General features: G+C 35.3%; 4 protein-coding genes across 4 annotated transcripts; 2 read left to right on the forward strand and 2 right to left on the reverse strand.

The window, feature by feature from the left end:
* Positions 1-8580: 8580 nt before the first annotated feature.
* On the reverse strand, positions 8581-15865 carry LOC109806456 (autophagy-related protein 11). The gene is made up of 5 exons (XM_020368872.3): positions 14449-15865; positions 11865-13539; positions 10537-10757; positions 9527-9740; positions 8581-9216 (listed from the first exon to the last, which is right to left on the reverse strand). The coding sequence occupies exons 1-5, from the start codon at positions 15366-15368 to the stop codon at positions 8812-8814; spliced, it is 3435 nt and encodes a 1144-aa protein (XP_020224461.2). The 5' UTR covers positions 15369-15865; the 3' UTR covers positions 8581-8811.
* A 10050-nt stretch (positions 15866-25915) lies between these two features.
* On the forward strand, positions 25916-28308 carry LOC145954824 (uncharacterized). The gene is made up of 5 exons (XM_083069509.1): positions 25916-26386; positions 26591-27318; positions 27402-27589; positions 27686-28072; positions 28205-28308. Exons 1-5 carry the CDS (start codon positions 25916-25918, stop codon positions 28306-28308), a joined length of 1878 nt encoding a protein of 625 aa, XP_082925635.1.
* Positions 28309-36245: 7937 nt separating this feature from the next.
* Positions 36246-38813, forward strand: LOC109813028 (protein FAR1-RELATED SEQUENCE 5). The gene is made up of 4 exons (XM_083069510.1): positions 36246-36511; positions 36613-38338; positions 38606-38662; positions 38772-38813. Exons 1-4 carry the CDS (start codon positions 36246-36248, stop codon positions 38811-38813), a joined length of 2091 nt encoding a protein of 696 aa, XP_082925636.1.
* A 2877-nt stretch (positions 38814-41690) lies between these two features.
* Positions 41691-44884, reverse strand: LOC109806251 (uncharacterized). Its single transcript, XM_020368624.3, has 2 exons — positions 44246-44884; positions 41691-43759 (listed from the first exon to the last, which is right to left on the reverse strand). Exon 2 carries the CDS (start codon positions 43719-43721, stop codon positions 41826-41828), a length of 1896 nt encoding a protein of 631 aa, XP_020224213.1. The 5' UTR covers positions 43722-43759; positions 44246-44884; the 3' UTR covers positions 41691-41825.
* Positions 44885-72089: the final 27205 nt, after the last annotated feature.

The following is a 72089-nucleotide window of genomic DNA, read 5'->3' on the forward strand; positions in this document are numbered from 1 at the left end:
ATATCCCTCAAGCAATTCACCATGAATCCACATCTAGATCATCAATTGTTATCATATAATATAACAATAACATTTATAAATTAATATAAAACCCAATTGATTCACCAATTTAATAGAATATTAAATCAAATAGTAAAACCCCAAATTTTCCCCAAAACCTACTCACAGACACTTTTCTACAATTTCGTTCTCTCTCCCAGATCATCATTTTTACAAATTAATTATATATTCATAATCCTAAACACATACAGAAACTCATAATACCAATAATTCTCCAAACAGAAATAATTATAAAATTATTAAAAACTCTACAGGAACTCTTCTCTACCCATTCCCTTATGTGAGTCAACATATAAATCTCCCATTTTCCCCCGTACCTCGATAAGTAGTAGCTAAAACTAGAGAAGTATTTGGTTGGTCTCCTCCTCTGGGTTCCCCTCGGTCTTTAGAGAATGTAGAAGGAAAAGAAGTCAGAACTGAAAGGTGTGCTTTTTGGGAATGCCAGAAAGCTTTATTTATAGGCATCAAGAGTGGCCGGAATGTCCCGTTTCAAATCCGGAATGGCCCGTTCTGGACTCTTCGTCATGTGTAAAATTTCACATCCAGAACAGCCCGTTCTGGGGTTACATTTTAACCCATAATGGCCATGTTTGGAACGACCCGTTCTTAAACCAAAATGGCCCGTTCCCAACTAAGGTTACAAGCCTTTTTACTAATTTGGAATGCCCCGTTCCAGTTAGGAATGCCCCGTTCTCCACTAAGATTTGTAGGCAATTTTAGTAGTTTGGAACGGCCCGTTCCAGTTTGGAAACGGCCCGTTCTGGGCTACTAAATCACCCTTATTGGGCTTTGGGCCTTCATACAATTTGTTAAAATCGGGTTGTTACAATTCTCCCATCCTTTTAGAAATTTCGTCCCCGAAATTCACCTAAAAACAGAAATAGGTAGGCTCCTCGCATCTTGCTTGCTAATTCATAAGTCATAGTCTCTTGAGTCCCCTTTTGAAAACTCTACTAGTAAGAAATTCATATAACCTCACTACCTCACTGATGTACAACTCTAAAAATCTCACCAAGGAATGTCTATTATCAACGAGGGTAAGATAAGTAAACTTGGTGAGTCTATCCACTATAACCCAAAAAGAATCAAATTTCGTAATCATCTTAGGCAAGCCTACAACCAAGGTTTATCTATGCACCATCTCACTTACAAAATGGAACGTCTAAAGGCTGCAAAAGTCCTAAAGACTTCTAGCATACTAAACACGAGTATACAAATTCCTCTACTCCTCTCTTCACCTTAGGCCACCATGCTTTCGCTATGCCACTCTGATACATCTTAGTAGCTCCTAAATGAATGTTAAGAGTACTCCTATATCCTTCTTCTAAGATCATCTTCCTTAATTCGAGATTACTAGGCACCCAAATTTTGTTCTTGCACCTCAAAACAACGTCAATTCCTACTTAGAAAAAGTTATCTATACCCCTACCAATCTTATCCATTTGGTTCACTAAGAAAGGATCTAACTCTTGGCTTCTCTAATCTCATCCATTAACTCACTAGTCACTTTCAATATACCCAATTCCATGCTCCTAAGGTTAAGCTCACTCACCAAGCTTAAGTCTCTAAATTCTTCAATCAAATCCAACCCTTAAATCATCAAAAATGATAGATCAATGATCATCATAATCAAGGCATCTGCCACAATATTAGTTTTACTTCTATGATCCTCTCCAGATTAAGCACCTAAGCGTAAGTTCACTAGGTATATATACCAGATCTCTAATTTCACCACTCCATCTACACCCAAGTTAAATTCTTATCCATCACCTTATCCTATAGCCTCATATCTTGTCACCAAAATGAATCAACTAATTATGTTTCTCCAATTTCTTTCACGATCCACTTGTTACTCGAGTCATACCTAGTTTTACACTACTAGGAGTAATCTCACAAGTCAAACTTAAATCCTTAATTTGAACCCAAAGATCTATCTCTCTAATCATAAGGGAAGATAAATATAAAGGTTTCCTACTCAAAACATCGGTCACCACAATGGCTTTGGCCAAATAACAAATAAGATCAAAATCTTATTCCTTAAGAAATTCCAACTATCTCTTTTGTCTCATATTCAACTCCTTTGGTCAAAAGATATTTAAGGCTTTTATGATCACTAAATACCTCCAGCTTAGAATCATATAGGTAGTGTCTCCAAATCTTAGTGTAAATATTACAACCGCTAACTTAAGGTCATGGGTAAGGTAATTCCTTTCATGGATTTTCAATTGCCTAGAAACATAAGCTACTACCTTTGCTTCTTGCATCAACAATCCACCCAAACCCATCTTAGAACCACAACTATATACCAGAAAAGACTTACTAAAATCTAGTAGTATTAACACTAGTCAATCTTTCGTTAAGAGTTTGGAAACTACTCTCGTACTTGCTATCCCACACAAAGACAACACTCTTCCTAGTCAATCTAGTCAAAGGTAATGCTATCTTAGAAATTTCCTCAATAACCTCCCATAATAATAAGCTAATCTAAGAAAACTCTTAACCTCACTAATTGACTTAAGTATCTCCCACTTAAGCACAACTTCTACCATAGATAGATCTACATTATACCTCCGCTAGAATTTACAGGGCCTAGAAAAGTCACTTCATATAACCAAAAATCATACTTAGATAACTACATAAAACTGTCTTGGATACATCTTCATCCTCATCTCCAATATGAAGATATCACACCCTAAGGTCAATCTTACTAAACACATAAACACGCGCTAATTGATCCATAAGGTCATTTATCCTCGTATCAACATACATGCATATCAAATCATATTAGAATACCTACTTTGAACCTTCGTATCTACCATCCCTAAGCATGTACGAATCAATCACCATTTACACCATATAGGATGTACATGACCAACCTTACCACATAGCATCATACCATATTAAACAACCTCTCAATAACAACACCTTAGAACATCATATCCAAATCATTTTTTATCATTTCTATGCCTAACAACTCAAAAACATCATGACAACATACACCTCCTTCAACAACTGTCAAAGCAAATGACACATAGAGAGTTATACTCATCCAAATGATCTCAAACCTATCTCAAAAGAAAGCTAAGAGAATAAGCTATAACTATTATGAAGACATAAGATTCTAAAAAGATCATCTTCTTAGCTAAAAATTCAAAAAATACAACAAATATATTCAGCGCTTACAACTAGACTTCTGATCACCAAAGCAGCTATAACTGGAGTTCTAGACCTCCGTTTTACCTTATTCCAGTTTCATTAGAAAGATAAAGTCCAAGGCTACAACTTTTAGGTAGACCACAAAATCTAATTCTGTCAATATAACACTTGTACTGGCACAATAGAACTGCAGTGCAAACATCCTTACACCAGACAGCAATAGTGTATCAACACCTTAGCCCACGAAAATATCTCAATCCTTCCAAACCCACTCCTTTCCACCTCAAACTCATATCCAAGCTTCCCACTACAATCCAAAACCAAAACAATTCACATATTCATCACAAAATACTTAGAAAATAAAACTCACATGCTACCTAAACCATAAAAGGTTAACATGCAAACACCAACACTCAAGGAAATTACCAACGTTCCAATCTCTCATCAAGAATACCAAAACTACAATTCTCAACATACAACCTCCTTGGATTCAATCGCTACAACTATATAGATTGCAGAAACTCCACCAATCGTAAACTCTTAATACACTCGAAAAATCAATGTCTCACCCACATCCAAGGTTCTAATAGTTCTAGTTCGTTAGCACAAGGCTTCGTCTACTACTACTGGCACATATGTTTGCAATACAAGCAATACCACTCAACCACTACTTCTTACGTAATAAAGAAGTATCAAAACAAATAAGCAATACCACTCAACCACTACTTCTTGTCCAAGGTCGTGCTCACCCCTAACATGTTATTCAAGGTCACGTCACCCATGTAGCATTTCTTGCCCAAGGTCGTGTCACCCCTGACATAAGTGATACGTATTAATTGCCTCACACATCCCGCACTATGCCAAGGTCACGCCACCCCTGTAGCATCACTTACCCAAGGTCGTGCCACCCTTGGTCATAAGTGTGAGGAACCACAATCATATTCACATTCACATTCACATTCACACAACACATACACTAAATCCACACAAAACAAGGGTTCACATATCCCTCAAGCAACTCACCATGAATCCACATTTAGATCATCAATTGTTATCATATAATATAACAATAACATTTATAAATTAATATAAAACCCAATTGATTCACCAATTTAATAGAATATTAAATCAAATAGTAAAACCCGAAATTTTCTCCAAAACCTAACTCACAAGCACTTTTCTACAATTTCGTTCTCTCTCCCAGATCATCATTTTTACAAATTAATTATATATTCATAATCCTAAACACATACAAAATCTCATAATACCAATAATTCTATAAAAAAAAACAATTATAAAATTATTAAAAACTCTACAAGAACTCTTCTCCACTTATCCCCTTATGTGACTCAACATATAAATCTGCCCTTTTCCCCCGTACCTCGATAAGTAATAGCTGAAACTAGAGTAAGATCTGGTTGGTCTCCTCCTCTGGGTTCCCCTCGGTCTTTAGAGAATGTAGAAGGAAAAGAAGTCAAAACTGAAAGAAGTTAGAACTGAAAGGTGTACTTTTTGGGAATGCCAGAAAGCTCTATTTATAGGCATTAGGAGTGGCTGGAACGACCCGTTTCAAATCCGGAATGGCCCATTCTAGACTCTTCGTCATGTGTAAAATTTCACAGCCAGAACAACACATTCTAATACCAGAACAGCCCGTTCTGGGGTTACATTTTAACCCATAATGACCATGTTTGGAACGACCCGTTCTTAAACCAGAATGGCCCGTTCCCAATTAGGGTTACAAGCTTTTTTGCTAATTTGGAACGTCCCGTTCTCCACTAAGATTTGTAGGAAATTTTAGTAGTTTGGAACGGCCCATTCTGGGCTACTAAATCACCCTTATTGGGCTTTGGGCCTTTGTACAATCTGTTAAAATCGGGCTGTTACAAATATGCTAACCTAAGAAATGCATGATATTTATTTTTTCCTAAACCTTATCATTTTTTTACTAAGGGTTATGATGCATGACCTTTTTTTGCTATTTTTTTAAATAAACTATCCTATATGATGCTTTTAGGGTTAGGGTATAGAGAAGGCTATTAGTTTTTTTTTATTATTATCTTTTTGCTTGCCTATAATTCTTATCTATTTGAAATGAGCCGAAAAGAACATAACAGATGCAACACACATATGCTCAAATAAATGTACACCTGCGAATAGTTACGTCCAAATCCTTGGTCTGTGGTCTCTGTCAAGAAAAGTACGTGGTATATGACGGTTCTAATCTCACTGATCTTTAAGGCTCCCAAGGTACCCCCATTATAGGGACTCAATACCTCTATCACTGTCACCTGGAAAATTCTAAGGTTTTTCACAATATTTCAGGCTAAAGTTACTGGTTATCATGTCGAGTGTGATTTCTGATAAGGCTTGTAGGCTCTAAGGCCATACTTGGGCCGGTCGTACATCAACCACTCCCTATGTTTACGCGCTCATGCCCTTGGGTATAGAGGGAACTGTTGTGTGCTATGGTTTGTGTACAATTGTTATTTCAAACAGAAGCAAAATTTAAGTAAAAAAACAGGTATCAAAGCCAAACAAGTAAAACAAACAAAGTAAATAGGAAAAGATATTTAAACTATTATTCTTATTTTGCTAACTTCATCCTTTATTTGAGTCTGATCCTCTTTAAACATCCTAGTGGAGTCGCCATTTGTCGTAACCCAAAAAATTCCAATATTACGACCAATGATTTTGACTACCATTTTTTAAACATCTCATTAATTAAGGAATGCCCGGATTTCAGACTAATCCTCAAGTAATGATTTTGAAAATAGGTTCATCGAGTCGCCACCAATGTTTTACTCAAAACATTGGAAAAAGAAAAGATTTTTTAAAATCCAATGATAGCCTTAATAATCAAAATTGGGTTTGGGAGTCAGTTACATGTAGGGAAGGTATTAAGCACCCCTACAATGCCCTAAATCGGTACCTTATGATGAAGATAGCATGATAAGAATTAATAGTTTAAATATTTAGTCCCCTTTATGAATAGTTATTCACATACTTAAATTTAAATTACTCGATTGACCCTAAGATGTCTACATGGTTGCTTTTATTATAACAATATTTAAAATAAAAGAAGTTGAAGATGGAGAAAGAAATTGATAAATAATACCTCATAGCAAGCTTTATTAATGTTCTTCCAATATGGGAGACTTGAGGCGCTTTTTGGCTGCCTTACACACTACACAAATACCTCACAAATCTCAAGAAATATAATAGGAGAGAGAGAAAGAGAAATTTTAAGCTATATCAGACTTCCTAGACAAATTTTTTTGGCCCCTGGTTTTGTGCTTGAGTCTATTATTTATAGATGTCAGAACTGACCAGAACAACTTGTTCCAGTTTCAGAATGGCTCGTTTTGGATTAGTTTGTTATGAGTTAAATTTGAATTTAGCATGGCCCATTCCGGTATCAGAACGACCCATGCCAGATTTAAACATGACTCATAACAACCTTTATTGGAATGGCCTGTTCTGGCCCGTTCTCAACTAGGGTTTCAAGGCCTTTTTAGTAGTTTAAAACGGCCCGTTCCAGATTAGGAACAGCCCGTTCCAGTTTGGAACAGGTCATTCCAGCTTGGGAACAACTCGTTCTGGGCTACTAAATCAATCCTTATCGGGCTTTAGGTCTTCTGATGTCATATCTTGTCATTTCCATGCTTCAGGAGCTCCTTTTCTTCATAAATAGAAGTTCATTTCTTTGTTTGTAGGTTCGGACAAAATTAGGTGTCTACAATAGTCAAAGTCGGGTTCAGGAGTCGGTTACGTGCGGGAAAGGTGTTAGGCATCCCACAATGCCCAAATTCGATATCCTATGACAAATTAGCATAATAATTGTGTAATTAAATTCTACCCCTTTTACTTATTAAGCATAAAATGATTTAATTGTCTACATTATTCCCAATTTACAACATACATTCTACTTTATTATCTACATGATGCCTATTCTATTGCATATAAGAAGAATGATAAATAAAACAATAAATAAGAGAGAAGAATTTGGGAACCTTCAAAGCAAACTTTTATAACCCTTCTTGTAAATCAACAAAGGGTTCTTTTTGGTAGCTTCTTCACTCTACAAGAACCTCACTATCACTCAGAATTCTCAAGGAGGGGGAAGGAATCTAGTGTGTGGAAGAATGAGCCTTTGACACACTTTTATAGGCGTCCAGGGAAGGGGAACAATCGTTCCAATGTTGGGAACGGCTGCTTCGCACCTCAGAATTACAGTAAATTAGGTTAAGTGGAACGATCATTTTACGGTTGCAAACTACACTAGAAATGCTATTGGGAACAACCGTTCCAATGGTGGGAATGTCGTTCCGAGCCTAATTTAGGGTTTTGACCCTTTTTCATGCAAAAACTCCTCTCGAACTTCTCATGCTCCGTCTTAGCTCATTTTCGTACCTTTCTTGGCCCTCAAGGGTTGCTCTTCTTGTTTCAGAGGTCTCCTGACCCTTGTAGGAAAAGCCCGGATAAAACATGGTGTCTATAAGACTCATCAAATTGAGTAGTAAGAGCAGTTTGAATCACAAGATCATGAGATAACAAGAATATGCAATTACTAATGATTATTAAATGATAAAATTTGAGAGTATCATGGGAGGAAAAAGCCTGGAATTCAAAAGCGAAAGATAAGGGATTTTGATCATGGGACACACTTAATATATAGGAGAACATTCCCAAGTTTAGGGCGAGGTTACACTCATTTGAATATTTTAGGTTAGAATAGTCTTTGAATTTTCTTGGTGATCATTTTACTGAGATTCTTCGAAATAGACCCTTTTACCAAAACTGATACAATGATATTTTTTATAACCTAACATTTTACTAAATGCTTACAAACTAACCAATCCCAATACATTTGTTAACTAAAAGTTAGAATAGTATGAATATGAAAATTAATAAATAAATAAAAAAACGTAAATACTTAAAAAACAAATCGTATCTAAACAATGGGTTGTCTATTACTCTAAAGTCGTATCTAAACACTCGTTGGTCTATTACCCTGGATTCGTATTTAAACATTCATTAGCATCCCCCGTTGTAAAGCCTATTTTGGATTCTTAATTCACTTTGAGTCTTTTAATACCACGTAAGATTTTAAATTTTTTTTTTTTTTTGCTCCAATGGATTAAGGACCCAAAATTGGAAGCGCATAACGAAGCGATGAGACAATGCAGATTATGCTGTAAGAATAATGGTTGTAAGAATAATGGCACTTTCCGTTTGACGACATTTAGTGGGGGGAACCCTGTTGCCTCAAAACTCAAAAGACAGATCATCTGGCTTTGTGGGTGCAACTAATACGACAAAGGTGAACCATGAGATTTGCAAAATATTGTTTACCAAACAAAATGCGAGAAATTATACTCAAAATGGCCAACTAATGCACTAAGTGCTTGATAATATTCACAACCCAACCTATACATGTCAAAGGTATAAAAATATGTACAGGGGGTAATCTAACGAAATTGAATCGTCGGCTGTACAAATGGTTAACTAGTTCAACTCCCATAAAGAGCATTTAGAGGTTTATGTACAAATTGAATTCTTCCGTCACGTCTTATCTGCCAGTATGATGTAGGATCAGGAAGATGGTGAATGAATTGTGGTATCAGGCAACATTGCTACTGTCACTACAAAATATTCACAATCAAGAGGTAGACCATATGGGTTTGAAGTTGAGCTTGAATTCAAAGTCAACCGGTTGGCCCCTATGTCAGAGGTTAGTTGATTTTCTCTACTATGCTCGAGCTGAGTTGAAGTTGGAGGCAGTGCCTTCACAATTTGGTGTTCAATATGCACAATTTGTCCAATAATGTAGTTAGGTCTGCTTGGAAGATGGTCCACAAACAGGGCCACAGATTCAGTAGATAAGTAGTAGTTAGAGGAGTTCCTAGTAATCCCCTCATAATGCCCGGCTGAATTGAGCACAAAGGCAGCAATCTCGTGAACTTCAAGTCGACCAAAGGAAATCTTCTCCCTATTAGCCTGTAACAAAATCACAACCAAAGAACTTTCCTTTAGCTGATTTCTCAGCTACAATAACATGCTCAGTTCAGAATTTGTAGTGTTCAATAAGCCAGAGGAGTTTAGTCTAACACCACAGATGAAAGTTAAATCTATATGCAGTCACAGCAAAAACCATTCGTGCTATTTTGTAGCCATCAGGCAATTTCTTGCTGGCTTTAAAGAAAGTAGCAATAGTTAAAATAAAAAGCAGTCCATCTCAAATTAAAATAGTCACATATCGTAAAAATAAAACATGCATAGAATCCATAAACATAAGGACACAAGTTACCTGCTTCTCGAGTTGATGCTTATTGTAATAAGTTTTGAACTTATCAGTTTTCTCCTCTAATTCCTTCCGCAGCTGTATGTTAGAAGCTTCAACTCTAGGGTATTTTTCAAGCAGCTCTTCACGATGCCTTGATAAGAAACTAACTTTATCAGCTAATACACGAACACATTTACGGAACTCAGCAATATCATCTTGATCTTTGTCATTAGTAGAACTGAGGAAAAGTGAGAAGAAAGTTGTCATTCTTCTAGTCAACATTCACAAATAAACAAAATATAAAAGCAAAGCTCATCAGAAGATGGCAGGAGAGAGTATCAATCTTTTTTCCCTTCATTTTCTCTATTTTTCTCCTGCTTTATTAAATTTCATGGTTTTCATCACCTTTTAAAGTTTTTTTACAAATTAATTAATCCTAGTATAAAATAAGAGAATTTGGATGCTCTAAAATAAAGATTTCACTTTAGATGGAAAAGTGACAAATTATAGCAGTTGATGAGAAAATCAGAGGAGCAGATTCATACAACTTTGTAATTATACATGTGCAAATTTATTTCTATCACAATCTCAACTACTTATTTTTCAAATCAATGGTTATAACACAATGTTTTTCCTCTAAAATGAACCCATTACTTTAGAGGGGTCAAATTTATCATAATCTAAATAGTTGAGGAAGCAAATTTATTAGTTTCATTACTACAGGTCTACCACCATATAGCATTGTTTTTCCTTCTAAGAGTAAATTGGGTGCTACATTGAGGGGGAGGGTCTAGTTCTCACACTGAGACCATCATGATGCAAGTAATTAATGCAAAATGAACTACTTTGCTAAAAATAAGCGCTAGTTGTCACTCAGTTGACAAACTAGGCTTACGTGAAAGGGGACTTTGCCCAATAGAAGCACCGTGTAGCAATGGCCAACACAATGCCTGTGTAGGAGAAGTAGTCCCACCCAAAGGGCCATCTTTTGGTCTTCCCCAAAAAATTAATAAATAACTAAATAAATATATTACTTGGCTAAAGATTGTGCTAAAGCACGCAGAGAATCTGCAAAACCAGCCACACCAGTCGTAGAATAAGCACAAGTCTTGAGTCTTTCAAAAAGGCTGTGCATCCTAATAACAGATGCACGTAGTAAACCATACTCCAAGGCCCTCCTTTCAGCTGAACTCTTTTGTGTTTGAGCTTCCTCTCTTGCCTCATGCAAACAATTCTCTAGGTGAGCACAATTCATCTGTAGTGAGAGGGGGAGAAGACATTAGAATATTAAAATGCACTTTTTGTTGGACCATGGACCCCTGTTTGATGAATCAACAAGATTATATTTATAAATAATACAACCAATTAATGCCACAACAATAATTATGAAAACTAATGAGCCAGTGTCCTTAAGGTTAAATTCAAGTATGTGTGCCCACAAAATTATAGCTTAATAGGCAACAATTCAGGTCTTTAAGACTAAAGTGTAATTATGATATCCCATGTTCAGTCCCTCATTAAGTGTTTGCACCTTTCACGCAACATCATCATCATAATAATAATAATGCTACTCTTTAGATACTATAAGAAATCAAAAGTAGAAAGCACTTATATTGAAAACAAAGAAACTACTTAATAATAGTCTTTTAAGTAATTGGAAGTATATATAATGGTATATATCATATATTAAACGTTCCTTATTTGTTAGCCAGAGACAATGGACAATGACAATGTATAGTCCACATTAATTCACTTTATGTCATGAAAATTTAGAAATAAAAATCAATTTCTATGAATTAGAATCAAAATTTTATTATGCTTAACTATTTTCTAACTAAATTAAGAATAATATTACCAAGATTTCCTATCCAACCAAATAGGTTTTCAACATGTAGTCAACGGAATCAACACTCTATACCCTTATGAACTTGACTAAGCTACCAGTACGATTGACACAAGTTGACAAAACCTCTGCTTGGCATGATTTAATTGAGCAACAGTATCCAAATACAGATACTTGGGGAAAATTGTTATTAATAATACATGTAATATCATTTATGGGATCTGCAGAAGCTAAATACAACAAAAATAAAACATGGGTGCTAATAGTGGAGGCTAGGCAAAGGGTAAGTGTAAGAAGGAAAATGTATGTGTAAGAGAAGAGAACACAAGAACAGAGATTGACAGATGAAGCTTTTTTCTTGAATAAAAATTTGCAATGAGGTTTTTCTCTTGGATAAAAATTGGAAAATGAGATTAAATTAGTAATCCATGGAAATACATAACAACCTATATAAAACATGCAACCACTTTTCAGGAAATTCACTTGCAACTTAATCTGCATTTTATTCACAATTGTCACCTGAGATTCATCAAGTAGTTTTAGACTTGCATCCAACTCCCGTCTGAGCACAGAAACCTCCTCCAGAACAGCTTCAAGTTTGGCCTCAGTTTCATTCAATTGATTTGATTTGTCTTCAAGTGTACTATGAAGTTCCAACAACTTATTGTTTGCTTTGGATTCCATGTCTGGATGAACTGCTGAGTCACAAGGTACTAGATCATTCAGAGGCATGCTATCAGCAGTGGAACTGTTTGTTAGCAACATGCCCAGTTGTCTGACTATCTTGTCTTTTCTGAATTTATCACCACTTTGCATTTCTTCGCGATGAGGCTCCACCTTGGATGAATCCATCTGTGGGTTTTGTATTCCTGAGGAATCCAACATGTTCTCATCCACCCCATCCAAAGCTTTACCTAAATGTTTAATGAATAGACCAGGTTTTCCATCCAAGGAACTTGAGATGCATGAAACTTCACCCATGGGCTCAGTAGTAGATACAGAAGGCATGTCATCGCTCACAAATTCTTGCTTGTAATTATCTGTCTTCCCAGACAGAAAGGGGAAGTCAGCTGTATCACTTACACTGGATATCTTCTGTCCCTGCACATACAGATTAGATAACTTCTGCTCCAATTCTTGAATACGTTTCTCATACGAGATAGACTCCAGCTGCTTCATCTTAAGCACTGATTGAAAATGTTTGATATATTCATCTTTCAAATGCAAAGCTTCAACTGTCTTCTCTGTGGCATTCTTCAGTATACTATGGATCCTTTCATCATTCAGGGACTCGTACTCAACCACAGGGCATAGAGAACAAATCAAGGCTATTTTAGCAGCAAGCTCTGCTTTTAGTTTTGTATTTTCAACTTCAATTTTGCTAGTTCCAGCAATTTCAAACAACTCACTTCCATCAAGGTGCTCCTCAAAGTCATATCTCTCAATTGAGTCAGTACTAGTATCTACATCCTCAGCTGAGAGACAGCTGTCACTACACACAGCAGATGAACCTTTAAAGCTCCCATGCTTTTCTAGTTTGGACTTTACCCCTGCTAGATACTCTGGAGCATAACGATCCACATCTGATATGTCAATATTAATCAAACCAACATCAAATGGAGCTATATTGACATCACATTGGTTAGGAGAGTCAAACAAGCCCATAGAAGCTAATAATTCTTTAGGTATAAAAGGACTATGAGCTTTTAGAAAATCCTCCCGTCTCCTGATCTCAGCCTCACACTTTGTAGCGAGTCTTTCAGCCAGTTGCCCAGCCACACCCATGTACAGCTTCATGTACGCCTTTCGTCTCACTACTTCCGCAAGGCAAGCTCTGTATGCAGGGCCAACACTGCGGAACAACTTTAAATCTACAAATAAGTCATCCTGGCGAGCCATTGCCTCTTTAAAGACGGGAAATTGTAGCTTCTGATCTTTGATAAGATAAGTAACATAAGTTACGTTCTGCATGTAATTATGGACATATATGTTCATTTCATTCTTTTTTTCCATGGAATAGTCAAGTAGCTTAGAAATAGATCGGTCACAGGCCTGCATCTTAGGCAAGTGATTTTTATCATGAACATCATACATAGGGCCCAAGGCTGAAACTGCATCATGAGGACGAAGTGAAGAGGACAATTGACAAGAGAGACAATCATCCACAAGTTTCTTCACAGTGTTAACATCTTTGCTGCAGAAAACCCCATTAAATTTAACTTATAAGCTATGCCAACAACATTTAGTATAGTTTTAACTTTTAAGTGTCTCATAAGATGAAAGGAACAACATCTAGTATAGTTTTAACTTATAAGTATCTCATATGATGAAAGAATAATGAAGAATATATATTGAATTGCAGCAATCAAAATAAGCAAAACAAGTGATATCTGAAACCAAGCAATATTCCATTTCCATATTCCCTCACTGCTGGTGAACTATCATATTACAAAAGCAACATGCCACTGCACAGTCAGGATACCTCAACCTTTGATGCTTCCACTGAAAAACAAATTATAGCCCAAGAAGTTTTTCAGTAGTTTCTGGGGAGAGTTTGCTCTTGACATTCATTATCAAAGCAGTTTCATACTCTCATTAGGCATATTTGGAAGCTATTCGTATATGAACAGGTTTCTGTGCACAACTACACAAGACAGATATTTTGGCATATAAAGTCTGAACAACCTCTTCCTCATAATCTTATTCAAATTTCCTCTACTATGTCCTAATCAAGGACCTCAGTCATTACTTTTCCACCCTCTAACTAATCTGCGTATTTCCCCTCCCTTAAAATATCCTACTCTGTATTTAGCATCAGTTCCATTTAAGTTTTACTGATCAACAAAACAAATAATAAAAAGAAGAAGAAAAAAATTCATGGTGCTTGAGAAAAAGTAACAAGTCTATGCACATATATGAAAAGAATTTAGGCAATGGAAAATTGATCCTGAATTGTGTTCAGAGTAGCAACCTAAGCTTAAATAGAAAGATTAAACCTTCCAGAAGAAACAGCATAAAAGCATGCAATTCTGTTACTCTCCTGAATGAAAAGTTAACACAAAAAAAGGGGGGAAATAACTTGATAAAATAAACCAGTTCTAACCTCAAAGATTGCATTATAGTCTTCTGTTCAGTTATATATCTCTGATGCTCTCTAATTGTTCTCTCTAAATTCTTCACGGGCAAGAAAGGCCCACTCGACAACAAGTCCTCTACCCTATGCTTAACTTCACCGAAACTCTGCTTAAAATGTGAAACTTTATTCTCAAACTGCTTGTGGGAGCTAATGCAGTTCTCCACCAACTTCCTCACGTTTTCTTCTTTCAGAAGATCGAGCAAGCACTTCCGCTTGACGGTTTGTAAAGCAGGATGAATTTTGATGGACCTCAACTTCTCGACATCCCTCCCAAAATTGGCCACAAGATCCGAATGCACCCGGTGTTGCTGCACATAGCGTTTCATGAATTCCACATAGTTTTGGCTAATCAATCGATAGTACTGATCCAAATTCCCCCTGGCAACCTCCAGCGCCCTCTCCTGAACCATCATCTCTCTCAAAACCCTCTCACACTGCTCATACTTGGCCACGGTACAACCATAAACCGCATTCCCACGATGGTAATGGAACCGGAATTGGCGGTCGTACGAAGGCAAAGCCTTCAAGGCAGGGTCCAATGCATGATCAAGAGGGTGAGGCTCGTGGTGTGAGAATGGTGATGGAGGCTCCAAATTAGTATGAAGTTCAACTCTCTCACGCTGTGGGGGCGCCGAATTGCTCTGAAGCCGCGCTTTGTTGAACACAAACACATCCCGGCCACTGGAGGGAAGCTTGTAAGCCGACAGTAGCTGCTGCGGCTCCAGCTTTATACCCAAACAGAGAACAACCTGATCGCTGAAACCAATCCCAGTTTCGGATTCAATGATCCGCATAACCGCCTCAACAACCGTGCTCTCCTCACACACCAACTCATACGAATGTCCATTCTCAGCAATGTGAACCAAAAGCCTTTGCGCGCAACTCATCGTAACAAATCCCAAACCGATATTCAACTCAACATCAACATCAACATCAAAACCCTAAGAATATGACAATGCAACCTGCTTCGGAAGGTGAGTCGCCACAAGAGAATCAGAATGTCCAAACCAAAGCGTGGAAGCAACGAAACGTGAATCGGTCAAGCCGCGATACGTTTCGCGCATGAATCTGGAATTCAGCGGCACCAGGAATGTGACCAAACCCTTGCAACGAAGACTTCTGATAATCAACGAAACGACTCCGCCGTGATATATTATATTTTTATTTTTTTTATTTACTTTTCAATCTATTGAGTTTTGTTTGCAGTGTATTGTATTGTATTTGGCATCTCCACGAGAGACCCTTCTGCAGGAGGGTATCCTCTGAAAGCAGAAGAGTTCTCTATCTATCTGTCTGTTTCCTGGCTACCAGGGTAGAACAGAATCCGATGAACTCAAAACAGAAAGCGCCCTATCAATTCGTTCTGGCAGTCAATTAACATTAGTTTGCCTTTCAAGATTACTCTTTTAGTTTTAGCATAGTTTAATATTTATCTTTTAGAGTTTAGGGTTAGTTAAATATTTATTATATATAAATAAAATTTATAATAAATTATATATAAATATATAAACATATATAAATATTATATTTGAATATATAAATTTTATTTAAAATTTAAATAAATAAATATTTTTAACATATAGTTATATTTTATAATTATTATAAATAATTTATATTATAATATAATATTTTATTTATTGATAATTTATTTTAAATTATTAAATTTTAATTTATAAATAATTATATTAAATAAAAAAATATTAATTTTTAAGAAAATATATTTTCATTCAAGATGAAAATTCATGATTTAATATATAGGAATCAAATTTTGTATTACTTTAATATAGTTTTAAAAAAATATATAAATCATTTATTTATTTTTATGATGAAATATTGGTTAAGAATATATATTTAATACTTAATTTTTTTTTATAAATATTTATTGTTAATTATAGTAGGATATAATTATTTTTTATTCAAATATGTTTTTAATTTTTATAGAATAAGGAAGTTTTTGATATTGATTTATTTAAAATGTTTTTTTTATTCTTATAAAATCTAGAATAATTATTTTATATTATTATGTAATCAAATTTAATAACTTATTTTTTATTAAAAGATTAAGTCATTGAAATTTTTTTTATAGGTCCTTAACATAAATATTATTTATCTATCTTAAAATCATCACTAAATATTAAAAATAGTGACTTTAAATTCTGAAGAAATAAAAATAAAAATAATATATATATATATATATATATATATATATATTACATTGACTAAAATTAAAATTTACTCATTTATAAGGACCAAAATAATTTTAAAAGGACTAAACAAAATATTTACAAAATTTAAAAGGATGAAAAATAAAGAAAAAACTTATAGAAATTAAAATAAAACTCATTTATTTTATAAAAACTAAAAATATATTTAAGCTTATATTTTTATTTTATGTAATTAAATTTTATTAAAGTAAATTTTGAGTATATAAATTATGTCATTATTAAAATTTATAATAGATAAATATTTTATCATTATAAGTTTATGATAAACTAGTATTTTATTATAAAGTCTGTAAAGTATTGGGATACTTTTTTCCTAAAAAATTTTGTCAAATAGAAAATAATAAAAAAAATATTTGTTGGCCCAAAATAAGGATCAACTTATTATATAAAGTTATTAATATTTGGAGTAATTTTTCTCTCCAAAATTTTTTGTTAAATAGGGAATAACTAGTAGTTTAGCATGTGATGCACAAATTAAATATTTATTATATATAATTATAATATATAATAACATAATATATAAATAAATATTATGTTTTAATATATATTTAAAATTAGAATAAATAGATATTTTTAAACATATAAATTATATTTTATATTTATGATAAATAATTTATATTATATTATAATTTTATTGATAATTTAATTTAAAATATTAAAATTTAGTTCATAAATGATCATGATAAATAAAAATTAAATTAGATAAGAAGTTAAAAAAACTCTCTCATCAAAGAAAAATACGTCCAAGATAAAAGTTTATATTTAATATATAGAAGTTGATAATCTTTTATATTATAACATTTTTTTATTTTATTTATTAACAATTTATTTAAAAAATATTAAAATTTAATTTATAAATAATTATGACGAATAAAAATTAAATTAGATATGAAATTAAAAAAATCTCTAAAAATCCTCCTACCGAAGAAAAACCTCTAAAAGTGGTTTCACACAAGATAGAAAATTGTATTTAATATATAGGAGTTAGTTAAGAAAATTTTTGTTGATTCAAAAATAAGAGTTATTTGATTATATAATGTTGTTAGCATCTAAATTAGTTTTTTTTCAAAAATTTTCATCCAAATAGGAAAAAAATTAAGCAAATTTTCATTTGCTTAAAATAACATGTTTTTTAGAAAATTATTTTTTAAAAGAAACAAATATAATTTGCTTCTTTAAAAACACAGGAAGTGCTTATTTAAAAAATATGTAGTTAATACAAACACACTAAAAACTAAAAAATTATTTATTCTATTAAATTTTATTTTATTATAAAAAGTTGTCAACATTTAGAATAGTTTTTCCCTGTCAAATACAGAATATTTAAGAAAATTTTCATTGACTCAAAATAAAACTTAAAACAAGGGAAACCATTAGGGTTAGCCTAATGGTTGGGTGAGAAGGGATTGAGATAGTTAAAAGTATAAGGACCTATGTTCAATCTTCATTGTGACCATCTTTGTAATCTTTCGTATCTTTAAAAAAAAAAAACTTAAAACAAGGGATATTTTATTATATAAATTTGTTAATATTTTGAGTAGTTTTTTCTCACAAAAAATTTCCTTAAATAGAGAATAATATTATTATATAAAGTTGTTAATATTTGGATAAAATTTTTCCCAATTTTTTTTTGTCAAATAAGGAATAATGAAGAAAATTTTTGTTGGCTAAAACTAAGGATTATCTTATTATATTTTATTGCATAAAGTTGTTAACGTTTGAGTAAATTTTCTTCCAAAATTTTTGTCAAGTAGGGAATAATTAAGAAAATTTTCCTTAAAATAAGGGTTAAATTAGTGGTTATCTTATTATGTAAATTTATTAATATTTGGAGTAGGTTTTCTCTCCAAAATATTCATCAAATAGAGAATATATAACTAAAAAAAAAATTGTTGACTCAAAATAAGAGTTATCTTATTATATAAAGTTGTTAACATTTAGAATAATTTTTGCTCCCAAAAAATAGGAAAAAATTTAAGGAAATTTTAATTTGCTCAATATAAGATGATTTTTAAAAGATTATTTTTTAAAAGAAACAACTATAATTTGTTTATTTAAAATCTTATTGTATAAAGTTGTTAAGATTTTGAGTAATGTTTCTCATTCAAAATTTTGTCAAATAGGGAATAATCTTATTATATAAAGTTGTTAATATTTAGAGTAGTTTTTCCCCGAAAAAGATTGTCATAAGGTATAATTAAGAAAAAATTATTGACTCAAAATAAGAGTTAATATAAGGGTTATCTTATTATATAAAGTATGACACTCTCTACCCCACATACTCATACTCATAAATATTAATGAAGCAAAAGAACCTTGTTTGAATAAAACTTTATTTGAAATAAATAAATAGTTCGTTAAACACATCATCTTCATGTCAATTTCATGTGTACACATCTTCATCTCATTCATGCATACATATCATTATCCTGTCATTCTCATATCATATTCTATCACATATAAAGTTTTTATATCATGCATAAATATTTCATATCACACACATCATGTAGAAACACCTCAAATATCATACAAGAACAATGTTTTAAAAACATAATTTCATACTCATAATTCATCACATACTCATGTCCATGGTTGTTAAACTTAAGTGTTAAATCATAAGCTCATACAAGTTTATGAGCTTATAAACCCAAAATGAGACAACTCGCATGTAGGCTTAGAATCATGTAAACTCGGATGAAATTGGTGAACTTGGCAACAAACTTGTTAAACTCATGAGTTTGGATTTGACTATGATTTTAATTTTTTTATAGAAAAATTTGTTGAACTACCCCAAATTGATTTGTTATTAAAGTCATTTTAACCTGTGACACCCTTTACCCCTCATGCACAAATTAAATATTATATAATAATAATATAAAAAAATACTTCATTTAATAATTGAAAATTATGGGTTAAAGGTACCACACCCACAACTTCAAATAACAAGATTGAAAGTAAAACAATTGCAATGAATAAAAATTATTGCAAAACTATTTTCTTAAGAAAATAAACTAAAGTTCTAATGCATCAATGACAAGAAATAGTCCCTATCTAAAACCCTGATATCATATCCTATCAAAGAAATCCCAACGAAAAAGGCTTACTCATCTTTATTATCACAATTAAATTCAATTGCACAAATACAACAAAATAAAACACCAAAAAAAGGGAGTGAGAAACATCTCACTTCGGCTACTTGTGTAGGAAATGGTCAAGTAGCCACACACATACAATAACATATTATAAAGTATACATGAAATTCATCAACAATTATTCTATCAATAACATTATAGTAATCAAAGCAATAAACATTCAGTCACATTTGATTACATCACATCTCTTTCACATATAAAATTCACAGTTCAAACACAAGGGCATGTTATGTTCATGCAAAGACATGACTCTCCTAAACTATATGCATGTGGCACTAGTAAAATCACTTTATCCTTACCTGAAGATTGAGTAGTCTAAGAGTACAGATGAGTCAAGCCATCAGAACACTCTGCACTAGAAGCATATATAACTAAGGCCTCGTCAAGATAGCTAAGTCGCACAACATCCACCCCATGCACACAATGGGCAAGATTAGGGTTTCCCAAACCAAACTATCCCTAAGGATTGATCTTTAAGCCTTTACATAAGGGGACCTTCCTAATAGCGTATTCCATGTCATACCCATCACAAAAATACATAATGCACATAATGCACATAATGCATGTCACATAGACTTTATGCATGATCATACCAATTACATTCACAATTCTCATATACTTAATTTCACATCACATTATTAACATCCCTACTAGGCAATTCACCCAGACTTTTACATTGCTAAGATATACTTAGTGTGGAGAAAAGATACACATTAGAATGGGAGGTTGAATAATGTTAATTGAAAACTCGTAGTTTTTCAAGTAGTCAAGTAGTAATATTAATAGTTAAGAGTGCTAAAGAGAGAATAAATGAAACATATAGTATTTTTTATGCTAGTTTGTCTCAACCATCAAGACTACATTCAACTCTCAATCCAACTAGGCTAAGTTCCTTTATCTTAAACAAGATATACGTATTATTTCAACAAGCCATTTTTGGCTCAAACCTAAATGTTATTTGAATTGTTTCTTCAAGCAATCTTCCCAAGTGTTTTTTCACATACAACCTGATGAAAACCCAAGGAGAGACTAGATTGATGTAGTCCCTCCTTCAAGCTTCTAAGATGAATCTTTAGCTTCTTAGACTCCTTCAAGCTTCTTCAATGACTTCCTAAGGTGTTAAATCCATGCCAAACACACGGAAGAGATAAGATCTACCTTGGTGACGCCACACTCTTATAGAGTGATAAGTCCTTTCAAATTCTCACCACACTCAAGAGAGTATAAAGGAAAAAGAAGAAGTTTCAAGGATTGAAACAAGCTTTGAGAGAGAGAAAATTAGAGAAAAACTCATCTAACTCAATAAAATGCTCAAAAACTAACTTGGCCAATACAAGGAAAAATCATATATAGGATTTGGTTGACTTATGGTGCAAGCTAGACTAACCATGATCAAGTATAACCATGGTTAGCTATCTTGTACTTGAGCTAACCAATCCTAGTTAAGTATCTAGAAGCTTATGGAATAAGCTAAGCTAATCCTAGTTTAGAAGTAACTTAGGTTATCTTAAGTTAACTTCAATTACCTAACCTAATCATTATAACTAACATACTAATGATTACTTTTAACAATCTTGTTGAGATGTCACTATCAAAGCTATGTGACTTATTTAACAACTTGGATGGCTAAATTGGTTAGGTTTGGATGTCCAAACCTATGGAAAATGGAAAAAAGTTTAGGTTATTCAAACCCAAATAAGTCTATGGCTTTAGCTAGTTACACCTTTCCTAAACTACTAATTACACCCTTAAAGAAAAATTATACAAGGATAAAAATTCCTATACTACTTGACCCAAATACAAGGTAAAAAATAACCTATATAATATATACATTAGAAAACTAAGCAACTAGGAGAACACATACTTTATGCACATGAATCACATCATCCTCTTTAGTAGCTTCCTCTAGCCTTCTAACCATAGACCTTGTCAAAGGTCCTATGATCTTCAAAGATTATCCTCCATCATCCCCTCCTTCTTAAGAAGGATCTAGCCTTAAATCTAGTCCCTCATCATCAGTGTCAATTGCTCTTGCAAAAGGCAAAAGATCAAAAATATTAAATGTAGTGCTAACACCATACTTATAAGGTAAATCAAGCCTATATGCATTATCATTTATTTTTTGGAGAACTTGGAATGGACCATCTCCTCTAGAACTTAGTTTGGACTTCCTTTGAGAAGGAAACCTTTCATTTCTCAAGTGAAGCCAAACCCAATCCCTTTCCTAAAAAATAAGTTTCTCTCTTTTTGTTGTTATAATCAACACATCTTTGAGTTTGTTTTTCAATTTGGACTTTAACCTTCTCATGATATTTTTATAAAAAAAAATCAACCTTGAATACTCTTTCTTTATGCAATAAGGAAGTAGTATTAGGGAATGGAAGTATATCAAGAGGAGTAAGAGGGTTAAAGCCATAAAAAAACTTAAAAGGAGGAAGATTAGTAGTCTTGTGAACTACCTTGTTATAAGCAAACTCTATGTGAGGAAGACGTTCATCCCAAGACTTCTTGTTGCTTTTAATGATTACCCTCAATAAAGTGGAAAATGATCTATTCACTACTTTTGTTTGCCCATCACTCTATGGGTGACAAGTAGTAGAGAAAAGAAGTTTAGTTCCATGTCTTTCCCAAAGAGATCTCCATAAATGGCTTAGGAACTTCACATCCCTATTTGACACTATTATTTTGGGTATGCCATGCAATCTAAAAACTTCTAAGGCTCAAATATTAGAATTTTATGACATAAAGGAATTGTAAGAGAAAGAACTATATTTCAAAACAAATTTTGAAGAGTGTGACCATAAGGCCATGGATGGGTTTTATCCTTATGAGGGGTATTTGTTTAAGGAATGGAAACTTTGTATACCCCAAAGATGCATCAGAAAACTTTTATGAAAAGAGAGCCATGAAGGTGGGTTCATGGGATATTTTGGAATTGATAAAACATTGACAATTTTGAAAGAAAATTTCTTTTGGCCCCATATGAGAAAAAATGTCCAAAGGTTTTGCTTTAGATGTATAGCTTATTTCCAAGTAAAGTCTAAAGTAATGCCTCATGAACTATACCTGTTTCATCTTCCTTTTCTGCAGACATTAGTATGGACTTTATCCTTAGTATCCCTAAACCCAAAGGGTAAAGAATTCCATTTTGGTGATAGTGGATCGTTTTAGAAAAATGACCTATTTTATACCTTACCACAAAATGGATGATGCTAATAACATCTTATGACTTTTCTTTAGAGAGGTTGTTAGGTTGCATATTTTACCTAAGACAATAGTGTATGATAGAGATGTTAAGTTTGAGGCCCTCTTGAAGAAATAGTTTTATTTTTGATGTAGCTTTGTTTAAATTTGCTTCATTTTATATTTTTGGCCTATGTTAAAAGGATATTGTATTGGTTGTTTCATAAGACTTAGGCTTGTATATGTTTTCTTTTTATGATAGTTTATTTTCAAAACTTATCTAGTTTTTTAGTAAACATATCTCAATAATTTTCATTTTGTGTGAAAACATAATGTAATAGATTACCATGCTGTTAAATAAACTACAAATTGTTTTAACATTAAATAAAACTTTTAGAATCATTCAAAAGAATTCAATGTTAAGTGAGATAATAGGTTACCATTTCAGGTAATAGATTACTGAAACTTAGCATCTTCACTATTTTAATCGATTACCATGATTGGTAATAGATTACCATGGTGACTTTTGAGGGAAACAAGCAATTTTGCATCGATTAATCGATTATCCTATGTAGTAATCGATTATCATTGTGAAAATTGAGTTATATGCTTATTAAGAAGCACAACATAATCGATTATCATGTTTGGTAATAGATTACCTTTGTTCTAAAATCAATGTGGTTTCAATTTTTAAGAATATAGTAATAGATTACCTTCACAGGTAATATATTACAACTTTTACAAAATTTTTAAATGCTAAAATCCTCTTTGCACTATAAATATAACTCTTTCAAAAACTTAAAAGAGAGATCAAATATACTCTGAAAAAAAATTTTAGAACAAGAAAATATCACATGCTTTTAAGACAGAATACAATTGCTAAAGATTGATTAAAGAAGATAAGTTCATGAAAAGATTTCAAGAAATTTATGAGCTATCTTTGTTCAAGATCATTCTACACATATTAGGTGTATTCTCTTTGATCTTAAATCTTTGTTTTTACTTGATTGTATTACTCTTTGAGATAGGGTGTCTCATAAGAGTTAAGAGAAATATTGAGACTTGGTTTTTCTTAAGTAGGTTCTTATGGGGTGCAAGAATCTTTGTTTGTTAAATCTTGTGGATTCAAGATTGTGTTTGATTTTCATTTTGATTGTAATATTGTTTTTACCTGGTGTGTGCAAAGAATATTATAGTGGAATGACTTGATTTAGTGGTGTGCTAAGTCAGAAACTAGATGTAGGCCCTTGTATGGCTGAATTAGTATAGATCATTGTGTAATTCTCTCTTAACCTCCATATCTCTTGATATAATTTTGTTTTCATCTTGTGATACTTGTAAAAGGAATTTCAAGAAAACGTTTCTTGACATGTTATCAATTTTTTTTCATATTAAGATCATCATATATGCAATTTGGAAAGATGTCCAAAGGTTCATATTAATCAACAGTGTGGATCATTAGCCTTGATCGTGACTAATCCATTTATACTGAGGTGTTCTCCTAAACCTGAGGTTGTACCTTTTTGGCCTTGTTCTGCCTGTACGGGATATAATCCTTACATCATGTCTTTAGATCAAATGTTCCTAGACTGTTCTAGGACATTTGCATCCCTAATCCTTGAGTATTTATTGTGCATACTCCATGTATCTCTCGCCTAAATGCCATATAGGTCAAAAAGGAATAGAAAGGAAGAGATATATCAGTTTTGCAAAAGGCTATTTAGAAAGTTTTTTCGAAAATAGTCTTTAGAAGAATGGCAAGTCTAGGTTAGTAGATGTTTAAGGCTAATAAGTGAGTACGCTGAAAGTAGGAAAATTGTTTTCCACACTAGCTTAATCTATATTTTTTTAAGTCAAGCAAAGACTTGGGATTATCTTTTTAGTTGGTGCTTTGTGGCAGCCTCCCCGCTACAATAACCTCACTTCCTCTCGATAAATTTTAAGCAAGAATCCCCAACAATGACCCAAGGATTTCTTAATTAGCAAATACGACAAGTTTACTTTACTCGGAGTAACCTGAAGAGAGTAAAGAGAGAGAGAAAGATAGAAAGAGAGTCCCATTTTTTGAGAAATTGGAATATGTGTTGAGGGAGGGGGTTGACCTCCTTAAATAGCCTTAGGAGGTTGGAACGACTGTTCTCCTTTTGGAACAACTATTCTCAACCTAATTTCATGTGTAAATATTAGATTTGGAACGACCATACTCTTCATGGGAACGACCGTTCTCATACAACATAAGTATGCACATTCTTATGAAGAGTTTGCTCGTTCTTATGTCTCTTGGGCTTGGTTCTTTGGTTTTTTGACCCTTGAAATGTCTCTTGGAGGCCTCTTGATCCTTCTTGAAGTATTCCAGAGCATGGTAGTAAGTATCGGACGAATCGTGATTCGTATCGTATGATACAATACGATTCTGTGGTTCCGCGATTCGAATCGCAGGGCATATCATTTTTGATCATGAATCATGTCCGAATCGTGTGTATCGTGTTACGAATCGGAAAATCACGATTCAAGAAGAACTCGCACGATTCTGGAAAGAAGCGGGTCGCGTCCGAAATCGGGTCAGGTCATGCGCGACCCGATTCTGAAAACCCTAAAAAAATGATTTTTTTTAAATAAAAAAAAGCGAAACTGAGACAGAAAGAGCCGATACACATTCCTGTACATGACCCACTTAGTGGGTTTCACTTTTAGTGGTCCATTTGCTTCGTCCAGGTTCTTTGCTTCGTTTGGGTTGTTGTTCATCATGGTCCAAGGGTAAGGGCTTCCCTTCTTATTGTGTGGTCCATTCCTCCACTTGTTCTCTCTTTTTTTCTTTGTTATTCCCTCTACAACTTACTGGTCCCATCTCTTCACTTGGTAGGCCATTAAAAAATGGGTCATTCAAAAAGAGAGCCCGATATCACTTGGAACTATTGTGATAGTATCCCTCCAAACAGACTTCAAGTAAAATGTAAGTTCTGTTTTCATGTTTGTTGGGGTGGTATTTCAAGGATGAAACATCATCTTGCTGGGACAAAGGAAAATGTGATTGCTTGCCCAAGTGTTCCTGATGATGTGAAGGAAATATTTATGAAGCTCTTGGAAACTAAAAATAAACAGAAAGAAGATTGCTTGGATGTAGAGAATGGGACAGTAAAAGGAAAAGAGGGAACATCTAAAATTTTCAAACAAAAGACAATAAATGAAGTTTGTAAAGATAGGGAATTTGTGATTCAAGAAATTTGTAAATGCATTTATGGTAATGCATTACCATTTAATTTGGTAAGGAGTCCTCTTTTTATTCAAATGTTGAAGGTTGTTGGAGAATATGGAAGAGGTTTGAAACCACCAACTTATCATGAGGTGAGGTTTTTTTTTTGAAGAAAGTTGTTGAAAACATCCAAAAAAAGCTTAGAAAAATATAGAAGTGATTGGGAGAAATGGGGATGCACCTTGATGTGTGATGGTTGGACGGATGGGAAAGGAAGATCACTCACTAATTTTCTTGTTAACAGTCCAAGTGGGACTATTTTTTTGAAATCTATTGATACAAGTGATGTGATAAAGGATGGGAAAAAAATGTTTGAATTGTTAGACAACATTGTTGAAGAAATTGGGGAGGAGCATGTAGTCCAAGTTGTGACGGATGGGGCTTCTAATCTTGTGGCAGCTGGACAAATGTTAATGGAGAAGAGAACCAAACTATTTTGGTTCCCATGTGCAGCCCATTGCCTTGATCTAATCCTTGAGGACATTGGAGAGCTTCCGGTATTCTATAATACCATTGCTAATGCAAAGAAGATTACTACCTACATATATAGGCATACATGGGTCCTTAATTTGTATAGACAATATTCCAATGGAAAGGAATTAGCAAGACCAGCTGTGACAAGATTTGCAACTTCTTATCTTACACTAAATTGCATTAAACAACAAAAGAATGCTCTTAGATCAATGTTTGCATCGGAGGAATGGGCTACTAGTCCACATGCTAGTAAAAGTGAGGCTAAGCAAGTCATGAACCTAGTGTTGAGTGATGATAGATTTTGGAGATCAATTACATATTTCCTAAAGTGCATGATTCCACTTGTGAAAGTTTTAAGGCTTGTAGATGGTGATTCAAAGCCAGCCTCACCATACATTTATGAAGCAATGGATAGGGCTAAAGAGAAAATTGCTCAAAACTTTCAAATGCAAGAGTCAAGGTATAAACAAGTGTGGAAGATTATTGACACTAGGTGGAATCTGCAGCTTCATAGGCCTATTCATGCAGCTGCCTATTATCTCAATCCTAGGTAAATTATTTAAAAATAATTGTCATTTTAAGAACTACTATTTTCTTTGTGCCTAGTAGCTAAGTTATTTCTTATTTGGTTAGGTATCATTATGACAAGAACTTCAATCCGGATAGTGAAGTGTTAATTGGTTTATATGAAACCTTTCAAAGAATGGTTCCGGATATAAGGACAAGAGTTATAATAGATCAACAACTTGAAAAGTTTAAGGGAGCTAAGGAGATCTTTGGAATGGACATGGCAATAGCTACTAGAGATAAGAAACAACCGGGTATCCCTTTAATTTTTACTTTATAAATATCATAAAGATAATACATAATAATTAATAATATCTGCATTTGTAAACTAAATACACTTTTTTTTATAGCTCTTTGGTGGGAGAGTTACGGTGGAAGAGGTAAAGAGTTACAAAAGGTGGCTATGAGAATGTTGAGTCTTACATGTAGTGCCACGGGATGTGAGAGAAATTGGAGTACATTTGACCAAGTGCATACTAAGAGAAGAAATCGATTGGAGCAACAAAGATTAAATGCACTTGTATATGTCAAACATAATCTTCAACTTGAGATGAGGAAAAATAGTAGAGAAGAGAATGGAGATACCTATGATCCCATATGTTTGTCAGATATTGAATCCGATGATGAACGGATCACCGAAAAGGAGAATCCTTGTTTGCCTATTGATGCCTCATGGATGGATGTACATGAGTGCTTTGGTGTTGATGAGGGAGCTCCAAAGAAGAAAAGAAAGAGAGGTAATTATTTATATTTAAAAGTTAGTTTAGAACTTGGAAGTTGGAATTAGAACTAGACCTTATTATTTTCTTTTGATTACATAAGTCCAAGAAACTTGAATGCCAAGATTGGTAAGGGAAAATCAATAATAGAAGATGAGGATGAAATTGAAGATAATGAAGAAGAAGAACTTTTGATATTAGAAGATGAAGATGACTTGAGTGATGTAGATCTTGGGGTTGGGGATGATGAATGATCTTGGATAAGGGCACTTTGTATTTATTTTTTGAGGCTGTATGACTGAATTTGTGTGGCAGTAACACCACTTGTTGTTGAGTTTATGCAGCAACAACACTAATATTTTTTTGGGTGGCTATATTGCTGAATTAGAGTAACAAACAGTCCCTGGTAAATGCATATATTTAGCAACAACAATGGTTTTTTTGGAGGCTTTGTTGTTGAACTGTGTAGTCATTTCTTTTGGCTTTGAGACTGTTATTATTTGTATAATTGTATCTTTGTTTGTATTTTGAAGCTTATATATTACTATATATTTATGTATGACTTCATTTTGTCTGTTTCTTTATATTAAAACGTGCTTAGAGTGCTTTTATATGTCTTGTATGCATATATATAAACTACGTTTTTATTGATCATGAATCTTACGATTCACGATACGATTCGATTCACGATTCAAAAAATAAGCTTTTTGATACATTATTTGTATCTCAATTCAACTACCATGTTCCAGAGTCTTCAAGGTCCTTTGAGGGTCACTTCTCTCGCTTTAGATGTAAATAGTATAGGAGTGATGTAACTAGAAAATGTTATTTGGTCTTGTCAGGTTTGAATGACATAAAAACATCCTCCTTTGGACCTATGTGGACATCTATTTGCTTGTGCAAGTGTCATGGATGTCCAAACATGGTGGGAACAAGATGTTTCCTAGGCCATCCAAGGAGCCAATATGTCACATAGCCTTGTCTAGTCACACCAAATACACCATGACACATGGAAATCTCCCATTGGCTCTTCTAGATTTAGGATGGTGACATGAGTCACACTTTCCTTGCCTTGCTACATGGCAAGCTCTCATTGGTCATTTTAGATCTAAGATAGTGACACATGGGAGAATGTTGGTCGAATGTCATTTTTAAACTAGGGTTAGTGTTTTTGAGTTCAAGTTACCTAACTTAGGTTATCGTTATCCTAGGTTAGCTTAACTTACACCACAAGCTATTAAACCCTCTATATAGGTTCTTCATGTAATGTTCAAATAATTTGATGGAAATCTACTCCCCAAGGATTCCTTTGGAAGAGATAAGATCAAGAAGGATGAAGGTTGACCCATAAGAAGCTCACACTTGAAGGACATTATTGGACCTTTAAGAAGGACCACAATTAGGAGGCTAGAGAAGGCTTATATAGAGGAGGTGCTTCTTAGACCTATGCTTTATATAAGCATTGAGTATGATTCATCTTATTGGTCTCTTAGCTTCCATTGTATATACATTGTATAGTACTTGCACATAGTAGTTACTTATATATGTGTATTTTGCCTTTGTATTTGTAAGGCACAATTTTCTTTTCTTATAGGTCATATCTTTAGGATTCTAGGGTATGTTATTTAGAGACTTTTGCTCCATTTGACCTTGTATTAAGGGTCATAGATTTTCTCATTTTTAGTAGTAGAAGTGGGGTGGGGTGACAAATAGTAAAGTATGTAGGTGAAGCTAGTAATTGGGCTTTTGGTGGGCCTAGGAAAAATTTTACATATTAGGCTAGTTTTCCTCCATTTTTTTTCCAAGGAATTGATTTAGCTAGGTCTCACCATAATTTGGTGAACCTAACTAAACCAATTCCAACATTTTTGGATTAGATTAAGTGAAAGAAACAAGCCATGACCGCCTAGCTCCTTCCTTGGTCGAATTGTTCTTTAGCTTCTCCAACACACTTGCTTCTAGCTTAGATTGTTCCAAAAGCTTTAGGTTAGCTTGCTCCCCGAGCTTCTAGCTTAGCTTGCTCCACAAGCTTCTAGCAAGGTAACTAGGGATGGTTAGCTTAAGTGTAAGAAGGCCAAACATGGTTCTACTTGAACCACAATTAGACTAGCTTACACCATAAGCTACCTATTCTCTATATAAGGCTTTTCCTTCACTTTGTAAACACTTTTGGATGCATAATAGAGAAAATTTTGAGTTATTACTTCATATTTCTCTCTCCTAAAAGTCTTCAAACTCTTTGATTTAGATCCAATTCTCTTATCCTCTTCCTAAAGAGTGTGGTGGGATTGAAATGGCTTATCTTCTTCCAAGGAGTGACACCTCTTGAAGAGTGTTCTTCATCTTCCAAGGTGAACCCAAGGGCTTCTACCTCCATTAGAAGCCTCCAAGAAGCTTGAGAAGTGTCAAGAAACCAAAGGTCTAGGGAGAAACTTGAAGGAGACGCCAACACCAAACCAAGTTCTCCAAGAGGTTTCCATCATAATTTTTGATCATTTGTGAGAAATACTACTTGAGTTTTCTCTTCCAAAAGTCTAATTCTCTCTCTCTTGGAGAAATTCTCTCTTTATGAACTTTTGTTAAGGAATTCCTCCTTGTGACAAATTCTTCCTGTCTTAAGTATCTTCTCATTGGAATGGTGCATCCATCCCTATTCCTTCTCCGCCATTGTCGGCCTCTTTGAAGCTTTGAAATCCATGGAAGAAGATAAGGAGCACATTGGAGCTATTTGAAGAGATTCATCCATCATCTCCAAGCTAGTTTTATTAAGGAAAGTGTGACTTAATTTGAATGTCATGTGATTTTCATTTGAATTTGAGTTATCCTATCCATATGTGCAATTTCTATTTGGCTGGCCACTTAGGTGGATCAAATTATTTCAAATGTTAGTCCAAGGCCTAAATATAGGTTGCACCTCCTAAGACCAAGATTACACAAGAAGGAAAAATTATAGTAAAGTCCCTACACTAGTTGGCCCAAAATAAGGAAACTATATACATGTATATGAATGGTATTGAAATTAATTATTTAGTAGCTTATATAGTTCAAGATAAAATAAGGCCCACTAACCTTAACATGGCCTAATCCTTATAGGCTCTTCTAGCTTAGCCCATTCCTCTATATCTCCCTCACCTGAACATGAAGAACAAGTGACACCACCTTCTTCTAAAGAAGTCATCAAAATGCAACAAACTACTTTGAAAAATGAAGACAATAGTCGCTACACTGATCACAACACTCTAACAATCTATTTGTTAACCACATCGATTTGATAGAAAATATCAAAAGTTGCTCAACAAGCTTTATCTAGAAATTAGGTCTGATGTAGATTCATCCATGTACTAGTGATTCTCATTTATTGCTTTGGTCTTAGCTTTTGTTAGTACCCGAAAGGGGAGTAGTATAAAGATTTTATAGTTTTTGGGAAAGTTCTTTTAATTTTTATTTTTCAAAATTTACTTCATCTCAAGTAGAGTATACAAAACTTTTTTTTATGCTTTGATGGCTATAGAGAAGTTCTTTTTTCACTTACGTTCTAATAATTTTTTCTCTAGCTAAAATAGTTATGGAATGATAATACATATGATATGATTAATTATGCTTTAATTAATTGTTTTGATATGTTATGAATGCTTTAATTATACTTTGTTCACTCTAATCGATTTTATATACTTCGATAAAAAAATAGTAATGCTTGAAATGTTGATGCATCTAAAGTAACAAGCATATGTGCTGATTTAAATATCTTGAATTTATTGCCTATTCGTCTCAGAATTGAAATTGACTAAATCTAATAAGTTTAAAAACTTTTTTTTTCAAAAATTTGTTTGTTATCATCATAAAGGGTGAGATTTTTAGATCAAAACATGGTCATGGATCCCTTAGATTATAAATTTTAATGCTAAAACACTTTAATGTTTTTGTTAAAGAAATTCTTTTTGTGAATAACCAATTTTATCCAGACCCACCAAAACAACGAAATGGTCGTTTACTATGAAGCGGAGGAGCTCCCAAAGTATGGAGGCAACACCATATGACAACAAGGAGGCTTGAAGCCCAAATAGGTTGGTTTTAGTAGCCTAGAATGGGCTATTCCAAAACCGGAACAAGCCGTTCCCAAGTCAGAATGGGACATTCTTAAATTGGAACGGGTCGTTCCAAGTTACTAAAAACACCTAAAACCTTAATTGAGAACAGGCCAAAATGGGTCGTTCCAGTGCAAATTCACTATGAGAAACGTTCAAATTGGGAACAACCCATACCGCTTTTAGAACGGGCCGTTCTCTATCTAGAACGGACCGTTCTAGTGCAGTTCACTATGGGAAACGTTCAAATGGGGAACGGGCCGTTCCGCCTTTAGAACGAGGCGTTCCACCTTTAGAACGGGACGTTTCATATTCACATGTAACTCATAACTGAATGATCCAGAACGGGCAGTTCTGAATCTGGAATGGGTCGTTCTGGTAAGGTTTGACGTCTATAAATAGCAGACTCGGGCACTATTTTTGGGGCAAAAAAAATTCGTCGAGAACTCCTTATAGCTCGAAATTTCTCTCTCTTCATCCCTCTTTGTAGTTCTTGAGATCTGTGAGGCATCTGTGTAGCGTGAAAGGTAGCCAAAAAGCACCAAATAGATCCTCGTCTTTCAAGATTCAACGGTATCATATTCTTTTCTTGACTCTATTTTTTTTACTTGTTGAAAATAATTGCATGTACATAGTGAATATGATTTGTTATCTTCAAAGTCATCGTTTAGAAAGTATTTAATATACAACAAATAACAACGTCGATTGAATAACATTTTTATCTTCGACGTTACTTGATTTTAAGGGTTTAATGATTGGCCATTTGCTAACTTAAATTCTTATACAAGTTCCACTTTTTTTTTAAAAAAGAAATAAATAAAAGAGGTTTATTTCACATATAAATTATCCTCTTGTATACAACAATTTATGATGTTAATTGAGTAGCGTTTCTACTTTTAATATCATGTAAATCGTAAAAGCTTATAGGATAGTCATTTGCTATCCTAAGCTTTTATGCACAAGATAAATTAAAAATTATCATTTTATGAAAAAAAATTATTAATAACATTAATTAAATAGCAATTCCATCTTTAATGTTATTGATAGGGTTTATTGATTAGCCATTTGCTAACCCAAATCCCTATGATTTTCTAGTAAAAAATACAAAAGAAGCATTTCTCACATTAAAAAAAAAAATATATATATATATATATATATATATATATATATATATACACACACACATTTATGCGGAGTAAATTAAATATTTATAAATTTATATAATTTTGCGCAATTAATTAAAGGTACTGTGTTTTTACAGGCGTCATAGGGTGCTAATACCTTCCCTACTCATAATTGACTTCCGAACCCAATTTTGATTTTAAAGATTATTTTTAAAGGGTTTTCCAATATTTTTTTCCTTAAAATAAAATATTGGTGGCGGCTCCATTAAAAATGTTTGCGTCATCCCGTCGTGATCCCGGTTATGACACTTTTAGATCAGATAGAAAGAAAATTATAAAAAGATGATTGGTTATGATAACGTCTACTCTCTCAAACAAATCACTTTATTTATTTAAGAAGAATGCATTAAATATATATCATTTATCATGTTTGATAACCAAATCATCTTTGTCTATGTTATTCTTTAACAGATCGCATGAATAAAATCTTCCTTGATACTTGAACTTCAAAAAGGAATAAAGATTTACTTTGCATTAGTGAAAAGAAAAACAAATATCTCAAAGTGTGTGATGTCTCAAATGAAGTCATTTTCAACTAACACACTCAATAGTTCCTCCCATTTTGTACCTTAAAGGTAACAAGTAACCTCATTAATTAGATAATGAGTGAGAATTTGGTAAAATGCATTTAATGATTAAATAAAGAACTTTAAGACTCAAATAGAAAATAGTACAACGATTATAAAAAATATTTCATTCTTTTATTAAATCTCTATACTTAAATTGGTTGTATAATATTTTGAAAGTAAAACAAAATAAGTGATTTCTCGGCTTTAACTTTGTGTTATCGCTCAAAGCCTGGAGAGGCTTTGTTGTAAAGAATACTTGGTTGTTGAAACTTAGAGAGCTTTTGTTGTTCAAAGAATACTTGTGTAGGTTGTTTGAAAGACAAGTCAAAAAATACACAGGTTATTTCAAAAGTGGCTTGTGAAAGAATACTTGTATCTTTGTGAAATATAGTGAAACTTGATCAAGTTAATCAAAAACTATCTAGATGTGGTCTTAGTGGTTAAGATAAACTAATATGAAATACTGTGTTTTTTTTTTTTATCTTAATTAACTCTTCGTTTGCACTTCTAAGGTCTTGATATTACTTCACCATTTTTAAAAATGTGTTCAATTTTTTTTTTATTGAAATTATAGAACCTCCTTCTAATGTCTTTCTTTTCTCCAAAATTACAAATAACAAAAGTTTAATACTCAATTAGCCTCCTTATCATTTAATCATTATAATGACAATTAATTAATCATTCAAAAAATAATAGTACCTTGTTTAAACTACAGAATGAGGCCCAATCATACTACTTTTTTTTTTATAATATTTTCAAACCTAATATTTAGTATTAAATTTGCACCCAAATGAAAATTAAACAATACATATTCCACATGGGTGTTCAAAAAGTGACTCTTAATTACTTATTATATATAGTCCAGCCAAATGATAAGACAACATCTATTGTTACGCTGAAGGACAATCTTATTATAATAGAGTTAAGCTCCTTTAGAAAACTCAATTTCTCCTTTAGCACACCAACCATGGAGTCATCAAACACAGTTGCACAATGCCTGGCCTATGAATCCAAAATTCGTGTAAGCAAAATCTTATGGACGTCAAGCCTACCAAACCATAAAAATTCCAACAACTTAAACGTCGAACATCATCATACACAATTTTCAACTCGTTTACCCATTACCTACCTCACTTTGAAACAATTTTTCAACATTCAACTAAAAAAATTCGACAATGAACGTTGAATCCTAACCAAAATACCAAACAAAAAATGGCTATATAAACTAACATGCAAAAATGAAACAATGACCTAGCATACCAATAGAAAGAAGAAGGGAACAAAACACAATAACAAGACAAATTAAACAACTTACAAAATTTGATGGGTTATGTTGGTCCAACACTTCAAGCGAAAAGCCAAAATAGAAGTTACAACAATGAAGCAAATAGAGGGTTGAATAGATGATGGCCACCACCTCACCACCACCTACAATTGCCAAAAATAATGAAGAGAAAAGAAGAGAAACGAGTGGATAAGGAGAAGATGAAAGAATCGAACGGTTTTAAAAAATGAGTGGGAAGCTTGGGTTGATCGAATGAATCAGGATCCTCTCCTGCGATATACGTACAACATCTCTCCATCAGGATCTCAACCGTCCATTTTCTTATACATCTAACGGTTATAAATAAAAATCCATTTTCGAGTGCAGCAATTTCATTTATGTTTTGGAAAGTCCGCACGTCTTCCTTTTTGGAGCCAAACAAAACAGGAAAACAAATCACACGTTGGGCACGTCTTCCTTTTTGGCGCCAAACAAAATAGAAAAACTGATGTCCACCAGTCTCCCTCTTTCGCTATAGCTTTGTAAATAAAACAGAAAAATAGAGCACACATCTGGGACCAACTCAAAGTACCAAAACAGAAAAACAGAGCACACGTCTGGAACTAACTCAAATTGCTTGGAAAATAACAAAAATTGCTGGAAATTATCTTGAAAGGTAAAAATTTATGTATGTGATTATTTTTAAAATTCTTTCAAGTTTCAATAATTATTTGAGAGTGAGAAGATGGTTGATGATAGAAACGTAATTTTTTTACATTGATAATTTTTAATCTTACATTGTTGATAAAAGAACAATAAAGTCCGTTAATTAATAATTTTTCTATTAATGTTACATTGTTGATGAAAGAAAAATAAATAGGATATTTATGCAAACTAATAAATCTTTAATTGTTTAGAATGATTGTCATATATGTGTCTCTCTGTCTCATAATATGTCCAACACTATTTTTCATTTATAACAATACATGCTTGAAACGTTCGCAAATCCACTTTGAAATGTTAACATCTTGATTAATAATTTTATGTTTGTTTATTATATTATGGCAAATGTAGAATTATTGATTTAAGATGCAAGAAGATTGGAAGCCGAAATTGGATATGATTTTTGATAGCCTTGAGGATGCTTGGAAGTTTTGGGTTGATTATGGCGGGAGAGTTGGATTTGGAGTAAGGAAACAATATACACACACAAAAAAAGATGGCTCAATTTCATGTTGTAGGTTTGTTTGTTGCAAAGAAGGTTTGCAAAAGCCAGACAGACGAGATTATAAAACAATTAATCCAAGACCGGAGACCAGAACAGATTGTAAAGCAAGGCTGGGACTTAAAAACATGTGTGGAAAATTGATAGTGCATGATTTTGAGGAGGAACACAACCATATTTTACATATACAAGAAACAACTCATATGTTGTCATCTCAACGAAAACTTTCAGAAGCTCAAGTCAGCAAATTGATCTAGCAGATGATGCTGGCTTACAACAAAGAAAATCATTTGATTTGATGAGTAAAGAAGTGGGAGGAAGAACTAACTTGGGATATACTCGCCTTGATCAAAAGAACTATCTCCGAAAAAGAAGGCAAAGGAGCTTGGTACACGGGGAAGCTGGTTATCTTTTGCAATACTTTCAAAGAAAGTTGGTTGAAAGTCCACCTTTCTATCATGCCTATCAACTAGATGTCGAAGATCAAATTACTAATGTCTTCTGGGCAGATGCGGGGATGCTAATTGATTATGGATATTTTGGTGACGTGTTTTCTCTTGATTCAACATATTGCACAAATAGTTCGCATAGACCACTAGTAGTGTTCTCAGGATTTAACCACCATCGAAGAGCAGTGATTTTTGGGGCTGCACTATTATATGATGAAACAACAGAGTCATATAAGTGGCTTTTTAAAACATTTCTGGAGGCACACAAACAAAAAAGACCCCAAACAATTTTTATTGATCAAGACCAAGCAATGGAAAAAGCACTAGTTGAGGTTATTCCTGAAACTTACCATGGCTTATGTACATGGCACTTGATGCAGAATGGCATCAAGCACTTAGGCAATTTAATGAAGGGGGAATCACATTTTCTTAGTGACTTTAAGAAATGCATGTATGGCTATGATGATGAAGAACAATTTGAGGAAGGTTGGAGAAACCTCCTTGAAAAGTTTGATGTTAAGGAAAACACTTGGTTGCAAAGAGTGTATTCTGTGAAGGAAAAATGGGCATCTTGTTACTTGAAGAAGGCTTTCACATTGGGAATGCGAAGCACCCAACTTAGTGAAAGTGTGAATGCTGATATTAAAAGTTTTATCAATGTGAATTTGGATCTTATCAAGTTTTTTAATCGTTTTGAGGATGTTGTAGAAGAAAAACGGTATAATGAATTGAAGTGTGAATATGAAGCACGTCAAAAAATTCCAAGACTCAAGAACCCATATTCTGATATCTTGAAACAAGTGTCTGAGCTTTATACTCCTACTATTTTTGAGTTATTCCAACATGAGTATGAGTTGTTTGAAGCATGTTCTGTTAAGAGCATAAATGTAAAAGCATCATTAGTTCATTGTGTTATTGCCATGGTAAAGGATTTGGGAGAATGGAAAGTGTCATTTGATTTGGATAAAAAGATAATTCATTGCTCTTGTTGTAAATTTGAGACATTTGGCATACTTTGTTGTCATTGTCTAAGAGTCTTTATTCATATGGATGTTAAATTAGTGCCTGAGCAATATATCCTGAAGAGGTGGACAAAGTTAGCAAGAAGTGTGTCTTTACCTAATGTTAGTGTTCGTCATGTAGTAGAAGATGCTCAATTGACTTCAACTCAACATCGTAGAGACATTTGTCCCCGTCTTATGAGGATAGTTGATGAAGCATGTAGGAGTCAAGAAACATACACGTTGTTGAGCAAAGTTACTGATTTATTGGACAAGGAAATGTTAGAGTTTCAAAATAAACAAGTAAGTAATACTCAAGTTAATGAGTTCCTTAGTAATGTTATAGAGATTGCAAGAAACAATGATGGTTCAACACAAGTAAAGGGGTTCAAGAAAAAAGAAGGTAGAAAAGGTTCAAAGCGTTTGAAAGGTTGGGTAGAACGCCAACTTAGTAAACGAAAGAAAAAGGGTGACTCAAGTGCTTCACAAGATCAAGATCTTACTAAGGTATTATAAAGTTATGAATTTTACCATGCATTAGCTTACTCAAATACATAAACTCTCTTTTTTTGTATGCAGAATAATGAGAGTAAACAAGGTTCAAAATTTGTGAAGGAGAGGATAGAGTAAAATTTAGAAATGCCTAATATAAGTGCATCCACGTGGCTTAATGATGCATACAAACAACAACAATCTATGGTAAGCTAATAGAAATTTAATTGTGAGGAAACCGAAAAAATATTTAGTGATTAATTGATATTGTCTTTTGTGTAGGAAATCAATGATATTTCAAGTCAAGTTAGTGTTACTAGTTTTACTAGTTTATTGATGGTAAGTTTCAATAATTTGGATGGGATATCACAAACATTTTAATAACTTGCAGATTTGACTGGTTTCATATATGTATTTAAAATATTAACTTGTGTCTTTTAAATTGTAGGCACCACTTGATGGGGATATCACAACTTTGACCAATCCATAGAGATGTAAATTAAAAGCTACAACAACTAGCTACTTGTAATGCTTTTTTACCATTCTGTGATGATATTTATAACCGTTAGATGTATAAGAAAATGGACGGTTATGATCCTGTTTTGAATATCATATCATTATCATGATTAGGTTTGGATGTTTACAGATTATAGTCTCTCATTTGGATACCAAGAATCTTTAACATTTGGTAAAAAATTATTCATTATAGTAATTGTTTCTTTCTAGTGAAAAATCGTGTCACAAACAACAGTAATACAGGCGTAGTAAGTGATCCTGATAGTGATTATTTGATAATAATCTCTGTAACACTTGGATAGATGTACACATGAGGACAACAAGAGACACGAATCATAATAAGGGGAAAGGTAGCAATGCAAATCAACTGACCAAGACTCCAGCACACAATTCAGATCAATAAAAACAAAAGAGTGCAACAACAAACTAACCAAGTTCCTCGTTTAGTCACATTCATATCAAGCTATCAGATTATACAAGAAAGTCCTCTTTCATTTCTTTTTAAATTTCAATTATATGTTTGATTATTTACATTTTACAAGCATGCCCCCAATAAGAAGCTACCTGTCGTAGTGCAAGCTTCAAGAATATACATGGTTATATGATGATCAAAGCCTGCATAACCTTCCAAACTTAACCATTTGCCAATACAGGTGATCAATAGCACCATGTGGTGCTATAACAACCATTTAAGAACACTTGAGTTGAGAAGCATTAAGGTCAGAATAGTGAGATGTTAAATAGTATGCACAAGGTCTTAAGTTCTAATCTTGGTAGACAAAAAATAATAAATTAACAACACTTGATTATACAAGAAAGTCCTCTTTCTTTTCTTTTCCAAATTTCAATTACATGGTAGATCATTTACAAGCATGATCCCCCCCAATAATTACCTATCCCTGTGCATGCTTCAAAGAATAAAAAGAGGGTCCCTTTACATGGTTTATAAGATGATGAAAGCATGCATAGCCTATCCAATTCAACCATTAGACAATACAGGTGATGAATGCATGTTGAACTTGATCCTGATTAGGTGAGACTAAGAACATATATATTTGTCCACAGCATAGGTTACAATCTTGAAAAATAGTATGCACAAGGTCTACGGTGACGAGTTTTTTGGCCAGAACGACGCCACTGCCGCAGTCGCCGCTCCGCCCAGCCCTCGCACGTCCGCCAGGAACGCGGCGGTGTTGCCGAGGTGGCGGAAAATCGCTGGTGACAAGAGCACAGCGGTCTTCTCGCTGTCGACGAGCTTCACCACCTTGGACGTGGACGCGGATCCTGAGCTCGAGAGCGAACTGCGCGATGTTGTCGCGAACGAACATCAAAGAGGAAAAATGAAACAAGAGGATCGAATTTTTATTCACGTGAAAATATTAAAGAGAAAAAATGAAATTTTATTTATAACCGTTAGATGTATAAAAAAATGGACGGTTGAGATCCTGATGGAGAGATGCTGTATGTATATCGCTGGAGAGGATCCTGATTTTGATTGAATACTTCACTAATTTGTTTTGTTTTTCATTTTAAAATTGTTTAAAATAAATTAAAAAATTAGAATTTTTTCATCCAATTAAAATAAAATGAAAAAATGCTAACTGGCTTTTGTCTTCATGCGGATGTCACAGGCATTGACGGATCCACATGTATGAAAGTGGGGGCATTTGCCTCCACTAACGTTTTTTTATATATTTAATTAATATATATATATATATATATATAATATTATTAAGATTTAAATATATTTTTATGCTCTTAATTTTAAAATTGTTGTTTTTAATTTCTATAATTTTTAAAAATCTTATTTTAGTTTCTTAAGTTATCAATAACATATATAAAATGACAAATTAAGATAGTACTATAATTTTAACTGAATTTAATGTAATATTTTTACTAATAAAGACGTCAATAAATAGATTTTAGGTGGCAATATTTGATAGATCTTTTAACAAAATTTGAGTATAAAAACTAAAGCAAGATTTTTTGAAATTACAATGAATAAAAACACCAATTTTCAATTTGAGAGATTAAAAATAAATTTACCTTAAATTTGAAATATTAAAAACATATTTAAGCCCATTATAAATTTATAATAATGTACTCACACTTGCCATATTAAAAACTAAGTGTTCTCACTCTTTTCTATATTTTTATTTTGTTAAAAAAGTCAAAGTTAATATATTAAGTTTTTGAAGTATTTCTTCACAATATATATAATATACTTTGGCTCGTAATGAGAGTCATGTTTGAAAAAAAATAAATATTAAAATAAGTGTTATGTTAACTTTTCAATATAATATTAATTTTTTTCATTTATACCCATCATAATATTTTTTAGAAAGTGAATATTGTATTGCATTGTTTATAGTAAAGAAGATTAATCACAAAATTTCTTTTTCTAGCATATGTAGAACAACTTAAAACCATAATTGTTATGAGATAATGAGACAGAAAGTACTAATTATAATTAAGTCAAGTTGGTAAAAAAATTAAGGAGTGATGATTAACCTAAATTCATATTATACTATTTTTAAAATGAAAAAAATGTCAAAATTTTTATTTGGGATATAGAAAGAAATGAAAGTGTTGAATATGAGAAAATCATTCAATATTTTTAAAATATGAAATCTCATAGAAAATAATTTGATATATATTTATATTTCACAAAAATGTAAATTACACATTTAATACTACAAATTTATGTATAAATATCGTTTCTACTACTTAAAATTTTTAGATCACAGGGTGTTGCATGTAAAGGGACGTCCAAAAGTTGAAACCTATAACAAAATTAATCGATTTTAATTAGCGAAGTTAATTTTTTTTTCTTCACAATATAAGAGATCGATAATAATAATTCCGAACCAAATTAATATTTTACTATTATTAACCATTACAAAACATTTTTGTGTCAAACCACTAGTACTTGTTAATAAATATAGATCCCATTTCATAAAAACCAATCCAACTGCTGCATGCATTACTAGTCACTGATGTGATATTTATCTGTCTTGTGGGCTAACAGAATCCAAATATGAGTTACCAATCCTCCACCTCTCCTTATTTGTTCAGAATGATAATCTATAGAACAATTAGCTGCAGCATAACACAACATCTCCACCCACACACTACACAAGATCTGCCATCTATTCTCCCTTGCCATCAAATTCCTAGTCAGTCTCTGCGCATCTTTTAACATGTGCCATTTTGATGTGACAACAGTCTCTGATTTCCTCTCCGAATTTGAATACTGGGGAACTCTTTCCATTCTCAAAATCCTACATGCTTCTTTTTCATCTTTCACACCCAAATCCTTTAGTTTATCACAAGCGTGTCGAAATACTATCTTGGCAGTGGTGGTGGACAGCATGTGAGGACGCATGGCTAGGAGATACATCATGTAATTGGACAATAATTTGGCCATTTGGATTTTGGGGCTTGAAGCATTATTGCAATGAGTTTGAGTATCTGAATAGTAGCAGATATCTGTGGCAATGTGCCATATTGCAATGCTCTTGTCAAAGTCTCGTTTAACACTCCATTTGAAATCGTTGAGAGAGCCATACCTGCTGAGTGACCATTCCCCTCTTTGGTGGAAGGGCTTTAGTCTTCTGTCTTCGTCGATATCTTTCATTTCTTGCACCACCAAAGCTTTCAATTCTTGGGGAAACTTTATGCGTGTCCTACACTTGTTCTTTTTCAACCCCATGTCAAAGCCCCGGAATTTCAGAATTTTGCCACATGTTAACGGCTTGTCATGGATGCAAAAGCTCAGCAAGTTGAACTGTGGCAATGTGTTTGACCACCTTTTCCAATTCCTTGCACGGGGTCCCAGAATTCTGAGGCATGGAATCATAAGTGGAAGATTTTGGTGCTTGATCATTTGAATTATGGCCCAATCTGAGAAGGGTAACTGTGCAATCTGGTATGCCTCCATAAGAACTGCTCCTCCTAACACCCCAACTATAAAACATGCCTTCCAATCGCGTGAAAAGTCTCGTCTAAATATCACAGAAAATCCACACAACGTTAGAACTAAATTGAAAAAGCTTAGGGCACGAAGAATACAACCTGCTTTGGTGTAGATTATAGGTGCCTTGGTGTAGAGCACATCGTACATGAAGCTCAATTCAGCATCTGTGATCTGGAAGATGTCTTCCGGTGCATACTCATCTATAGATATACGGGGAAGGGATTCATATAGAGGCTGGTAGAGCCAGTTCTCACGATGAGGCTTCAACGAGATAAAGCGGTAATACGCCTTTAAAATCAACTCTATGTTGGGAATATCCTCAGGAAGGAATCTGAATAAAGCAGGCATGTTGGCTTCTTGGTCAATCTCTTGAATCGTAATTATGCCTGAACTTTTACTAAGTGCTGACTTTAGAGCCCAAACAACTTCTCCATGCTTGATTAGTCCTGATGTGAGTAACGGCAAGTAGAGATAAGAGAGTGCTGAATGTGTCCAACTCTTTATGATGATCCAAATCACCACAGCTACTTGGAGAACAAGGGTGAGCAACTGCCTCAGTCCCAATCTGTTATCTTCAATTGAGTATGCAGTTATGGCATCTGGGTTTCCAATTTGCACCAGAAGTAATGGTGCAAACAATGCCTTCAGTTCGCGTATGATGTTGCGTTCGTTTGGATCGCTTCCAGGTATTACCGTTAGCTTGCCTATGATGATTTTTGCAAGGGAAGCAGACAGTAAATAGGTTAACCAAACAGTGAACCTTATCCACATACCTGGGATGTCCTTTCTGCGGCTCCCATACACTGTCAGAATCACTTGGATTGTGAAACTCAACAGCACAAGTATTTCTAGGCCCCAAACATCCCATAGGTCTTGTAGTTCTCCTGGGATGAACGTTATGTGCATGTTTTCTTGTTCGGTTCTATCAATTTGTCAAATGCTAGCTGCAAAACAAGTAGACATACCCACCAGTTATCTTTTCTGCAATTAATCATTTTCAATCCCTTTGACTTAGGGCACAATTGCAGGTATGAGAAAAAAGTAAAATAAAATGAGGCAAAGCCTACACATAATACTAGAGTCTCTTTCAATAAGTTTCTTTGAGAAGCACTTATGCATGAGTTAAAAATAAAATTATGAAAAAATTAATAAGGGTGAATTTTTATTTTCTACAAATTAACTTATGTATAAACTAAATTTGGATTCAAGAGAAACTTATCTCATTTTTTACTCTTATCAAAGTGTTTTTGAAGAAATTTACTTGAACTGATCCCAAGAATACAAACAACAACCTAAACACAACATGCAAGGAGTTAAAATGCACAACCTGTTAAGCTTCCTTACAGGTTGAATTCAATGGGATCAAGAAATAGTTATATATTTCGTTAACCATGAGAAAACGAACACATGGAGGGATGGGATGAACTCACCCAAAGTTTATAACATTATGCCAAAAGGGAATTTTGGAACATGAATTTTATTTAGAATTAACTTTAATTTAGGATGAACTCTTCAACAAACAACTACGCCTTCAGTGTCCAAAGAGACATGAGCAGAAACTACAAACAGGAGGCAGAATTTGATGCTCTGCCGAGTTGTCAGAAACCTTTTCTTAAGCTGGAAGATATGCTTGTGTGTGTAGATAACTTGCATAAACCACCTATGACATTAGTTATACTTTGATGATCCTTAACTTGCCATGTTTTTGTTCATTCATGTGCAGCAATTTTTTATGCTTGCCTTGGTTTTAGGCTAATTAGCGCCTTGCCTGATTAATCTTTCTGGGTTTGTGTGCTTCTACTTCAATTCTTTTTCTTGCTACATATTTCACATGAATCATTTACTTCTGAACACCTTTATTAAAGAAAAATGGGTTGATGGTTGAGGAAAGCATGCTGTCACGAATTGATCATTTGAACCCTCTCCTTTCCATTATTACGCAATGAAACTTTTACAATATTAATGCTACTGTGAATGTGATTGCGTTATTGGTTATGATATATATATTCAAATGGTTATGGTTGTCACATTTTTAAAAAATGAAGATGAGTGTCACTTTATTCTTATAAAAGAGTTAATCACCTATACACTGTCAGTATAAATTTTTTTTACACTGATAATTAATCAGATCTATTAATAGTGACATATCATTTGCTTATTTAATTAAATTAAAATAAAAAAGGTACTATTAACAGATCTGATTAGTTGTCGGTGTAAAATTTTTTTACACTGATAATATATAGGTGATTAACATATATAGGTGATTAACTTTTTATAAAATTCGTGGTGTGGAAATAAGTTATAATTTTTTATTAAAAAAATATGTTGCTACATAATTAAAGTATTGTGGTGAAAGATCCTTAAGAAAAAAAAATATTATTATGTTGGTTAACGATAACAGGGATAGCAAATTAGCATTGACAATTAAGAAACAGATTAGGAAAAACCACAAAAAGTGGAAAATTGTTTGCCTGTTGCATAAGGCATGTCGGTCATTAATTTATTACTCATAGAAATCACTGCTAAATCAGCAGCCACTGGAGTCACGTGATCATGTGATAAACAAGTGTTTATTGAGACTTTACCTTGAAACATTGGCTTTCATTTTCTATTTAAATAATCATTACCTTGGTATGCAAAATTTACAGTTCAGCTTATAAAAAGAAAGTAGTGTATTTTTTCTTTTAAAACAAAAACAAGTGCCTATATTCATTAATATTTTAATAATCCTTCTCAAAATCTAACCAACTATTTTTAATAAGATTTTACTTATTAATTATATTTTTCTCAATCACAAAACTTAAACCTTCTCTATTATATTATTAGTTAGAAAAATAAAAATTAATGATTTTCATTCTCATCACTCATGTTATTATAAATATTTTCAATATTTTTTTTTCTTTTTACATAAAATATGTAACCAACACAATATTTTTTCAACTGTCGACAAAGTTTCCATTTAATCGTGTTAAACTACGTACCGCCTTTGTATTTTAATATGTATTTTAATTGTCTACCCATTTTAATTTATATTTTTTATCTTTATTTTTAAATTTGTTTATTTTAATTTATTTTAAAATACATTACCGATAATTAGAAATAACTTTGAATAAAAATTTAAATTATTCATCATAACTTGACCATATAATGTATATATTTAAAAATAATATTTGTTATAAATTTTAATTATAATAAATTTATTTAATAATGTATATATTATTTATTATAAATTAAATATTTTTTATTATCAAATATAATTATATAAATAAACATCTTTTATGGGTAATATACAAATTAAAATACTACATTCACATTATTTATTATAAATCCATTTTAATTAACTTTATACGACTCTTAAGAGACATATATATATATATATATATATATAATATAATATAATATAATATAATATAATAGGAACAAAAAAATTTCTATTATTATTAAAATTTATGTATTTTGGATAAAAAAAATTGTTATTAATTTAATATTTAAGAGATCATGACCGACTAAGATGAGTTTTACTATAAAATAATGTCTTTTGGTGGATTGAAGAACTTCGAGACAACATACCAAAGATTAATGAATAAGGTGTTAGTAGGTCACTTGTGTAGAAATGTGGAAGCATACATGGATGATATGGTGATAAAGTTGGATATCTATGGCTCTCACCATATTGACCTGTTAGAGTTTTTCAATACTTTGAGTTGCTACCAACTAAAGTTAAACACAGAAAAATGTTTGTTCGGGGTATGTTTTGGAAAATTTTTAGGGTTTATGCTAACACACCAAGGCTTTGAGGCCAACCTAGATAAATATTCAACCATTATCAACATGCAAAGTCCGGGGAATGTGAAGAAGGTGCAAAAGTTAACAGGGTGGATAACATCAGTCTCATTTCTTATCCAGAGTAGGAGATGAAGCTTTTCCCTTCTCTCAATGCTTGAGTATAATGAAAAATTTACGTGGATGGAGGAATGCAAGGAAGCCTTCACCCAACTCAAGTTTTACTACATTGTCGATTTTGGTAATTAAAGTCGTGAGCAAGTTTACCTTTATTATTATACATGTCGGTATCTAACCTATCAATTAGTGTTTTGTTGATTCATGAAATTATAAGTGTTTAATTACCCGTATACTCACTACTAGAAAAATTAAAATTAGAGAGGGAACAAATCCGTCACTAAACTTTATAAAATCTGTCACAAATAAATTAGTGACGGAATTTGTGACGGAACTGATTCCGTCACAAAAATTGGCGTCACAAAATATTTAGTGACGGATAATTTCAATCCGTCACAATTAGTGACGGAATTAAGGCATCACAAATAATATATTTTCCGTCACTAATTTCTAACAAATAAATGTTTATAAATTAATAAAAATCCTTCGCTATTTGTGACGGCCTCTAACTCCGTCGCAATTTGTGAGGGATTAAATCCCTCGCAATTTGTGAGGCACTATCTCCGTCACAAATTTGTGAGGGATTGAGAGGTATGTGTGTTCGTCACAAATTGTGATGATGAATAAAATCCATCACAAATTGTGATGAATAGAACTCCTCACAAATTGTGATGAATAGAATCTATCACAATTTGCAATGAATAAAATCCGTCACAAAATGTGATGACTAGAATTCGTCACAAACTGTGATGACTAAAATCCGTCACAAACTGGGATGAATAAAATCTGTCACTGTAGACACCCAATTTCGTTCGGGGGCATACAAACAAGGACATGGACCTCTGTTATGAAGGGAAGGAGCTCTCGAAGCATGCCAACAAGAAGACAGGACCTTAAAGGGCCCAAAAACACAAGTTGAGTTTTTTATTGGCCCGGAACGGACCGTTCCAAGTCTTTTAAAGGGGCCAAAAAACCCAAATTGGAACGGGCCGTTCCAAAATCGGAATGGACCGTTCCAAACTCATCCAAAAAGGGTTAAAAGGTTAACTGGAACGGGGCTGGAACGGGCCGTTCCTAAATCTGGAACGGGCCATTCCAAGGCCGTTCCAGACCAAATCATGTGGGCTTAATTTGGCCCCCAGAACGGCCCGTTCTGAGATCAGAACGGGACGTTCTGGTTCCCCGGAACGGGCCGTTCCAGTTTCAGAACGGGCCGTTCCAGGGTCCAAATTAACCCACAACGGCCATATCCAGAACGGCCGTTCCGATTTTGGAACGGGCCGTTCTGGACCCCCTTCCTGAAGTCTATAAATAGACAGCTGGGGCTCATTTCTCCAGACTCCAAAAATTTGGTTCAGACTCCCTAGAGCACGAAATTTCTCTCTTTTTCTCTCTCCCCCTCTCTTTTGTATTTCTTGAGATTTTTTTGAGACATTGTAGTGTGAAGGGTTGCCAAAAAGCTCCCAAATCTCCATCTTTGAAGATTAATAGAGCTCGTTCAAGAGGTATTTCAGCTAATTTTCTTCTCTCTCTTTTATTTCTTATTTTTAATAAATATTATTTATAATAAAAATAATCATGTAGACATTTTAGAATTAATTGTATAATTTAAATTTCAAGCATGTAAATAATTATTAATAAAGGGGATTAAATATTTTATTTATTAATTCTTATTACGTTATCTTCATCATAAGGTACCAATTTAGGGCGTTGTAGGGGTGCTTAATACCTTCCCTACACGTAACCGACCCCCGAACTCAATTCTGGTTATCAAGACCATTATTGGACTTTTAAAAACCTTTTCTTTTTCCAATGTTTTGAGTAAAACATTGGTGGCGACTCCATAGAACTTATTTTCAAAACCATTAATTAAGGATTAGTCTGGTGTCCGGGCATTCCTTAATTGATGAGATCTTTAAAAGGATGTCTAAACCATACGTCACAAGATCAGAAATTTTCGGGTTGCGACAGATGGCGACTCCACTGGGGACGTTTAAAGAGGGTTAGGCCCATTTAATTGATGAAGTTAATAAAATAAAAAATAATAACTTAAATATTTTTCCCCTTTACTTTGTTTGTTTTATTTGTTTGGCTTTAATATCTGTTTGCCTGTTTAAATTCTGCATCTTTTTGAATAAAAAATTGTACACAAACCTTTGCACACAACAGTTCCCCCTACACCCGGGGGCATGAGGGTATTAAACATAGGGAGTGGTTGATGTACGACCGGCCCAAGTTTGGCCTTGGAGCCTGCGAGCCTTGTCGGAAATCACACTCAAGGTGATAACCGGTTACTCTAGCCTGAAATACTGCGACAAACCTTAGAGTTTGCCAGGTGACGGTGACAGAGATACTGGGTCCCTATAATGGGGAAACCTTGGGGGCCTTGAAACCAGTGAGATTAGAACCGTCCTATACAATACACTTTTCTTGCAGGGACCACAGACCAAGGATTTAAACGTGACTGTTCGCGGGTGTACATTTGTTTGAGCATATGCGTGTTGCATTTGTTTGTGTTTATTTATTTCAAATAGATAAGAATTACAAACAAGTAGATATTAATGAAAAAAAATATGATAAAAATTTTAATTCCCTTATGTATACCCTAACTCTAAAGCATCATATAGGGTAGTTTATTTCAAAAAAAAAAAAAATATATATATATATAACAAAAAAAATCATGCATCATAACTCTTAGTTAAAAAACATGATAAAATTTAGGCAAAAATAAATATCATGCATCTCCTAGGATAGTACATTAGCATACATTCATTAAAAATGGAAGACTCGTGTAATAGTATGCAAAGAATGTTCTCTAAACAAAAATCAATGAGAATGATATCCGTTGAATTTCTCATATGTCTTTGCATCCTATTTTACGTTTCATATAGATAACACGTCTTCCTTGTAAATAATAAATACGAATAAAAAGGGAAATCTAATTTGTGCGTGTTAGCCGGATAATGGAAATTACTGTAATCAAATGCGAACCTGATACATCAAATCGGGAAATACTTATCAGTAATTAGGGGCATCACACGCCCAAATCGACGATTCAAACAGCGAGACTTTCCCATGACGAAATGACAATTGTCGGGATAGGAGGAATGCTCAAGAATGGACGAATCCTTGCTTCTAGGGAATCACAAGACAAAATCCAATTGAGAAATAAAGACATTGCAGGGCGAAAACCCACTAGGATGAAAACCCGTAAAGGGCGTCTTAGGCAAAAATTACGGTAAAGAAAAAAAAATCAAAATCCCGATAGGATACGTCCTATGCAAAAGTTAGGGATACATAAAAAATAGTAATGCCTGCTTGAGTTGAAAAAACCGAAAGGAGGCTTGAGTATTCCCTTTAGAAAGTAAGAATTCATAAAAGTATCACTCCGAAGTCGAAACACCCACATTCAAGCAAGTGGGAATGCATTCATAATGTAGTTCAACCAATCGTCAACCATGCCTCTCTAGGGGGCAACCTCGGTTAATCTCTCTGTGTATGAATCACGAACTCGGGGCATGCCTAGACCAAATCATGTGGGCTTAATTTGGCCTCCAGAACGGGCCATTCTGAAATCAAAACGGGCCGTTCTGGTTCCCCGGAACGGGCCATTCCGGTTTCAGAACGGGCCGTTCCAGGGTCGAAATTAACCCACAACGGCCATATCCAGAACGGCCGTTCCGATTTTGGAACGGGCCATTCTGGACCCCCTTCCTGAAGTCTATAAATAGACAGCTGGGGCTCATTTCTCCAGACTCTAGAAATTTGGTTCAGACTCCCTAGAGCACGAAATTTCTCTCTTTTTCTCTCTCCCCCTCTCTTTTGTATTTCTTGAGATTTTTGTGAGGCATTGTAGTGTGAAGGGTTGCCAAAAAGCACCCAAATCTCCATCTTTGAAGATTAATAGAGCTCGTTCAAGAGGTATTTCAGCTAATTTTCTTCTCTCTCTTTTATTTCTTATTTTTAATAAATATTATTTATAATAAAAATAATCATGTAGACATTTTAGAATTAATTGTATAATTTAAATTTCAAGCATGTAAATAATTATTAATAAAGGGGATTCAATATTTTATTTATTAATTCTTATTACGTTATCTTCATCATAGGGTACCAATTTAGGGCGTTGTAGGGGTGCTTAATACCTTCCCTACACGTAACCGACCCCCGAACCCAATTCTGGTTATCAAGACCATTATTGGACTTTTAAAAACCTTTTCTTTTTCCAATGTTTTGAGTAAAACATTGGCGACGACTCCATAGAACTTATTTTCAAAACCATTAATTAAGGATTAGTCTGGTGTCCGGGCATTCCTTAATTGATGAGATCTTTAAAAGGATGTCTAAACCATACGTCGCAAGATCGGAAATTTTCGGGTTGCGACAGTCACAAATTGTGATGACTAGAATCCCTCACAATTTGCGATGAATAAAATCCGTCACAAACTGCGAAATCCGTCACAAACTACTATGATGAATGAAATCCATCAGTGATCCATCAGTGATAAATAAAATCCGTCACAAATTGCGAATTATTGATCTTATAAAGAATTTTTTTCATAAATTTGTGAAGAATATATTTTTCTCCTGTAATTGTGATATAATTTTTTAATTATGAATATAATAAATAATTTATTAATTAATCGAAAAAGTTGAATTTATTGTCTATTTGTTTAAAAAATTAACAAAGTAAATAATTAGGAAAAATTTCTCAATTCTATAAAAGTATGTAACTAAACACGAATATAAGAAAGTCAAGCACACCATATATACAAATAACACCAAATATAACAAAGTTTATGACTTTAGTTGATCCCTAATGTATGATAAGTACTATAGTAAAACTTAAACATAACAAATTATAAGTTTAAAGCATAGTAAACATAATAGTAAAAGATAATGCATCCCTAAACATCTATATCATGATCATCATCTAACTCATTATCATCAGATTGTACAGTGTCAGCATCATGTGTAGGAGGAGGTTGGGGAAGACGAGAAGATTGAGAAAACATCTCCATAAATTGCTTCAGTTGCTCACGAACCAACCGAGACTCTTCTTGTGAAGCACGAATCAAATCTGCATGGCTTTGCAATTGTTCTTTCAATGTTTTGTTTTCTTCAGACAAATTTGAAACAAAATTTTTCATTTGTTCATACTCAGGATTTGAGATACCATCTAAGAATGTAGAAGAAGAAGGTTTATACTTCCCAGCCTCTGAACCTAAACCAAATATTCTTCCTTTATTGTTCACACCACCAACAACATCATAGAAAATACTATTTTCAGATTGCACACTAGAGGCAGCATGATCTCCCGATAATTGTTGTGACTCTCTTTCAGATAACTGTCTTTCATACTCATTCTATAAAAAGAAAAGTAAGAAACAAAAGTATATAAACATTAATGACAATAGAAGATCTCATGAATGTCATGAATGATGCAAAGAATCATGCAAGAAGAACACACAAAAATACTTAGTAAAAAGTCTAAGATGTAACTTATGAGCAACACATCACTAGATAAGTATGAATTCTAATGAAATTAGTAACTTGTAAACCTAGATGCAACACCACATACACATGAATCTCATTGAATTTAGCAATTAGTAAACTAAGATGTAGAGATGGTGGCACTTCACATTACATGAAACTAAAATTGAGCACAACTAGTAAGGTGAAATGATTCTATGTTCACATAATTCAGTAAAAAATTCAAATCATATAAAAAAATTACATACTATAAATGGTATGGCTTGCAATTTTGAGACCATTAACTGTAACCTATCTTAATATGTCAAGTCGACAGTGAAGGACGGAACATGACAACTTTCACAGTACCATAACCATATTGTTGAAACATAACCATTGTTGTGTCTCTAATATAACCATTATATGTCAAGTCTTGCAAACATAATCATTGTTATCTCTCTAACAGAATCAATCAACTTCTTCATAATTCATAATTCAATATTGGTTCACCATGATTTGTCCAATGATAATAGTTAGCCATGAATCCTTTCTTGCAAAGATGCACCCTTACTAAGTTAGGTGTTTCATATCTCCTACACTTACATTTCTTACAAGGGCACCTAATCTTCCCTTGTCCAATATCATCTTCATCGTGTTCCAAAGCAAAATTCACAAATTCATTAATTCCGACAATAAATTCTTCTGTGATACCTCTATGACAATCCACTCTATTATCCATCCACCTTCTATTTTCAGGAATATTCATTTCTGATGCATATAATAAGACAAAATTAATTATTATAACAATTTTAATTTATTTTCTCCTGTTACACTCCTATGAGCATTAAATGAATTTTGTGTGTATATATATATATATATATATATATATATATAGAGAGAGAGAGAGAGAGAGAGAGAGAGAGAGGAAAGAGAGACAATGAGGGGTTCACTTCAAGAATAACACTTAGTGGAGTTACTCCACTTAATAATAACCCATACACTATATTAAATTTCAATGATTTAATATCGATAAATAGCGAGAGTTCAGTTCAATGCTTATACTAACCATTATTATAAAGAAACAGGAAACAGATGAGATATTTGTTAATCAAAAATGATATTATTAAAATAGAAAAGACTTAGATTCATTTTACATTTTTATTTCATGATACTTGAATAAAAATAACTATAAACTACAAAAAGTATTTGAATCAGACCTAGCACTTAAATACAACAAAAGTATTATAAGAAAAAGGCATTACAAGTAAAATATAAATGTTAAAAAAACATAGAATCAGAGAAAATGGTCACCTTCCAACTCGATGCCCTAGACGTGTTGTGAAGTTATTCAATACAAGCTCAGGTTTGTGACTTGTTGGAGTCCCATGATTCTGCAATGGGCAAAAAATGCATGCAATAAAAATTAAATATTTTTTTTACGTGCTTAATCTCAAGACAGTCACATAAATAAAATCAACTACCAATAGATTTCATGTGATATTGGTAACACATGTTGCAAGACCTTTTGGAACCTTTAAAATAAAAAACAAAAGGTAGGATTTTGGTTGTATATTCTTTAATCCACGAACCATAATTGAAGTGGGAAAACATACTTATTATGATTTCAAAATATACAAAAAAGAAATTTATTATTGATCCATAAATACCATTTTATGCCACCGAAAATTGAGACTAACAAGTTCTTGATCTGAAGAAATGTAGTGTACTTGGAAAAGGAAAAGTATTTGATAGGCAAGAAAGTCAACCACAACCAGAACCACAGAGGGCGAGTTTGATACATGATTAACCTTTTGAATAAATAAATGGAGGAATAGTGAGTTTGATAAAGTGGAATGAAAAGTGAGCCTGTTAAAGAGGGTGTGAGCACCGCCACAAGCAATGGCTTTAAGGGTATGGTTGCGGAAGGCAGGGCCAACGGTAGGTTTCCATTGCGAATCCAAGTTTTCGAGACCCAATCTGCCGTAATCACCGTTTCCCCAGAGCGCGGCGAAGTGCGGTGGGGGAGTCTGGAAAAGCTTCCCAACCTCAACCCTAAACCCCAAATTCAAGCCAACCTCCTTCACCTTCGTCTCGACGGCAAAAACGAAGCGCGGAGACGAGCTGCGCGAAGTAGCAGCGCGCGAGGGACTTCGGGAGGCGACTGCGGCGGGAGATCTTGGAGAAGAGCTCGCCGCTGTCGGCGAAGTCCACGATGTTAGGGTGGTGCTGGAGGCGGCGCTTGGCGTCAATCTCGCGCACGATGCAGGGCTCCATGGCTTTTACCACGACCGTGGCACCATCGAGCAGCGAGTGCGCCTGGTAGACCTTAGCGAAGTGAGCGCTTTAGGTTTGAGAGCATTTTAGGTTTGAGAGTGAGCGCGCATCTATTGAGTGGTCGCGGGGGCGGGGAAGAATTTAGTCACCCCTTCTACATCGGTCAACACAAAACCTGATGTAGAATAGCTCATTATTTTCATTTCTACATCGGTCACTCATATAACCGATGTAGAATTGTTAATATTTACATCGTTTTTTAGAATAACTGATGTAAATATTCTTATTTATTCAAGTTATTTACGAAATTGCCACCGCATATTTTTTTTACATCATTTTGTAGGGAACCGATGTAAATATGGTGACGTGGAATAGTGTTTTTCTAGTAGTGGAATCTCAATAATCTCCCCCTTTTTGATGATGACAAACCATATAAACCACTATGTTTTGCAAACCAGCATTCCACATTATTCAGATATGAGTAGCTTATCATGCCTTGTTCATATTTAAACCTGCAAAAAAAACTCAAACCTTTCTCCCCCTTTGGACAACATAAAAAACAAATAGGTATATATATATATATATATGTTCAGACATAGAGAAATAAATTTTGCAGATTGCACATGTATAAATCCATGCACAAGAGTCACTTGCCCAAGATCAATGCCACAAGACTAAATTGATAATAAGAAATCAGTCAAGCATCTTTATCATAGGCATTGTTCCAATCAATCCAAATTAATACCAGAATTTGTATTAGAGAATTTGATACCACATTAACACAATTGTTTCTTCATTATATCAGCCACATTCTTATAAGAATAATTTCTAATGCACCAGCAAACATTAAGAAATATGCATTAACTCAATCAAAAATACATACCAATGCTCAAGTCACAATATGGTAATGTCAAAATTCAAATCAATGTAACCATGATAAATTCATACCAAACACAATATAACAACACAATTAAATTCAAATTGCACCAGAATTAAAATTGTTCAAACCAAAACAGCCAAAATAAATCCAAATTCAAATGTTCAGAAATTAAAATCACTACAACCAAATTGAAAATTTGACCAAGAAATTTTAAAACTAAAACTAGAACTTCTAAAACTCCTAAACACACCACTCTGAATCCTCTTGCATTCCAAGCTGAGCCTTAATCCTTGCAATCTCATGATCAAGGTTATCAAACCGATCAAGAATGCCAGAATAATATGACTCATGCTTCCTTGACATTTCCATGATAGCATCAAGCTTATTGATCATAATCTGTTCAAATGGAGAAAATGCTTTAGGTTTCGATTCTTGCTCTTTCACTGGTTAATGCTCCACTTGTGGTGGCAGTTCCTCATCATGAGATGGGACTCCATCTTCGTCCGTCGTCGGTTCTGGTGTTGGAGGAACATCACCTTTTAACACCCATTTATCTTTTTGTTTTAACATCCCCATATGATGCAAAGAAGATTTTTCAATCTTATTTGAGGCATGGATGTCGCCACCCGCCGAAACGGACCTTGGCATTCGCGACGATGGTCGGACTCGTTTTAATAGTTTTGGAAAATGATGGATTGTTAGAACGACTTATTCTCAAACTGAGACCTTATCGAACTAACAATTTTATTAAATGATTCACCAATCCATGTTAATCCCAAGCGGGACCCTCCATGGATTAGTGGTTTTCACAAAAAGAAGGGTTCTTGGAGTCGCCACCAATGTTTTACTCAAAACATTGGAAAAAGGGATAAGGCAATTGATTTTCGCAAATCAACCTTGGCCATTACAACCAGAGTTGGGTAAGGGAGTCGGTTACGTGCGGGGAAGGTGTTAGCACCCCACAACGCCCCTTTCGGGTTCCCTATGACGGATTATTTATTAAATAATAGCGTAAAATTACTAAATTACCCCTATTTATTATAAGCGATTATATATTAAATATCTACATGATGAATAAATTAAACATGCGATGCAACAATCAGAAAGCAGTAAAAGGAAGGATTTTGAAGAAGAAACCTTTGAAGCGTGCTTTTATATATATTCAAATGTTAGGAGGCTTTTTGGCGCTCCCTCCCACTACACGCTCGCTCGCTCCTTCCCTAAAAATTAATCTTTACTATGGAAATCAAAAAGATTTCCCTTCGACTAGTTCGAATTCTCAAGCTAAATGCTCAGAACTCAAGAACTTCGTCGGATCGGCTCTCGGAGAGAATTCTAGGGCAGAACACTGCTCAAAAACCCCAGAATACTCAGCAAGAGGGTCCAGAAGTCTGGAAAAAGTGTGGAATGACGTCCAAATGACGTCCTATTTATAGGGATGAGGCGCAGTACGGCCCCTGGGTTCAATACGGCCCGTATTGAGTTTTTGTACTTCAATACGGCCGTATTGAATTCAGTACGGCCGTATTGAAATACAGAAACTTCAATACGGCCGTATTGGTTTCAGTACGGCCGTATTGTAGTACAAAATGTGCAGTACGGCCGTACTGAACTCCAAGGAGGCCGTATTGAGCTCCAAACCTCCCACTTTCTTATTTTTGGCTACTCTAAGACCTCTAAACCTACAGATAGTCATCCTATGGTCTTCTGGGAGTCCTTCTGGCTGACTTTCCTTTGATCTTTGAGAGTCTTCGAGTCTTATTTCCGACCCGGACAATTTTAGGGGTCTACAGCTGCCCCCCCTTTACTTAGTCAAACGGTTTTTTGGTGTACCGGTTGACAAGTAAAGGAGTTGACCCAACTGTCCGGGGAATAGGCCATCCTTCTGACTTGTAGTGTCTTCCGGTGGAAAATTGTTGAGTAGCCTCTCCAGGTTGAGTATTAGTCATCGCCTCTCCAGGCTAGCGTGAGTCTTGCCCTCTCCAGGGTGAGTATTAGTCGTCGCCTCTCCAGGCTAGTGTGAGTCTTGCCCTCTCCAGGGTGAGTATTAGTCGTCGCCTCTCCAGGCTAGCGTGAGTCTTGCCCTCTCCAGGGTGAGTATTAGTCGTCGCCTCTCCAGGCTAGCGTGAGTCTTGCCCTCTCCAGGGTGAGTATTAGTCGTCGCCTCTCCAGGCTAGCGTGAGTCTTGCCCTCTCCAGGGTGAGTATTAGTCGTCGCCTCTCCAGGCTAGCGTGAGTCTTGCCTTCTCCAGGGTGAGTATTAGTCGTCGCCTCTCCAGGCTAGCGTGAGTCTTGCCCTCTCCAGGGTGAGTATTAGTCGTCGCCTCTCCAGGCTAGCGTGAGTCTTGCCCTCTCCAGGGTGAGTATTAGTCGTCGCCTCTCCAGGCTAGCGTGAGTCTTGCCCTCTCCAGGGTGAGTATTAGTCGTCGCCTCTCCAGGCTAGCGATGATTTTGTCTCCACAGTCCACGATGCTGCTTCGACGATTGTTTTTGATTTTTGTGCCACTGAGGGCTGGATAACGCAGGGATCCGTCTAGGGGATGTGCAGTTACTCATAGGTTCTTGTGTCCCAACTTTCCATTGCGTAGTTGGTACCCATTGAGGAATTTCTGTTTCCTTGGGGTGTAGACACGAAGATGCTCTTTTTGAGGTGAGCGATGCCTTATGATTGGCTGACGTCCTTTCGACGTTGGTGGAGTATCCCGGTTATCCTTATTCGGGTGACTCTTTTTGATTTTCTGATTTTGTTGCCTCTGTGTAGGCTGTTATCCGCTGGGGGATTTTGTCGTTTTGTTGTGATTAGCCTCTTCTGTTAGGCAGATCATCTTGACGCTTGATGTTTGGCTCGATGCCGAATTCCGCTTGGGGAATGATTATTGATCTTTTTTTTGATTTTTCTCTTTTTGAAGGGGTGCCTCTGAGTAGGCGAGTGGGGATTTAAAGTTTATATATCCCAGAGTATTATTTAGAAAGCCTCTTCAGGCTTAGCTTCACTCGTCGCTCGAGTTGGAAAGCTATCTTCCACTGAGGAAGTCTGAGTCCTTTGACTTAGATATTCTGTTTGGATGATCAAGCCTCCCTTGGGGAATCTTGCTGATCTTGCTTTGATAGCTTTCACTGGGGAATTTGGCCCGTGAGTGGAAGCTGAGATATCTCTGGGGAGTATTATTTCGGCGAGCCTCTCCAGGCTCAATTATTCTGAGAGAGTATTATTTCGGCGAGCCTCTCCAGGCTCAATTATTCTAAGAGGGAGTATTGTTTCGGCAAGCCTCTCCAGGCTCAATTATTCTGAGAGAGTATTATTTCAGCAAGCCTCTCCAGGCTCAATTATTCTGAGAGAGTATTATTTCGGCAAGCCTCTCCAGGCTCAATTATTCTGAGAGAGTATTATTTCGGTAAGCCTCTCTAGGCTCAGTTATTCTGTACAATTGGGGAGTATTATTTCGGCAAGCCTCTCCAGGCTCAATTATTCTGAGAGAGTATTATTTCAGCAAGCCTCTCCAGGCTCAATTATTCTGAGAGAGTATTATTTCGGCAAGCCTCTCCAGGCTCAATTATTCTGTACGAGTATTATTTCGGCAAGCCTCTCCAGGCTCAATTATTCTGTACGAGTATTATTTCGGCAAGCCTCTCCAGGCTCAGTTATTCTGTATGATGTGGGATCTTTGCCTTTTTTGTCGAATTTTGACTTTTTCTGTATTTTTGCCTTTTTTGTCGTTTTTTGGCTTTTTCTGTACAGATTGCCTTTTCGTCGATTTTTCTGCTGTCATACACAAGCAATTTTTCCTATTTTTTCTATTTTATGCGATTGCCTCATGATGAGGTCTTTGAAAATTTCTTTATGGCCAATACGGCCGTATCCATTTCAGTACGCCCGTATTGAGTTGAAAATTTGTTCGTAACCCTAATTTCAGTGCGGGTGTACTGAACATGGTACGGGCGCATTGTTTTTTCTGAAGTTTATTTTTTGTTTTTTTGTTTTTTGTTTTTTTTGTTTGTTTTTTCAATAAACAGAGAATAAGTGATCTTCCAGTACACCTATCATCTGTATGCATGTATGCGGTATGATGCACCTAATTCTATTTGATTTATTTTTTCAAAAGAATTAACCGATGCGTTTCTTTGTTTGGATCTTGCCATTCCTCTAGACGGGCTGTGCGTTGCCGATTTCTGTAACCGAGGAATGATGCGTGTTATATTGAGATGGGTGTCATCAACCCAGTGATCCTCCCCTTCCTTTAGAAGACGTGTCAACCCTCCTATTGACCACTATATCTCCATGTTTCCACTAGATTATCCTAAAATCGTTTGGGACAAGAGAGAAAAGAAAGGAAAGATATTTTTGTTCTGAAGTTTGTGTTTTAGAGGGGATTTATTTTTCAAAAATGGTTTTTGTAAGAATGGTTGGCCAAGGTAGGCTTATGTGTTTAGGCTTGTTTGATTAAACACTTATGAAGTTAATAAAATCTTGTTTATTGACGTTTTTGACAACTTAGATAGCTTCCCTTGAACCTTTTTGAATTCGGCTCATGGTACCATCATGGGTTTCTTTTGTTTTTTTGATTGTCCTTATTTTTGCCTAAAACACCCTTTTGTGGCGTTTTAGCGGACTTTTGTTTTTGTTCGTTTTTGCAACCCTAACTTTTGCCTAGGTCACCCTTTCGTGGGATTCCTAGCGGGTTCTTTGCTCTTATTTTTGCGCAGCCCCCTTTTTGGGTTTCCTGCCGAGCTTCTTTTATTTTAAAGGATTTCTTTTTATCCATGATGGCACTTGTCGAGGCCAAGGGAAGGTGCTCCAAGTTGTCACACACACTTCCACATAATGATGCGGGTTTATTATTAAGATGATTTTAACCTCATTCATGTTTATTCAAACAGGGTTAAAATAATGTGGTCTAGAATTTTATTGCAAGCAAGAAAAGAAGCAATAAGAAATAATAAAGAATGATTTTATTATAATCATAGTGGAAACATGTGCCCTATCGAGGCTCGGGGGTCGGGCTGTCCCCGAGGAGTAATCTCTAATAGTCATCAGGTCTATACATCCCTATCGGAAGGAGAAGAGCACTTGATGACGACGACCGGCCTTAACGCTTGTGAACCGGCCTTCCTAAAGATCTGGCTTAAAGAACGTCGAGAAGGATCTTGATTCCTCTTCGTCCTTTGATCTTTATTAGGGTTGTATCCTAACCCTTGTTTCCCCGGATTATCCTTGATAATGGGTAGCTCGGGAATTCCTTGGGAATCCTTGCCAAGTCCTTGTCCAGGCAAGTATCCGTTCTTGGTGAGCATATGGGCTACCTTCTTCATTTCTCGGGGAAACGTTTCAACATTGGCAATCTCCAATGCTTGGAAGGCGGTTTCTAGAGCTTCCTCTGCTGCATCCACGTAAGGTATGGTGGATGGCTTGCTGATGAGTATGTCATCTTCAGCTTGTACAGTCACCAGCTTGTCACCCACTATGAACTTGACTTTCTGGTGGAGCGTAGAAGGAACAGCTCTTGCATCATGAATCCAAGGTCGGCCGAGGAGACAGCTGTATGCGGGAGTAATGTCCATCACTTGAAATTCGACGTTGAAGATGGTGGGTCCAATTTGGATTGGGAGATTGACTTCTCCCACCACTTCTCTTTTAGAACCATCGAAGGCTCGAACGATCATGTTGCTCGGGCGCATTTGGACTCCCTTGATTGCCACTTGATCAAGAGTTCTTTTAGGCATCACATTCAAGGAAGATCCATTATCCACCAAGACTTTTGCGATGTGATATTCCTTGCACTTTACAGAGATGTGCAAGGGCTTGTTGTGATTTGGTCCCTCAGCGGGGATCTCTTCATCGGTGAAAGTGAGGTGATCATTAGCCGTGATGTGACTAACAATCCCCTCAAACTTGTCTTGGGAGATAGTGTGCGACACGTATGCCTCGTTCAAGACTTTCAACAAAGCTTGCCGATGCGGTTCGGAGCATAGGATCAACGACAACAGAGAAATCTTTGCTGGCATCTTATGAAGTTGATCCATGATGGAGTACTCGCTCTGTCGGATAAACTTTAACAGCTCATCAGTCTCCTCCTCGGATTCTTCGTTTTCCTCGGTTTTTTCTTCTTTTTCTTTCCCTTTATTCTTGGGAGCTTTGTCATGAAGATCTTCGGGAGTGTAGATCCTGCCACTCCTAGTCATGCCCCCAAGTCCAGCGATGTTAGAGATATCGCTGTCGGCAGAAAAATGGATGTCGTATATCCATGGCACAGCCTTATTTGATTCGTAGGGAAAAGGTCTTGGAGCAGTGATCCTTAATGGTATCGGACCTTCCCCTTTATTCGTCTTGATTACCAACAACGGAGTTGATGTGCGCTCGCTTGGCGCGGTTGTTGGCTTGCATTTAATAACAAATGGCGTGCGATCCATTCTGAACATACGCAACGCTTAATCCTTTCTTTTTATTAATGTTTATTAATGAATTACTAGGAGGGATGTATGAAATGCAAACCTAGATCCCTCCATGATCTTTGATAAGAATGCATGATATGAGATGATGGCGATGAATATGCATGCATTGTGTTTATTCAACTAAGCATTATCATGTTTTCGGGATGTCCCTAAGATGATGCATGATATTGCTTAGTTTGGATAAATAACCCTTTTCTTTTTTTCGGGTATTTTGTTTTGTATATATTTTTATTTTTTTATTTTTTGGGTGAAAATGGAAACTACCTATATGAATGTGATGAAGGTAGATGTTAACACCATGTAACGGAAGATTCTTATTCCTATTTATTCTTATTTTAAAAAGGAATGTTGTATGTTTAAAGAATGCAATGTATGCTCAAACAATTTCACATAATCAATGCACAAACAATTCACTCATCCACGAACAGTCACGAGCGAATCACGAGGTAGGGGTATCCTGCAGAAAAGTGCATATTCAAGGTGGTTCTAACTGTTCTCACCGGTCTGAGGCCCCCAAGGTGCCCCCATTATAGGGACCCAATTCCTCTCGTCGTAAGCCGATGGAAAGTTCCAACGCACTGTCGGACTTGAGTTCATGGTTATCACCTTGAGTGATGTTTTTCGACAACGGTCTACGGGCACCTATAGACCCATTCGACAACCGGCCGTACTAACATCCACTCCCTATGGATTACCACTCATGCCCCCGGGTATAGAGGGAACTGTTGTGTGCAAAGGTTTGTGTACAGTTTGTATTTCAAACAATTGCGTAAATTTAAAAATACAACAGTTATTAAAGCCAAATAGATAAAACATATTATCATACAAGCGAGGGGTAATGAAGTAATTTTAGACTATCATTTTAGAAATAATCCATCACTAAATGGGACTGACTCTCGAGGCTTCCCCAGTGGATTCGCCATCTGTCGCCACCCGCCGAAACGGACCTTGGCATTCGCGACGATGGTCGGACTCGTTTTAATAGTTTTGGAAAATGATGGATTGTTAGAACGACTTATTCTCAAACTGAGACCTTATCGAACTAACAATTTTATTAAATGATTCACCAATCCATGTTAATCCCAAGCGGGACCCTCCATGGATTAGTGGTTTTCACAAAAAGAAGGGTTCTTGGAGTCGCCACCAATGTTTTACTCAAAACATTGGAAAAAGGGATAAGGCAATTGATTTTCGCAAATCAACCTTGGCCATTACAACCAGAGTTGGGTAAGGGAGTCGGTTACGTGCGGGGAAGGTGTTAGCACCCCACAACGCCCCTTTCGGGTTCCCTATGACGGATTATTTATTAAATAATAGCGTAAAATTACTAAATTACCCCTATTTATTATAAGCGATTATATATTAAATATCTACATGATGAATAAATTAAACATGCGATGCAACAATCAGAAAGCAGTAAAAGGAAGGATTTTGAAGAAGAAACCTTTGAAGCGTGCTTTTATATATATTCAAATGTTAGGAGGCTTTTTGGCGCTCCCTCCCACTACACGCTCGCTCGCTCCTTCCCTAAAAATTAATCTTTACTATGGAAATCAAAAAGATTTCCCTTCGACTAGTTCGAATTCTCAAGCTAAATGCTCAGAACTCAAGAACTTCGTCGGATCGGCTCTCGGAGAGAATTCTAGGGCAGAACACTGCTCAAAAACCCCAGAATACTCAGCAAGAGGGTCCAGAAGTCTGGAAAAAGTGTGGAATGACGTCCAAATGACGTCCTATTTATAGGGATGAGGCGCAGTACGGCCCCTGGGTTCAATACGGCCCGTATTGAGTTTTTGTACTTCAATACGGCCGTATTGAATTCAGTACGGCCGTATTGAAATACAGAAACTTCAATACGGCCGTATTGGTTTCAGTACGGCCGTATTGTAGTACAAAATGTGCAGTACGGCCGTACTGAACTCCAAGGAGGCCGTATTGAGCTCCAAACCTCCCACTTTCTTATTTTTGGCTACTTTAAGACCTCTAAACCTACAGATAGTCATCCTATGGTCTTCTGGGAGTCCTTCTGGCTGACTTTCCTTTGATCTTTGAGAGTCTTCGAGTCTTATTTCCGACCCGGACAATTTTAGGGGTCTACAATGGAGAATTATCTTTTTCTCCCCTTGAAGATCTACACCAACTTTCTCAAAAATTCTAGACAGCAATAAAGCATAGGGTATTGGACCATCCTTCTTTCTCCTAGCCTTCCAGATACAATCATTCACAACTGAAACCCAATCTATCTTTACCTTTTTCTTAATGACATGCATAAGCAAAATATCATCTCTAGACATTTGAGCATGGTTATGAAGCCTAGGTTTAAGCATCCAAGCTATTATAAAAGAAATCAACCTAGAGTTTTTCTTCATACCTCCAGCCAGAAATTTGTTGTAATTTGTGGTCTCTAGGTTCCTTTAACAATCCCGAAAGGTTGTTAGCTCTTCAAAGTCACCAAAATTGAAGGGTTGGGGCTTCATACTTCCTGTTCCACTAAGGCCAGCCACTTCTTTCAAAGTTGGTCCATCAAGCTTTATGAGCTTTCCTTTCACCACCGATTGCATTATTCTCTCATTGCTTGAGGCAAAACACAAGAACAGCCTGTAGACACCCAATTTCGTCCGGGGGCATAAAAACAAGGACATGGACCTCTGTTACGAAGGGAAGGAGCTCCCGAAGCATGCCAACAAGAAGACAGGACTTCAGAGAGCCCCGAAAGCACATTAATTTTTTTCAGTGGCCCGGAACGGGCCGTTCCAAAATCGGAACGGGCCGTTCCCAAGTCCGGAACGGGCCGTTCCGAGACCCCTAAAAAGCCTAAAAACGTTAGGTTGGAAGGCCGTTCTAGACCAGAACGGGCCGTTCCAAACCAGTGAAAGGGCCTACATTTTGTAACATGGAACGGCCGTTCCAACCAATAAAGGGGGGCTTAATTCTTTACCCCAGAACGGGCCGTGCTGGTTCCCCGGAACGAGACTTTCTGGTTTCAGAACGGGCCGTTCCAGGGTCCAAATATAGCACATAACGGCCATATCCATAACGGGCCGTTCCGATTTTGGAACGGGCCGTTCTGGAACCTGTCTGAAGCCTATAAATAGAGAGCTTGGGCACATTTATGAGGGACTCCAAAAATTTCGTCCAAAGCTCCTTAGAGCTCTCTTTTTCTCTCTTTTTCTCTCTCTTGTATTTCTGGAAATTTTGTAAGGCATTTTAGTGTGAAAGGTTGCCACAAAGCACCTATATTTTCCATATTTGAAGATCTAACAAAACTTGCTACGAGGTATTTCATTTAATCTTCTTCTCTTTCTTTTACTTCTCATTTTTTTGTCATAAAAACACAATCATGTAGATATTTAGGGTTAATCGTATAATTTAATTTTTCAATATGTAAATAAATATTAATAATGGGGATTAATATTTAATTTATTAATTCTTATCACGTTAACTTCATCATAGGGTACCGATTGAGGGCGTTGTAGGGGTGCTTAATACCTTCCTTACACGTAACCGACCCCCGAATCCAATTATGGTTATCAAGGCCATTATTGGATTCTTTTTTTAAAAAATACTTTTTTCTTTTTCCAATGTTTTGAGTAAAATAATATTGGTGGCGACTCCATGAACCTATTTTCAAAACCATTAATTAAGGATTAGCCTGGTGTCCGGACATTCCTTAATTGATGAGACCTTTAAAAGGATGTCTAAACCGTAGGTCGCAAGATCGAAAATTTTCGGGTTGCGACAGATGGCGACTCCACTGGGGACGTTTAAAGAGGGTTAGGCCCATTTAATTGATGAAGTTAATAAAATAAAAATAATAATTTAAATATTTTTCCCTTTTACCTTGTTTGTTTTCTTTGTTTGTTTGGCTTTAATATCTGCTTATTTGCTTATTTAAATTGCACACTTGTTTGAAATAAAATTGTACACAAACCTTTGCACACAACAGTTCTCCCTACACCCGGGGGCATGAGGGTACTAAACATAGGGAGTGGTTGACGTACGACCGGCCCAAGTTTGGCCTTGGAGCCTGCGAGCCTTGTCGAAAATCACACTCAAGGTGTAACCGGTTACTCTAGCCCGAAATACTGCGACAAACCTTAAAGTTTGCCAGGTGACGGCGACAGAGATACTGGGTCCCTATAATGGGGACACCTTGGGGGCCTTAAGACCAGTGAGATTAGAACCGTCCTATACAATGCACTTTTCTTGCAGGGACCACAGACCAAGGATTTAAACGTGACTGTTCGCGGGTGTACATTTGTTTGAGCATATGCGTGTTGCATTTGTTTGTATTTATTTATTTCAAATAGATAAGAATTACAAACAAGTAGATATTAATAAAAAAAATATATGATAAAATTTTTTATTCCCTTCTGTATACTCTAACTCTAAAGCATCATATAGGGTAGTTTATTTTAAAAAGGAAAAAAAAAAACATATATATATATAGCAAAAAATATCATGCATCATAACTCTTAGTTAAAAAACATGATAAAATTTAGGCAAAAAAATAAATATCATGCATCTCCTAGGATAGTACATTAGCATACATTCATTAGAAATGGAAGACACATGTAATAGTATGCAAAGAATGTTCTCTAAACAAAAATCAATGAGAATGATGTCCGGTGAATTTCTCATATATCTTTGCATCCTATTTTACATCTCATATAGATAACACGTCTTCCTTGTAAATAATAAATAAGAATAAAAAGGGAAACCTAACCTGTGCGTGTTAATCAAATAATAAGATCACTGGTAATCAAGTGCAAACTCGATACATCAAATTGGAAGCACTTAAAAACCAGTGATAAAAAGGGGCATAACACGCCCAAATTGACGATTCAAACACCAAGAGTTCCCCATGCGGAAATGACAACTGTTGGGATAGGAGGAACAATCAAGAATGAATGAATCCTTGCTTCTAGGGAATTACAACAAAACTCAATTGAAGAATAAAAGCATAGCATAACAAAAACCCGCTAGGGTGAAAACCTGTAAAGGGCGTCCTAGGCAAAAATTAGGGTAAAGAAAAAAAAATCAAAATCCCGATAGGATACTCCTATGCAAAAGTTAGGGATACATAAAAAAAAGAGCAATGTCTGCTTGAGCTGAAAATCAAAAGGCGGTTTTTGGGTATTCCTTTCAAAAAGCAAGAATTCATAAAGGTTTCACTCCAAATGCAAAACACCAATGTTCAAGCAAGTGGAAAGGTTTTCTTTTGGAAATCATCAAATCATTCATGAATCTCTAGGGGGCAACCTCTGTCTATCTCTCTGTGTATGAATCACAAACTCAGGGCATGCCCGGGCCTTCGAGCTTTGCTAAAGGGGCACGTGTAAATTGAAAGTACTATTTTAAATGCCATAACACCCTTTCGTTTCTCTTCTCCCTCTAAATATCCACTCTAGGCCTCATCCATCAACCCTTAACAAACAAAATGTATTTGCAACGAAGATGTTACTCAATAATAGCATGGAAAGGATAACAAAAGAACAATTAGGAATTCAAACATGACTAGGGTTTGATAAAATAAAGACATCTCATACCTCATGAGTGCTGCAAAAAAAATGAAGGCCCGGCAGGAAACCCACTAAGGGAGCTGCGCAAAAGTTAGGGCAAGATCTGCTAGGCAACCCACAAGTAAAATAGGTAACCTAGGCAAAAGAAAAGATCAAAAGAAAAATGTCCGCTAGGGAATATCTCTCAAGTAACCTAGGCAAAATTTAGGACGTTAAAGCAGTAACCTGAGTTGAAAACCCAAAGGCGGCTCAGAGGAATCATCCAATTAAAGCACGACCTCGAGTCATCACTTCACTTTCCAAAAAGGTTAAACACAATGATAGCTTCTTTGTAGCAAATACACTTTGTTTAATAGCCATAAACACTAAAGCCCACCTTGGCCAACCATTCTTCTAAAAAACCCTTTTGGAAAAAGCATCCATTCTAACAACCCTTATGAAAAAAAATACAAACATCCCTTCTGTCTTTTCTCTTGACCCTTATGGCACTAAAATGGTACCAAAAATATACACGGAGAATGCACAGCGAATACTCACAGAGGAAAGATCGAGATGTCCCTGAATGGAGTTGGGAGACGCTTGACTACACATCGACTAGATAATCAAGGAGCCACTGAAACCTTCAGTTCAAAAGAACATATCCCGGCGATAATCACAAACGATGTGGATAAAAAGGAATCGTCAACATTAACCTTAATGCGTACAGGTTAATTTCCCGACAAAAAAAAATGAATTGCATCTTTAGGAACAAACACATGAGCATAAACTGCATCGCATGCATATGAGTTAGGGGCATATGGAAGGGCTTTCCACAAAAAAATATAAACAAAAAAATCATTCTTATCTTGCATTTTCATTGCCTCCATGCATCCATGCATTCTACTTGCTATGAGTCAAAGGGAGTTGTCAAGACAAAGCATTTGTAAAAGCTCAACAATCAAACAAGCAAGCCTATAAGCATGAAGAGGCCATTGTGCCCTACTCTTCACCAAATGCAGGATAATCCAAGAGAATGCCAAGATCAGGCATACTCTCCTCACCAAAGTCAGGAGTGGCTTCCAAAATAATACTCACCAATAAAGATTCAGCAAATAACATCATAGGAATAGATTCCTCCATCAATGATGACAATAAAAAAAAAACAAAAGCAACATGAGAAAAAGGCAAGCTTCAAAAATGTCAAAAAAGCCGAAGCATTCAAAAATGATAGCAAAAAAAGGCAAGCTTCAAACATGAAAGAGCCGAAGCTAAATAAAAATGAAATTCAGAAAAAACCCTACCACAAGCAGGCGCCTGGAGAGGCATCACAATACTCACATGGCAGGGGCAGCACCAGAATCTCTGTCAACCATCTACACTTTTGCCCACCAGCACAAGGGCACCACTTACCAACAATCCTCGTCAAGGGGCAATCACATCACCATCACTAGCAGAAGGCCTGGAGAGGCTATGAAAATACTACGGCCTGGAGAGGCTACGAAAATACTACGGCCTGGAGAGGCTACGAAAAATACTACGGCCTGGAGAGGCTACGAAAATACTACGGCCTGAAGATGCTACGAAAATACTACGGCCTGAAGAGGCTACGAAAATACTACGGCCTGGAGAGGCTACGAAAATACTACGGCCTGCAGAGGCTACGAAAATACTACGGCCTGCAGAGGCTACGAAAATACTACGGCCTGCAGAGGCTACGAAAATACTACGGCCTGCAGAGGCTACAAAAATTCTACGACCACGAGGGTACCGCCGAGTTCCTCGAAGTCATAATCGGGACCGCCGTCGAGCTCCCACCATAGGTCCGTTGAAGCCTTAAAAAGCAGCACAACTTGGTTGAGAGCCGCCGTCGAGCCTCTCAAATCAGTGAATGACAACGAGGGTACCGCCGAGTTCCTCGAAGTCAAAATCGGGATTGCCGTCGAGCTTCCATCAATGGGCCAGCTGAAGCCCTAAATATCAGTCCAGCCTGGAGAGGCTGAGCTCATAATATACTCCCTCTTCAACAAGCAACAAATAAAGGAACACATTATCACAAGAGAAACAATGCAGAAGCACCAAAGAGACGAAGAGAAGACCCGGACGAAATGTCTACGTCTTTTCTTGCCTTTGGAAAAGTAACACATTACTATTCCAAAGGACAAGTAAAGAGGGGCAGCTGTTGACACCCAATTTCGTCCGGGGGCATACAAACAAGGACATGGACCTCTGTTACGAAGGGAAGGAGCTCCCGAAGCATGCCAACAAGAAGACAGGACTTCAGAGAGCCCCGAAAGCACAAATTAATTTTTTTCAGTGGCCTAGAACGGGTCGTTCCAAAATCGGAACGGGCCGTTCCCAAGTCCGGAACGGGCCGTTCCCAAGTCCGGAACGGGCCATTCTGGAATTGGAACGGGTCGTTCCGAGACCCCTAAAAAGCCTTAAAACGTTAGGTTGGAACGGCCGTTCTAGACCAGAACGGGTCGTTCCAAACCAATGAAAGGGCCTACATTTTGTAACATGGAACGGCCGTTCTCAATTCAGAACGGACCGTTCTGGTCACCCGGAACGGGCCGTTCTGATTTCAGAACGGGCCGTTCCAACCAATAATGGGGGGCTTAATTCTTTACCCCAGAACGGGCCGTTCTGAAACCAGAACGGGCCGTTCTGGTTTCAGAACGGGTCGTTCCAGGGTCCAAATATAGCACATAACGGCCATATCCAGAACGGGCCGTTCCGATTTTGGAACGGGCCGTTCTGGAACCTGTCTGAAGCCTATAAATAGAGAGCTTGGGCACATTTCTGAGGGACTCCAAAAATTTCGTCCAAAGCTCCTTAGAACTCTCTTTTTCTCTCTTTTTCTCTCTCTTGTATTTCTGGAAATTTTGTAAGGCATTGTAGTGTCAAAGGTTGCCACAAAGCACCTATATTTTCCATATTTGAAGATCTAACAAAGCTTGCTACGAGGTATTTCATTTAATCTTCTTCTCTTTCTTTTACTTCTCATTTTTTTGTCATAACAAACGCAATCATGTAGATATTTAGGGTTAATCGTATAATTTAATTTTTCAATATGTAAATAAATATTAATAATGGGGATTTAATATTTAATTTATTAATTCTTATCACGTTAACTTCATCATAGGGTACCGATTGAGGGCGTTGTAGGGGTGCTTAATACCTTCCTTACACGTAACCGACCCCCGAACCCAATTATGGTTATCAAGGCCATTATTGGATTCTTTTTTTAAAAAATACTTTTTTCTTTTTCCAATGTTTTGAGTAAAATATTGGTGGCGACTCCATGAACCTATTTTCAAAACCATTAATTAAGGATTAGTCTGGTGTCCGGGCATTCCTTAATTGATGAGACCTTTAAAAGGATGTCTAAACCGTAGGTCGCAAGATCAGAAATTTTCGGGTTGCGACACATCCTAATGAGCTCCAGGTAATACGGACCTTCCAGCTCCAAGAAATTCCCAAGCTCTTGATGCTCCAAGAGAGGAGGAAAACTGAAACCCTCACTCTTGAACCACTCCAACTTCAAAGTCTTTGGAGGAATGATTTTCCTACCCGCATACCACTCAAAGTAGTAGTCTTGGGTCTCTTTGTCAGCAAACCATTTGGAGATCAGTAGCTCAGCTCCTGTGGGTAGAGGTTTTTTGCTCCCCCTGACTTCAAGCTTCTTGATTCTCTTGGAAGATGAGGCCATTTTGTGATTAAAGATGGGTTCTTGGTTGGAGAAGAGAAGATGAAGAAGAATGTAAGATAGAAAGGTTAGGGTTTGTGTGTGAGAGTTAAGAGAATGTGTGGGTTTTATAGAGAATAAAAGGGTTAAGTGATTTTAAAGCCCTAGACACCGGATTGGGTAGAAGAGAGGTGCCACATATGAAGGAAAGTGGGAGGTTGGGAGTTGGCGTGAATAAAACCGTTCAAAAACTGTCTGGAAAACCAAGGGTCGTGTAAATAATCGATTATCTATACAAATAATCAATTATTTGTATCAGTAAAATCAGTCTAAAAACCCTGTCTGCACTAAATAATCAATTATTTTTTGAATAATCGATTATTCCAGAGACTCATGTCTCATTTTTGCTCCCAAGTAATCGATTATTTCCAGAATAATCGATTATTTCCAGAATAATCGATTATTCCAGAGGCTTATTCCTTCAATCCTTCCCAGATAATCGATTATTTGCCAAAATAATCAATTATTTTGAAAATAATCGATTATCTGGGAAGAAGTAGAATTCCAGAAGTCTTTGGAATAATCGATTATTTGCCAAATAATCGCTTATTCCAAAGACTTCTGGAATTATACTTCTTCCCAGATAATCGATTATTTTTAGAATAATCGATTATTTGCCTAGTCTTACTTACAATAATCGATTAAATTTTACAATAATCGATTATTGCAGAGAATTTTTGTTTCACTTACTTTAAACCTTTAAAACCATTCCTCATCCATTTCATATCTTAAAAACACTCTTTTATACACCACATTTCAATGTTCTTTACACACATCAATCAAGTTTTATTCAAACAATCACACTCAAGTGCACATTCACAATCAATTCAAATAAGACTCACTGATAATTCCAAGTTCAATTCTCAATTGATTAAATCTTTCTTTTGGTAGAGGTTTTGTAAATATATCAGCTAATTGTTTATTTGTTTCAACAAACTCTACTACACAATCATTCTTTTGGAGATGATCTCTAAAAAATGATGTCTTATTTCTATATGTTTTGTCCTAGAGTGTAAGATTGGATTTTTGGTTAGATTGATTGCACTTGTGTTA

The sequence above is a fragment of the Cajanus cajan genome, chromosome 2 (assembly GCF_000230855.2).
Source record: "Cajanus cajan strain Asha chromosome 2, NIPB_CcT2T_4, whole genome shotgun sequence".
In the NCBI taxonomy this organism is placed as follows: Eukaryota; Viridiplantae; Streptophyta; class Magnoliopsida; order Fabales; family Fabaceae; genus Cajanus; species Cajanus cajan.

Coding starts and splice junctions, on each gene's coding strand:
- LOC109806456 (XM_020368872.3), bottom strand. CDS start 15,368: ATGAGTTGCGCGCAAAGGCTTTTGGTTCACATTGCTGAGAATGGACAT. Junction 10,758..11,864: donor AACTACTTGATGAATCTCAG/GTGACAATTGTG, acceptor CTCTCACTACAG/ATGAATTGTGCTCACCTAGA. Junction 9,741..10,536: donor TTAGCACAATCTTTAGCCAA/GTAATATATTTA, acceptor ACTTTTCCTCAG/TTCTACTAATGACAAAGATC.
- LOC145954824 (XM_083069509.1), top strand. CDS start 25,916: ATGGGTCATTCAAAAAGAGAGCCCGATATCACTTGGAACTATTGTGAT. Junction 27,590..27,685: donor TAGAGATAAGAAACAACCGG/GTATCCCTTTAA, acceptor TTTTTTTTATAG/CTCTTTGGTGGGAGAGTTAC. Junction 28,073..28,204: donor AAAGAAGAAAAGAAAGAGAG/GTAATTATTTAT, acceptor AATCAATAATAG/AAGATGAGGATGAAATTGAA.
- LOC109813028 (XM_083069510.1), top strand. CDS start 36,246: ATGCAAGAAGATTGGAAGCCGAAATTGGATATGATTTTTGATAGCCTT. Junction 36,512..36,612: donor AGGCTGGGACTTAAAAACAT/GTGTGGAAAATT, acceptor GAAAACTTTCAG/AAGCTCAAGTCAGCAAATTG. Junction 38,663..38,771: donor GTTTTACTAGTTTATTGATG/GTAAGTTTCAAT, acceptor TTTAAATTGTAG/GCACCACTTGATGGGGATAT.
- LOC109806251 (XM_020368624.3), bottom strand. CDS start 43,721: ATGCACATAACGTTCATCCCAGGAGAACTACAAGACCTATGGGATGTT.